General features: G+C 35.9%; 5 protein-coding genes across 7 annotated transcripts; 2 read left to right on the forward strand and 3 right to left on the reverse strand.

Moving 5' to 3' along the window:
• The first annotated feature begins 503 nt into the window (after nucleotides 1–503).
• Nucleotides 504–40,499, forward strand: LOC139850180 (uncharacterized). Its single transcript, XM_071839767.1, has 7 exons — nucleotides 504–692; nucleotides 788–925; nucleotides 1,478–1,814; nucleotides 4,803–5,273; nucleotides 5,331–6,353; nucleotides 39,339–40,070; nucleotides 40,480–40,499. The coding sequence occupies exons 1-7, from the start codon at nucleotides 504–506 to the stop codon at nucleotides 40,497–40,499; spliced, it is 2,910 nt and encodes a 969-aa protein (XP_071695868.1).
• A 1,856-nt stretch (nucleotides 40,500–42,355) lies between these two features.
• LOC139847125 (DExH-box ATP-dependent RNA helicase DExH12-like) lies at nucleotides 42,356–50,740 on the reverse strand. 3 transcript variants are annotated; one of them, XM_071836734.1, is made up of 7 exons: nucleotides 50,633–50,695; nucleotides 50,438–50,517; nucleotides 47,283–50,278; nucleotides 46,697–47,086; nucleotides 43,157–46,366; nucleotides 43,008–43,066; nucleotides 42,356–42,611 (listed from the first exon to the last, which is right to left on the reverse strand). In XM_071836734.1, the coding sequence occupies exons 3-5, from the start codon at nucleotides 50,244–50,246 to the stop codon at nucleotides 43,160–43,162; spliced, it is 6,561 nt and encodes a 2,186-aa protein (XP_071692835.1). In that variant the 5' UTR covers nucleotides 50,247–50,278; nucleotides 50,438–50,517; nucleotides 50,633–50,695; the 3' UTR covers nucleotides 42,356–42,611; nucleotides 43,008–43,066; nucleotides 43,157–43,159. The 3 variants fall into 3 exon arrangements, with proteins under 3 accessions (XP_071692835.1, XP_071692837.1, XP_071692836.1); XM_071836736.1 differs by lacking the exon at nucleotides 50,438–50,517 and having other exon boundaries at nucleotides 50,633–50,740; XM_071836735.1 differs by lacking the exon at nucleotides 50,438–50,517 and having other exon boundaries at nucleotides 47,283–50,267; nucleotides 50,633–50,716.
• A 14,468-nt stretch (nucleotides 50,741–65,208) lies between these two features.
• On the reverse strand, nucleotides 65,209–65,853 carry LOC139850181 (uncharacterized mitochondrial protein AtMg00310-like). Its single transcript, XM_071839769.1, has one exon. The coding sequence runs from the start codon at nucleotides 65,851–65,853 to the stop codon at nucleotides 65,209–65,211; it is 645 nt and encodes a 214-aa protein (XP_071695870.1).
• Nucleotides 65,854–67,517: 1,664 nt separating this feature from the next.
• Nucleotides 67,518–68,160, forward strand: LOC139850182 (defensin-like protein 1). The gene is made up of 2 exons (XM_071839770.1): nucleotides 67,518–67,575; nucleotides 67,976–68,160. Exons 1-2 carry the CDS (start codon nucleotides 67,518–67,520, stop codon nucleotides 68,158–68,160), a joined length of 243 nt encoding a protein of 80 aa, XP_071695871.1.
• Nucleotides 68,161–68,431: 271 nt separating this feature from the next.
• LOC139850183 (uncharacterized) lies at nucleotides 68,432–69,319 on the reverse strand. The gene has a single exon (XM_071839771.1). It carries the CDS (start codon nucleotides 69,317–69,319, stop codon nucleotides 68,432–68,434), a length of 888 nt encoding a protein of 295 aa, XP_071695872.1.
• Nucleotides 69,320–72,089: the final 2,770 nt, after the last annotated feature.

Here is a 72,089-nt window from a genome sequence, read left to right on the forward strand (position 1 = left end):
AATATATCCAAAGTTTGGGGCAAGGTTATAGATTATGAGAATTGTAACCTAGTCAGTGGCAACCAAAATCTGGTGGAAGGTAGTGTTTTGATTCTCACCAAGAATATGAATCGAATCGTTGATTCAGCTGAAGTGGAAATACGGAACCTTGTTTTTAAGGTTTATATCTCTGAAAATTTTGATAAAATCTCAAACATCCATATTGAAACAACTGAGGTTTATATGATAAAGATTATGTGAACGACACCTACGAAAATGAGGATGAGGATGATGATGATGATTGCATTGACGATTCTATCTTTGAATCGGATGATGAAGAGATTCTAATGGACGATCCAAAAAACTATAGAGTCATGGGTGCTAATGAAGATGAAGTTCCATATTCTGGTGACCGGAAAAGTCCAAAGAATGATCGGAGTAATTCCAACCTTGAAGATGAAGGGTTAGGCTGCTGTGGGTTTCGTAACACGTATTGAGAAGACAGTAATGATGATGACATAGGGATGCCAAACGTGGGAGTAGAAGTAAATGCAAACCCTAATCTTTCTGCAGGCGGACTGCATGATTCTCCAACTTCCAAGGAAAATTATATCCACACGTGTGAAAAAGTTGATACAATAATAAAGAAAAAAATGTGGGTTGTCGTTCAAATTCGCCTAGTCTTTCTAGCGACATTGGCGTTGGGCCAGCAAGTAAGTGTGGGGAAGTAATTGGGCCAGATGGGGATCAAATTGGCGTTAATGGGCCAGTTGATGAGTGTTTTGGCACTAGTGGGCCTATATTGCAGGAAAATAATGATGACGGGCCTTTCCCTGGAGAAAACCCAATTGATAACATTGATGGGCCTGTCATTGGGCCAGACCATGAAGAAGATCCAGCAGGCCTAGATTCGCAAACATTGGGGCGGTCACCTGGACGTGCTAGGGTAATTCCAAAAGCGAAAAGAAACACTACATGCACCAGTTCAATGAGTAATAAATTGAAATCACAAAAAAACAGAGAGTGTTGTTGGTCAAATATGCGGAAGTGGAAGTCATCTTCTCGGATGATGAATCTGAAAAACTCTGCAAGAAAACAAAAGTGTGTACCGCTAAAATCCAAGTGCTCTTCTTGTGAAAATAATGATGCTAATTCTCGCTCTTACTCTACTGGCACATCGAAGCAATGCAACCCTGAAACATCCTTTAATTCAAGCGACGAGGTTGTAATCAGAGATTATGGTTCGAGGCTGGGATTAAAATGGAAGGCTAAGGGCCTTTCCAACAAACAGTAACTGTCTCTTTATCCTTTCGTTTCTAATTTGTTCTAAATGAAAATAATCTCTTTTAATATTCGTAGTTTTAAAATTGGGGGTAAGGAAGACAAATTCGGGTGGGTTAAAAAATTGATATGTAAGGAAAGGCCTAATTTCTTTGCTTTTCAAGAAACTAAGCTTCATCCTATCGATATTAACTGGATATACTCTTTGTGGGGATAGTGCGATTGTAATTTTATTCAAAAGGCAATTGTTGGGAAATCGGGGGGCCAACTCCTAATTTGGGATACTAATGTATTTGATGCTAGCAGTCCTATCTTTTTAGATCATGCTATTGGTGTCCGCGGTGTATGGAAAAATACAGGTGCTGTTATAAATGTCCTAAACATCTATGGTCCACATGATGACATTGGCAAACAACATATGTGGAACTCGATCTCTAATCTTCTAAGTAGTCGGGTAAACGAAGCATGGTTACTGTGTGGTGACTTTAACGAGGTTCGTGATCAAAACTGTAAGATCCTGAAATTTTATGCATCTGAAAGTGTTCCTGAAAGTTGTCAGTAAATGTGTGCATCAGAAAGCGCCACAAAAAGTCTACCTAACACTTATGCATTTTCAGAATTTACATCAGAATCAGACTCAGACAATTGTAGTCCCTGAAAGAAGTTGATGTTTCAGTTTCAGTCTCAGTTCAGTGGGACGCCGTCCAGTTTTTGGGACGCCGTCCACCAATGAAAGATGGGACGCCGTCCAGCCATTTTGGACGCCGTCCAAATGGCCTGACGGGCCAGCTGTTGTAATTTGACTAAATTAAAAGGGGTACTTTGGTATTTTTACTTGAGGACGGATTTGTAGCCATTATATCAGTTTTAGATCCTATTTTGGATCATTTTGACATCCACACATCTCTCTCATCTCATCTTAGAGAGAGAGGGAGATTTTAGAGAAAGAAAATGGGTTTTGGGGAAGAAGAAGTTTGTTTTGGGTTAAGGTGCAAGAGTTAAGGTTTGTTCACCTCGTTCATGGCTACGTTGTGATAGTGTTGGTAAGTTCTAACTCCGAAATTTATTATTTGATTTTGATATTCAAATTAGGGTTTGAGCTTGATATTGTTAGAAACTCCTGAATGGTTGTGAAATGAGTTTGTTGTGGTTAGTAGTTGGATTTTGACCCGTTATTGGCGGGTTAGGGTTTAATGACGAATTTGGTCATGGTCTTGGGTATAATCACTAGATTATAAGTGTGTTAGTGTTTAGATGTTCATAAGAACATTTTTGTTTGGTCAAATGGGTGTTAACCTCAAACTATGGTCAAACTAAGTTTTGAGTCAAGATTGAAGAATCAAGTATGTAAATGCTTGGTTCATGCGTTAATTGGTGTTTTGGAAAGTTAATCTCTAGCCGTTAGTGATTAAGGATGTTTTCGGGACTTATGTCAAAATGGGTCGAATTTGAGAATGACACTAATTTTGGATTAATTGGATGTTAAGCACTTTTGTTAAGTGTTAAACGACGTTTGATATGATTACTACCTAAGTAGTAATTTAGTGTTAAGACCTAGGGTGGTTTAAATGGTGACTAGTATAAACGAGGTTAAATTGTACTTGTTTGAATGGGTCAGAATTACCACCCGTAGTGGTAATTGGTGAAGTCCATTTTAGGTGACTAAATGGGCTGGTCGTTTTGTTAGATAGAAACACTCGGTTAAGGGTGTTGGCGTCGAATTCTCTTGTAGAGAATGTATGTTGATTGTGTGTATATCTATATGCGTATTATAGGTAAAGCTTGCTCGGTTGCGTTTGGATGTGAATTACATACATGACTTGTGCGGGCAATCCGAGTTGAGTGGAATAATTATGCGTGTATTATATAATGTATTTATTTGTGTAGCGTGTAATGTGGAATTGTCGCGGTGTTCAAGACACCACATTCTATGTAACGAGTGGAATTGTCGCAGTGTTTAAGACACCACTCATTTGGTTTGATTGACATGTGGAATTGTCGCGGTATTCAAGACACCACATTGTCATGGGAGTGGAATTGTCGCGGTGTTTAAGACACCACTCATTTGGTTTGATTGACATGTGGAATTGTCGCGGTGTTCAAGATACCACATTGTCATGGGAGTGGAATTGTCGCGGTGTTCAAGACACCACTCATTGTTTTGATTGACATGTGGAATCGTCGAGGTGTTCAAGATGCCACATTGTCATGGGGGTGAGATTGTCGCAGTGTTCAAGACATCACCCGGGGGATTAGTGATTACGCGGTGATTAAGTAACACTAATGGATGTTATAAACTCCGATGGTCTTTTATGAGTACCGTTCCCTTGTACGATTGGTTAACCATGGTTATGTGAATTTTGTATTAGCATATTAAATTGTGAACTTATACTATTGGTGTTGCTAGCTTATTGTGAATTGCGGATATTAGTTTTATGCATAATGTTGCATGGTTGTCGAATTGCTAGCTTGTATGCGGTATTGTGTAAGTTATTGCAAGTAAGTAGATTATATATGTATATGTATAATTATTGCATTCACTAAGTGTTAGCTTACCCCTCTCGTTGTTTACCTTTTTACAGGTATTGTGTTATGAAGCTAGCTAGTTATTAGACTAGTTGCGTAGGAGCGCTCGGGTTCGATGGGGTAGCTTTTGGATACGTGGATACGGATTGGGGATTTGGTAGTCCCCGGGATTATGCTCTTGTTATTGGGTTGGGTTATAGAGTCCTAAATCCTCTAAATGTAAATTGGGATTGAAACTTGTATTTTGTACGAAAGTCGTAAAACGGCCGATGTGGGCCCGGAGTCGTAAAACTCGTTTTATTATTGGAACGTGTTAGTTTCATCTAATATTATATGTTGTGAAAAGCATTTCGTCTAAAAGTGTCGGGAAGCGGGTTTTCCGCCCGCATGAGTTTGTAAAATTGATCAGGAACTTTTAGTTCATTTGGACGCCGTCCAAATTGCTTGGACGCCATCCTGGGCTTTACTGCTGGACGCCGTCCAGATAACTGGACGCCGTCCAGATGCACTGTCTCACAATTTTTTTTTAAGGGCGTATTTTTGGTAAAACGAAGTTGGTTCGTTACAAAAATGAAAGAATCAATTGTGAGTACATCGATAGTAGAGCCAAATTGTTCAATGATTTCATTGAGGCAAACCGTTTAATTGATTTTCCACTTGGTGGAAGAATTTTTACTCACGTTAGTGATGACGGTTTAAAGTTCACTAAACTGGACCGTTTTCTTGGGTGTGAAAAGCTGTTAAGTTTTTGGCCGGATCTCTCGGCAATTGCACTGGAAAGAAAAAACTCAGATCATTGTCCGATTGTGCTTAAAGTTGATGAAAAAATTTTGGGCCTAAACCATTTAGAGTTTTTGATGTTTGGTTTGATGAAGATGATGTGGACCGAGTTGTTGAAGACGCATGGGCTGCTGAAATTAGGCCAAATAACCGACTGGACTGTGTATACAGAAATAAACTCAAGGAAGTTAAGGCAGCTTTAAAGTCGTAGAGCAACAACGAATTCAATTCACTAGATTCCGAAATTGAGATCCTAAAAGCTGCTGCTGACCGATTTGAATCGAAGGCAGAATTGGGTCTGTTGGTGGGCAATGAGTATAACGAATGGCGTGACATAAGAAAACAGTGGATCAAAAAAGAGGGTATCAAAACTAAAATGTTTAAACAGAAAGCGAGAGTGCGTTGGATACTTGAGGACGAAGAAAATTCCAAATTTTTTCATAATGTAATTCGGAGGAGGAACGACAAGAGTAGGATCCGAGGTCTCACTTTAAATGGTGTTTGGAACGAAAATCCTCAAGACTTGAAAGATGCTATCTTTGAACACTTTAGAAACGTATTCACTGAAACCAATTCGGATAGACCAAGTCTTGAGGATTTAAATTATCCCTCGATTACAAGTGATGAGGCTAGTGCACTCGAATTACCTTTTGATGAAAAAGAAGTACACGACGTGGTATTTGATTGTGGAAGTACAAAAGCTCCAGGTCCGGATGGTTTCAACATGAGGTTTTTTTAAAAATACTGGGATGTTGTAAAATCAGATTTGGTAAGTGCGGTTGCTTGGTTTTGGGAAAACTCTGACTTCTCGAAAGGTTGCAACGCCTGTTTTGTGACCTTGGTTCCAAAAAGGTCCGATCCTATCACCCTTGGAGACTTTCGTCCAATTAGCTTGATTGGTAGCTATTACAAAATAGATGCAAAAGTCCTATCTAATCGACTTCGAAAGGTTTTACCCTCCTTGATTGGATCAGAACAAAGTGCTTTCTTAAAAGATAGATTTATACTTGATGGCGGCCTCATTGTTAATGAAAGTATTGATTTTCTTAAGGCGAATAATCAAAAGAGCTTGCTTTTCAAAGTTGATTTCGAAAAAGCTTTTGATTGTCTCAATTGGGATTTTATACTTGAAGTCATGAGATGCATGGGATTTGGTTGTAAATGGAGAAAATGGATCCTTTCTTGTCTCAATATCGCTTCAATATCCATACTTTTTAATGGGTCACCGACAAAAGAATTTTCCTTAAGTCGGGGGGTTAGACAAGGGGATCCGCTCTCCCCTTTTCTTTTTATACTCGCGGCGGAAGTATTAAATATTTTGTCAAAAGCGGCAATCGAAAATGGGTTATTCAAAGGTACCGAAATAGGTGCGGACAAGGTTTTAATTTCACACCTTCAATATGCGGATGACACGATCTTTTTGGGAAAATGGAGTCGAGAAAACGTATATAGCCTCCGAAATCTTTTAAAATGTTTTGAGCTTGCTTCGGGTTTAAAAGTAAATTTTCAAAAAAGTTGTATTTATGGTATTGGAGTTGATTTCGAGGAGGTAAGTCATGTGGCAAGTCGTGTTGGTTGTCAAGTAGGAGTATTTTCGTTTACTTACCTCGGGTTACCAATTGGATCAAAGATGTTGAAATTAAATTATTGGTCACCGGTCATTGAAAAAATTAAGGGTAGGCTCTCGGATTGGAGAATGCGAACGTTGTCATTTGGAGGAAGAGTGGTTCTTATTAAGTCGGTTCTCAATAGTCTCCCGTTGTACTATTTCTCGCTTTTTCAGAAATGTCCCATTCATATCGATTATAAACGTTCCATATTAATTGATTTCGTTACGAGGTTTTGACATCTATATGAGACGTTTTTCAAAGACTGCATTCGATTTTTAAAACAAACCATAACCTTTATTTTTATCGATAAAGGTTTAAACATATTACGACGATTATCAAATAATGATAATTTAAAAATATAGCGTTTTCACACGACCATTACATAATGGTTTACAATAATAATATACAACAATATATGTCTTCGAATTTAGTTTTTAAACAATATTATACAAGCATGGACTCCAAATCTTGTTCTTAATTTAGTATGCAACAGCAGAAGCTCTTAACAATCACCTGAGAATAAACATGCTTTAAACGTCAACAAAAATTTTGGTGAGTTATAGGTTTAACCTATATATTTATCAATCGTAATAATAGACCACAAGATTTCATCTTTCAATAACATGCAATCTGCATAAAAATTATTCATATGTTTGCACACCTGGTAATCGACATTAACAAAATGCATCTAGAATATCCCTATAAATATACATCAAAGTACTAAAGCAGTTCAAATTCTCTGACTGGAGTGTGTCAAAGCCCAAGATCTATCTTTAGGATTCGCGTCAATTGGTGACAATTATAATAAACACCAATTCTTAGGTTACCAAGTTCAACAAGGGCGATATCCGGTATAACGATTCAACATAGAATGTAGTTTCAATTACTTGTGTCTATTTTGTAAATCATTTTCAAAACTGCATGTATTCTCATTCCAAAAATATTAGATAGTAAAAATGGGACTATAACTCACTTTCACAGATTTTCACTTCGTCGAAAAATAAGACTTGGCCACGGGTCGATTCACGAACCTATAACAAATATGTACATATATATCAAAGTATGATCGAAATATATTCACAACATTTTTTATTACGTTTTAACAATTTAAGTTTGTTAAGTTAGCAGTCCAACGTTAGTAATCTACAACTAGTTGTCCACAGTTAGATGTACAGAAATAAATCAATATATATTATCTCGAATCAATCCACGACCCAGTGTATACAAGTCTCAGGCTAGATTACAACTCAAAGTATATATATTATTTTGGAATCAACCTCAACCCTGTATAGCTAACTCGAGCATTAATGCATATAGAGTGTCTATGGTTGTTCCCAAATAATATATATAGATGGGTCGATATGATATGTCAAAACATTGTATACATGTCTATGGTATCCCAAGATTACATAATATATGTTAGAATACATGTATAATACAATATAAGTTAGTTAAGTTATGATTTGTATAGATTTGTTTCAAATTTCACGTAGCTACAACAAGCAAAATTATCCAATCTTGTTTTACCCATAACTTCTTCGTTTTAAATCCGTTTTGAGTGATTCAAGTTGCTATGGTTTCATAATGAACTGAAATTTATGAAACTAAACAGAAAAAGTATAAGTTTATAGTCAGAAATACAGGTTACAAGTCAATATTGTAAGAGGTAGTCATTTCAGTCGAAAGAACGACGTCTTGATAACCATTTTGAAAAACATACTTTCACTTTGAGTTTAACCATGATTTTTGGAAGTAGTTTCATGTTAATAAGAAAAATAATTTTACCAGAAGAACAACTTTTAAATCAAAGTTTATCATAGTTTTTAATTATCAAACCCAAAACAGCCCGCGGTTTTACTACGACGGCGTATGTCCGGTTTTACAGTGTTCATCGTGTTTCCAGGTTTTAAATCATTAAGTTAGCATATCATATAGATATAGAACATGTGTTTAGTTGATTTTAAAAGTCAAGTTAGAAGGATTAACTTTGTTTGCGAACAAGTTTAGAATTAACTGAACTATGTTCTAGTGATTACAAGTTTAAATCTTTGAATAAGATAGTTATATATATATATATATATATATATATATATATATATATATATATATATATATATATATATATATATATATATATATATATATATGAATCGAATGATGTTATGAATATCATTACTACCTCAACTATAGTAGGTAAACCTACTGGAAGTGGCAAAAAATGATCTAGCTTCAAAGGATCTTGGATGGCTTGAAAGTTCTTGAAGTAGAATTAAGACACGAAAATAAGTTCAAGTAAGATTATCACTCGAATTAAGATTGTTATAGTTATAAAAATTGAATCAAAGTTGGAATATGAGTATTACCTTGATTTAGAAAGATAACCTACTGTAAATAACAAAGATTTCTTGAGATTGGATGATCACTTGAAATGGAATTGCAAGATTGGAAGTAAGCTAGTAACCTTGAAAGTGTTCTTGAAGTTTTCTTGAGTAGTTGTTTTATAAGTTGATATAGGTTAGGATTTATGAGCTACATTGATGTAGATTATGAAGGAAATGATGAAGAACACTTAGAACAATGGAAGAACACTTGAGAGAGAGTTGTTTGATGCAAAAATAATTGAAAATGAATGTGTTTGTGATGAGTACCAAAAACTTGATATTGCTAGTCAATATAAGGTCACATTTGTTTGTTATTTTGTGTAATCATTCATGCTAGTTTCCAAATGATGGTTCCCACATATGTTGATGACTCACAAGGGCTGCTAAGAGCTGATCATTGAAGTGTATGTATCAATAGTAAATACATCTAGATGCTGTGTATTGTACGAGTACGAATACGGGTGTATACGAGTAAAATTGTTGATGAAAACGAATGGAAAAGTAATTGTGAGTATTTTTGCTAAGTAGAAGTACTTTGATATGTGTCTTGAAGTCTTTCAAAAGTGTACTAATACATCTTAATATACTACATGTATATACATTTTAACTGAGTCGTTAAGTCATCGTTAGTCGTTACATGTAAGTGTTGTTTTGAAAGCTTTAAGTTAACGATCTCATTTAATGTTGTTAACCCATTGTTTATTATATTTAATGAGATATTAAATTATTACATTATCATAATATTATGATGTATGAATATATCTTAATATGATATATATACATTAAAATGTCGTTACAACGATAATCGTTACATATATGTCTCGTTTCGAAATTCTTAAGTTAGTAGTCTTGTTTTACATATGTAGTTCGTTGTTAACATACTTAATGATATATATAATTATCATTTTATAATGCTAAATATAGTGTAACAATATCTTAATATGATACATATGTATTTAGTAAGACGTTGTCATAACGATAATCGTTATATATAACGTTTCGAGTTTCTTAATTCAATAATCTCTTTTTATGTATATAACTCATTGTTAATATACCTAATGAGATACTATATATCATAATATCATGTTATATATATATATATATATATATATATATATATACATGGAAAAGTTCGGGTCACTACAGTACCTACCCGTTAAATAAATTTCGTCCCGAAATTTTAAGCTATTGGGGGTGTTGACGCATCTTCTGGAAATAGGTGCGGGTATTTCTTCTTCATCTGATCTTCACGTTCCCAGGTGAACTCGGGTCCTCTACGAGCATTCCATCGAACCTTAACGATTGGTATTTTATTTTGCTAAAGTCTTTTAACCTCACGATCCATTATTTCGAAGGGTTCTTCAATGAATTGAAGTTTTTCATTAATTTGGATTTCGTCTAAAGGAATGGTGAGACCTTCTTTAGCAAAATATTTCTTCAAATTCGAGACGTGGAAAGTATCATGTACGCTGGTGAGTTGTTAAGGTAATTCAAGTCGGTAAGCAACTGGTCCGACACGATCTATAATCTTGAATGGTCCAATGTACCTTGGATTTAGTTTCCCCCGTTTACCAAATCGAACAATGCCTTTCCAAGGTGAAACCTTAAGCATGACCATGTCACCAATTTCAAATTCTATATCTTTTCTTTTACTATCTGCGTAGCTCTTTTGTCGACTTTGGGCGGTTTTCAATCGTTGTTGAATTTGAATGATTTTCTCGGTAGTTTCTTGGAGACCTGCACTTTCTACCATAAAGTGCTTCAAACGGCGCCATCTCAATACTCGAATGGTAACTGTTGTTGTAGGAAAATTCTGCTAACGGTAGATGTCGATCCCAACTGTTTCCGAAATCAATAGCACATACTCGTAGCATGTCTTCAAGGGTCTGTATCGTCCTTTCACTTTGCCCATCGGTTTGTGGATGATAGGCAGTACTCATGTCTAGACGAGTTCCCAATGCTTGCTGTAATGTCTGCCAGAATCTTGAAACAAATATGTCATCCCTATCAAAGATAATAGAGACCGGTATTCCATGTCTGGAGACAACTTCCTTCAAGTATAAATGTGCCAATTTTTTCCATTTTATCATCTTCTCTCATTGGCAGAAAGTGTGCTGACTTGGTGAGACGATCGACTATTACCCAAATAGTATCATAACCACTTGCAGTCCTTGGCAACTTAGTAATGAAATCCATGGTAATATTTTCCCATTTCCATTCCGGGATTTCAGGTTGTTGAAGTAGACCTGATGGTTTCTGATGTTCAGCTTTGACTTTAGAACACGTCAAACATTCTCCTACGTATCTAGCAATATCGGCTTTCATACCCAGCCACCAAAAGTGTTTCTTGAGATCTTTGTACATCTTTCCCGCTCCGGGATGTATTGAGTATCTGGTTTTATGTGCTTCCTTAAGTACCATTTCTCTCACATCTCCAAACTTTGGTACCCAAATTCTTTCAGCCCTATACCGGGTTCCGTCTTCTCGAATATTTAGATGTTTCTCCGATCCTTTGGGTATTTCATTCCTCAACTTTCCTTCTTTTAAAACTCCCTGTTGTGCCTCCTTTATTTGAGTAGTAAGGTTAGTACGAATAACTATATTCATAGCTTCTACCCGCATAGGTTCTCTGTCCTTTCTACTCAGAGCGTCAGCTACCACATTCGCCTTCCCCGGGTGGTAACGAATCTCAAAATCATAATCGTTCAACAGTTCGACCCACCTACGCTGCCTCATGTTCAGTTGTTTCTGATCAAATATATGTTGGAGACTTTTGTGGTCGGTATATATAATACTTTTGACCCCATATAAGTAGTGTCTCCAAGTCTTTAATGCAAAAACAACCGCGCCTAATTCCAAATCATGTGTCGTATAATTCTGCTCATGAATCTTCAATTGTCTAGACGCATAAGCAATTACCTTCGTTCGTTGCATTAAAACACAACCGAGGCCTTGCTTTGAGGCGTCACAATATATCACAAAAACATCGTTCCCTTTAGGCAATGACAATATAGGTGCCGTAGTTAACTTTTTCTTCAACAATTGAAACGCTTTCTCCTGCTCATCCTTCCATTCAAATTTCTTCCCTTTATTTGTTAATGCAGTCAAGGGTTTTGCTATTTTGAAAAAATCATGGATGAACCTTCTGTAGTAACCAGCCAGTCCTAAAAATTGGCGTATCTGATTCAGAGTTTTCGGGGTTTCCCACTTTTCAACGGTTTCAATCTTTGCCGGATCTACCTGAATACCTTCTTTGTTCACTATGTGATCGAGAAATTGAACTTCTTCCAACCAAAATGCACACTTTGAAAATTTTGCGTACAGTTGTTCCTTCCTCAACAATTCTAGCACTTTTCTCAAATGTTCTTCGTGCTCTTGATCATTGATGTGCGTAGGGGTGTATACGAAATAACTTATATTTTACTAGAAAATACTATTAAATATGATACAATTTTACACAAGTTATTTATTTATTTATAAAGTGGATATACCTAAACCTTGCTACAACACGTATAGGCAGTGTACCTAATCGTACAGTAGTATAGTTTTTAGTAAGTCCGGTTCGTTTCACAGGGATCTAGCCAAGTTTAACGCTATATTTTTAAAAACTATATTTGTATAAATATAAATATATATATATATATATATATATATATATATATATATATATATATATATATATATATATATATATATATATATATATATATATATATATATATATATATATATATATATATATATATATATATATATAAGTAGTATTATTATTATTATAAAAGGGGGTTTTACCGTTTAATGACCGGTTTGTCGATTTTAAATAAAGCGTAAAGATAAATGACGATAATATAAATGACAGAATTTAAATTGCGATAAAGTAAATTGCGGTAATTAAAATGACAGTAAATAAAGGTACGATGAAATATGAAATAAAAGTATTATGCTTATTTAAACTTCCGTAATCATGATGTTCGACGTGTTGATTTTAATTTATTACTCGGGTTAATTGTCCTTTGTTCTGGATTATTTGATACCTATTTGGTTTTTGTCCATAATAGTCCATCGGTCATAATTATAAAATGCTCGTCAAATTAACCTTATTCCCGAAGTTAAATGTTCCAACTAATTAGGGATTCGAACTCTAACAAGGTTTTAATACTTTGTTAATAATTACACCAGGTTATCGACTGCGCATAATACAAGGTTTTAATACTTTGTTAACAATTACACCAATTATCCTTGTATGTAATCCACCCCTATTTTAATGTGTGATGACCCGGAAAATTTCGACTTATTTAAACCAATTCTCTATACGATTTATTATTTTGACACGTTAAATAAAGTCTGTTAGATTGAGTCTCAAAAATTTTAGAACTGTTTCATATATACAATTACCGTTGACTACTCTCGACGATTCATGAACAATTATATGTATGTATATATATATGTACAAGTAAAAACGACTTTCCTACAGTAAAATACTATTTGCTACAGTAAAATACTATTTGCTACAGTGAAACCGTATTTTGCTACAGTGCTACAGTGAACATGGAATTAAAGTTGACCCCGTATTTTTGGGCCATGTTGTCAGTAAACATGGAATTAAAGTTGACCCCGCCAAGATCGAAGCCATTAGTAAATGGGAAACCCCGAAGACTCCAACACAAATTCGCCAATTCTTAGGTCTTGCTGGTTACTACCGAAGATTCATTCAAGATTTCTCTAGAATCACCAAACCCTTAACTGCATTGACTCAAAAGGGAAAGAAGTATGATTGGTCCACAGAACAGGAATCCTCATTCCAGTTATTAAAGAAGAAGTTAACGTCTGCACCCATTTTGTCATTACCGGAAGGAAATGATGATTTTGTGATCTATTGTGATGCTTCACGCCAAGGTTTAGGATGTGTATTAATGCAACGCACAAAAGTCATCGCATATGCCTCACGACAACTAAAAATTCATGAAAAGAACTATACGACGCACGATTTAGAACTTGGAGCAGTAGTTTTTGCACTCAAAATATGGAGACACTATCTATATGGCACCAAGTGTACAGTGTACACCGAACATAAGAGTCTTCAGCATATTTTTGATCAAAAACAACTCAATATGAGGCAACGTCACTGGGTAGAGTTGTTAAACGATTACGATTGTGAAATCCGTTACCACCCCGGAAAGGCTAATGTTGTAGCTGATGCCCTAAGTCGAAAAGAAAGAGTAAAACCTCTTAGGGTCCGAGCTTTGAATATTACAATTCGTACTGATCTCACAAAGCAAATTCAAGCAGCACAGTTAGAGGCTTTAAAAGAAGAAAACGAAAAAGGCGAAATAAGCAAAGGGTTAGAAAAACAACTTGAAGAAAAAGCCGATGGAACCCTGTATTTTGCTGGTAGGATATGGATACCAAAACATGGTAACCTAAGGCAACTAGTACTGGATGAAGCACACAAAATGAGGTACTCAATTCACCCAGGAAACGGAAAAATGTACCACGATCTCAAGAAGTTTTATTGGTGGCCTAATATGAAAACAGAAATTGCTACTTATGTAAGCAAATGTTTAACGTGTGTAAAGGTCAAAGCTGAGCACCAAAAGCCGTCAGGATTACTGCAATAACCAGAAATTCCGCAGTGGAAATGGGAAAGAATAACCATGGATTTCATTACGAAATTGCCAAGGACTGCAAGTAGTCATGATACTATTTGGGTGATAGTTGATCGTCTAACTAAATCAGCTCACTTTCTACCAATAAAGGAGACAGACAGTATGGAGAAATTAGCACGCCTATATTTGAAGGAAGTAGTTTCCAGGCATGGTGTACCCATCTCTATCATATCTGATCGCGACACCCGATTCACATCACGTTTCTGGCAGTCATTACAAAAAGCATTGGGAACTCGATTAGATATGAGCACCGCTTATCACCCACAGACAGATGGTCAAAGTGAAAGAACAATACAAACATTGGAAGACATGTTACGGGCATGCGTGATTGACTTTGGAACCAGTTGGGATCTACACTTACCGTTGGCAGAATTTTCATACAATAACAGCTATCATACGAGCATCAACGTAGCGCCATTTGAAGCACTTTACGGTAGAAAGTGCAGATCTCCTATCTGTTGGAGTGAAGTAGGAGAAAGACAACTTACTGGACCAGAAATTATTCATGAAACCACCGAAAAGATCATTCAAATACAACAGCGATTGAAAACGGCCATGAGTCGCCAAAAGAGTTATGCTGATGTAAGAAGAAAACCGCTAGAATTTCAAGTGGGCGACAAAGTCATGTTGAAAGTGTCACCCTGGAAAGGTGTTATACGATTCGGTAAACGAGGAAAGCTAAGTCCTAGGTACGTAGGACCCTTTGAAATCACCGAAAGAATTGGAACAGTTGCTTATCGATTAAAGCTACCGCAAGAACTTAGTAGTGTTCACAACACATTTCACGTGTCAAATTTGAAGAAATGTTTAGCTGAAGAGGATGTCGTAATTCCTCTTGACGAAATACGAATCAATGATAAACTCCATTTTATCGAAGAACCTGTTGAAATCATGGACCGTGAGGTCAAACAATTAAAACAAAGCAAAATACCGATAGTTAGGGTTCGTTGGAACGCTAGACGAGGACCCGAGTTTACTTGGGAACGTGAGGATCAAATGAAGCAAAAGTATCCACATTTGTTCACTGATATCGCTCATAAAACAGGTACTACTCAAAATTTCGGGACGAAATTTTCTTTAACGGGGAGGTTATGTGATGACCCGGAAAATTTCGACTTATTTAAACCAATTCTCTATACGATTTATTATTTTGACACGTTAAATAAAGTCTGTTAGATTGAGTCTCAAAAATTTTAGAACTGTTTCATATATACAATTACCGTTGACTACTCTCGACGATTCATGAACAATTATATGTATGTATATATATATGTACAAGTAAAAACGACTTTCCTACAGTAAAATACTATTTGCTATAGTAAAATACTATTTGCTACAGTGAAACCGTATTTTGCTACAGTGCTACAGTGAAAACGCCTTTGCTACAGTGATTTGCTACAATAAAACACTATTTGCTACAGTAAACACTATTTGCTATAGTAAACACTATTTGCTACAGTAAACACTATTTGCTACAGTGAATACTATTTGATGTCGACGAACTAGCAAACAAAACGGGAAAGGCGGCCATGCGATCGCATGGCAAAAACACTGAAAACTCATGCGATCGCATGAGCTACAGTAAATCGTAAAGTACTATAAATACGCAGTTTGTTCGACGATAATTTTTCACACATAAATCTCTCAATATTAATATTTATATTATAATTATAATTTTAAATTTAAGTTTAATAATAATAAGATATATACGAGGGTGTTTTTAATTCGGGTTTCAAACCGCTTTAAGCTAAGGAAATATTGGGTATTGTTCGGGGTATTGTTCTTGAATCCAAGGCCAATCATACGATCGTCTACCATCATTACGTCTACGAAATTTGCCTACAATATTGAGTCTCAATATTGAACTGTGAGTTTATAGATCCCTTTTTAAATACTTTAAATATTTTTGGGCTGAGAATACATGCAATTTATTTTAAACGCAATAAGACACAAGTACATACTAAATTCTACACTGAGTTAAACCGAAAATCCCTTAGCTTTGGTAACTAGTAGCTGCCAGTACATAGGATATGGACTGGTGGGCGCGAATAATTGTATATGGATCCATAGGGCTTGACATCCCCGTCCGAGCTAGAGCGCTAGCCTTTTAACGGACGTATGTTATTTGAGTTTAAGACACGTTGGTTTGCGCGTATTAAAACGAATGGGGTAATTATCACTATAGCGTTAAGTTTAGTTACCAGGGTGCTCTGTTACGTAGAATCTATTGATAAACTTTTGATGAAACCTTGTGGTCTATCTTTATATATGTTTATGACTCGAGCAATTAAACCTATAACTCACCAACATTCGTGTTGACTTTTTAGCATGTTTTATTCTCAGTTCCTTAGAATGCTTCCGCTGTGATGTGCTTGTTGCCTGCATGGAGTCTCTCATGCTTTGTACAAAGTTTATTGCATTCAAAATAAAACTGCGTTGTGTAATAAATAATTGGACTGTGATGTCAACCTGTAAATTAAAGACTTACGTATTTCGGGGTTTTGCTAATACCTAAGCACTCGCCCACATGTTTATAACTTTCTATGTTTAGAAAGTCACTTATTTTAATGAATGCAATATTTTATCAAAACGTATCATATAGAGGTCAAAACCTCACTGTGGAATCAATGATTAACGTGCCGCGTCAATAGCGATTTTGACGGGTCGTTACATAATGAGATATGAATATTAATTTACCCACTTGATCAGAATGAATAATCAATTACCCAACCCAGATAATTAATTAAATGATCGTAAAAGATGTCGTATAAACGTCACTAAATAGGACATACATAATCATTTTAATAATTATTAGATTAACTAATTTGAAGATAGGTTCGACAGGTTCCAATGAGTTGTCGCTCAATTAGACAATACCCCTTATCTATTAATAGTCATAATCCAATGTCCACAAGTGTCGGTCTTTTGTCCAAACCTTAATTATGGTACAAAATCTAATAACCCCGTCTTAATATTTTAGTCTAACATCACGATTACTTCGGCTCAAATAAGCTAATAATAACTTCGTTACAAGACAGTAATTTAAAAAGGAAGAACATAGCTTACAGTGGTGATTAATCGCGTAGCGTTACACGGACAGAGTTCTGACTTAAAACCCGTAAAACATTTCTTACAATAACCCAATTATTATTAAACTTAAATTAAAATTAAAATTATATATATATTTATGATACAGATGAAGAGAAGAGAAAAAGATGTGATAAATTCGTCCGAAAAATGCTGAATTTATAGAATGTGGCCTGCTACAGTAACTCATGCGGTCACATGAGATTTGTACCTTCTGGCCATGCGATCGCATGGCCGTCATTTCCTGGTCACATACTTTTTGGCTCCTAGCTTGTCGACATAATTATTTAATATATATAATATATATATAATTTTATATAATTATATATATATTATATTATATTCATGTGCATAGTTGATTTGTAATTTTAGCTCCGTTGCGTCGCGCGTTGATAGTTGGCTCAGGTCCCGGTTCCGAATTTTCGAACGTCCTTTCGTACGATTTAATATCTTGTACTTTGCGTTTTGCGTCTTGTACTCTTGTAACTTTTGAGACGTTTCTTATCAATAATTTGAACCACTTGGATTGTACTTTGTACTTTTGAGGTTTTTGGTCGTTTGCGTCTTCAAATCGTCGTTTTCTTCTTTTGTCATCGCACTTATTAATTTAAACGATTATTACATAAAAATAGAACAATAGTAACTAAAAGTTTTACATATTGGAAGGATATTGTGCCTAAATATATGTTCATTTGGAGCACTATCAATCATTCTTTGAGTAAATGAGTATGTCATCGATGAAAACAATGACAAATTTGTCAAGATATGGCACACACTCGGTTCATGAGGTCCATGAACATAGCTGGTACGTTAGTCAATTCAAACGGCATAACCATAAACTCGTAATGACCGTAACGCGTTCTAAAAGCAGTCTTCGGAATATCATCCTCCTTCACCCGTATTTGATGATACCCGGAACGTAAATCGATCTTCGAATAAACCGACGAGCCTTGTAGTTGATCAAATAAGTCGTCGATTCTCAGTAGTGGATAACGGTTCTTGATGGTAAGTTTGTTCAACTCTCGGTAGTCGATACAAAATCTGAATGTACCATCCTTCTTTTTGACAAACAAAACAGGAGCTCCCCACGGTGATGTGCTTGGTCGAATGAAACCACGTTCTAACAGTTCTTGTAGTTGACTTTGTACTTCCTTCATTTTGCTGGGTGCGAGTCTGTAAGGAGCATGAGCTATTGGTGCAGCTCCCAGTACAAGATCTATTTGGAATTCAACGGATCGATGTGGGAGTAGTCCCGGTAATTCTTTCGGAAATACGTCGGGAAATTCTTTTACGACAGGAATATCACTGATGTTCTTTTCTTCATGTTTGACTTCTTCGATGTGTGCTAGAATGACATAGCAACATTTTCTTATTAGTTTTTGCGCCTTCAAACTACTAATAAGATTTAACTTCGCGTTGTTCTTTTCTCCGTACACCATTAAAGGTTTTCCTTTTTCGCGCATAATGCGAATCGCATTTTTGTAACAAACGACCTCTGCTCTCACCTTTTTCAACCAGTCCATGCGAATTATTACGTCAAAACTCCCTAACTCGACTGGTATTAAGTCAATCTTAAACGTTTCATCAACCAGTTTAATTTCTCTATCACGACATACTTTATCTGCTGTAATTAGTTTACCGTTTGCTAATTCGAGTAAAAATTTATTATCCAAAGGCAATAATGCACAATTTAATTTGGCACAAAAATATCTACTCATATAGCTTCTATCCGCACCCGAATCAAATAAGACATAAGCAGATTTATCGTCAATAAGAAACGTACATGTAACAAGCTCCGGGTCTTCCGGCGCTTCTGCCGAATTAATGTTGAAGACTCTTCCACGGCCTTGCCCATTATTATTCCCTTGATTAGGGCATGCTTTGCAGAAATGGCCAGGCTTTCCGCATCCGTAACAAATAATGAAATTATTTGTTTTGTTATTTTTATATGCCTTTGGTTCATAGACATCACACTTCGTTACACTATATCCGGTTCTGTTATACTTGGTACACACTACTACACAGAACTTACTGGATGATACCCTCCACACCTTAGACATTTATTGTTCTGATTGTTGTTTCCATTGTTGTTATTGATTTGGTTGTTGTTGCGATTGTTATTGTTGTTAGGACGGTTATTGTGGTTGTTGTTGTTGTTGGGATAGTTGTTGTTGCGTTTGTTTTTGCGAAAAATGAGGCGATTGTAGTTGTGATTGCTGTGTTGGTTGTTGAAGTGATAGTTACTGTTGTTTTGTTGGTGACTTTTGTCACTGTTTTCTACCCACTTCCTCTTGACTTGTTTCGTTTTGGCTTCTTCGGCCGCCTGCTCTTTAATTCTTCCCTCAATCTGATTTATGAGTTTATGAGCCATTCGACTTGCCTTTTGTATGGAGGCGGGCTCGTGTGAACTTACATCTTCTTGAATCCTTTCTGGTAACCCTTTTACAAACGCGTCGATCTTCTCTTCTTCATCTTCGAACGCTCCCGGACACAATAGGCACAACTCTGTGAATCGTCGTTCGTACGTGGTAATATCAAATCATTGTGTTTGTAACCCTCTAAGCTCTACCTTGAGCTTATTGACCTCATTTCTGAGACGGTACTGCTCGTTCATCAAGTGCTTGAATGCTGACCACGATAATGCGTAAGCAGCATCTTGTCCCACCTGCTCGAGATAGGTGTTCCACCATGTTAACGCAGTACCTGTGAAGGTATACGTAGCGTACTTTACTTTGTCTTCTTCAGTACATTTACTTATGGCAAACACCGATTCAACCTTTTCAGTCCACCGTTTTAATCCGATTGGACCCTCGGTTCCATCGAATTCCAAAGGTTTGCAGGTAGTGAATTCATTGTAGGAGCATCCTACACGATTTCTTATGGAATTAGTTCCACTGCTAGAACCAGAGTTATTGTTGTTATTTTACATTGCGGCCTGCACTGCGGCTATGTTTGCAGCAAGGAAAACACGGAAGTCTTCCTCGCTCATGTTCAATTTTTGACGAGTAGTCGGTGCCATTTCCTTCAAAAATAGCCAAAAGAATAAAGTTAATCATATAGAATATTAAGAGTAGTCAATAGTATTTCGTAGCATAATATGAACTTATTTATAAAAGTTTTTTCTTCATATTAGCGTTTTATAATTTTCCATTCGGGTAGCACCTACCCTTTAAGTTCATACTTAATAGCTAATATACAATTCAACTACTACAATTCTATATGAAAAACTGATTACAATAATATTTCGCGTTCAAACTTATATACAATATTTTACATACTTACAATACCGCTATTTTACATATAGCATAAAATATAGCACACAATATCTTTGATACAAGGTAATTGTGAAGACAATTCTAGTTGATACGCAAGTCGTTCAGCAAAAGCAATAAAGACACGTAATTTATAAGTCCAGAAACAAGTCATGCATTCGGTTTTACTAGTATTATTTCCCATCCTTGGTCTTGTATAAAATAACCGTTGTGGTTGTTGGCAAGACAGCATGTCGTAACGTCGTCAAAAGGACGAGGGTTACGTAATGCCCAACAACCCCGTAACAATCTAAAAACCTTATTTCTCACCCCAACTACAGAATCCGTCACTTGTGAGAATGTTTTATTTAACAGTTGCAATCCGATGTTCTTTTTCTCAATTTGGTGAGAAGCGAACATCACTAACCCGTAAACATAACATGCTTCTTTATGTTGCATGTTTGAAGCTCTTTTTAAAGAACGAAGTCCTATGTTGGGATATGTGGAGTCAAAATAGGTTCTCAACCCGTAGCGTAAAATTGCATCTGGGTTTCCCACATTTAATGCCTTAAAGAAAACACGGCGTATCTTAAAGTCTCCCCAATGTGATATACCTCATCTTTCAAAAGAAAGCCTTTTATAAACTAAGGCATGCTTGGAACGTCTTTCAAATGTTCGACAAACTAATTTCGCCGTAAATAATTGTGCCGATGAATTCTGACCAACTCTAGACAAGATTTCATCAATCATTTCCCCAGGTAGGTCTTCTAAAATATTCGGTTGTCTATCCTTAACGTCCATTGTGTGTTTTATACTGTAAAATAGACAAGGATTAGATTTGTAAAAGATAGTTAACAAACAATACAAGCAATTTTTACATATATCATCAAAGTACAAGCACACTACAATACATATATTACACAACATGATTACTCCTCTTCATTCCGACTCACTTGTTTCTTCCTCCTCAGACTTGGTTCGTTTCGCTAATTTCCTAGGGATATATGATGTTCCTCTAATGCGAGCCGCCGTTTTCACAAATGGTTTAGAAAAACCTGGTGGCTTAGATGTTCCCAGGTTATAGTGAAAGTTTAAGAAATACGGGTGTTTACGGTACACCTCATCAGGGTATTTCATGTTAACATAGAGTTCATCGGGGTTGGAATTAGGTTTCTCTATTTTGATGCCTTTTCCCTTATTATTTTCTTTTACTTTTTCGAATTGGGTCGAAGAAATTTCTATAACATCATCGGAATCCTCATCGGGATCCGATTCATCAGAAAATTGGTAATTTTCCCAATATTTTGCTTCCTCGGCGGAAACACCATTGACCATTTTTAACTTTGGTCCATTGGTTGAAGATTTTCTTTTATTTAACCGTTTTTATGTAGTTATTAATATTTCCTACTCCGGAACCTCTTCTTCTTTCGGTTCCTCTTCTTTCGGTTCCTCCTCTTCCGGTTCCTCCTCTTCCGGTTCTTCCTCGGGAATTTGTTAATCTTCCCAAAATATATTCGACTCTTTATTAGTATTAGGTGAGTCGATGAGATTTGTACTAGAGGTAGACATCTATCACACAATATCAAACACGTTAAGAGATTAATATATCACATAATATTTACATGTTAATAATATATAGTTTCCAACAAAAAGTGTTAAGCAATCGTTTTTAAAGAAAACACGGTCGAAGTCCAGACTTACTAATGCATCCTAACAAACTCGGTAAGACACACTAATGCAATTTTATGGTTCTCTAAGACCAACACTCGGATACCAACTGAAATGTCCCGTTCATATCGATTATAAACGTTCCATATTAATTGATTTCGTTACGAGGTTTTGACCTCTATATGAGACGTTTTTCAAAGACTGCATTCGATTTTTAAAACAAACCATAACCTTTATTTTTATCGATAAAGGTTTAAACATATTACGATGATTATCAAATAATGATAATAAAAAATATAGCGTTTTCACACGACCATTACATAATGGTTTACAATAATAATACACAACAATATATGTCTTCGAATGCAGTTTTTAAACAATATTATACAAACATGGACTCCAAATCTTGTCCTTAATTTAGTATGCAACAGCGGAAGCTCTTAACAATCACCTGAGAATAAACATGCTTTAAACGTCAACAAAAAAGTTGGTGAGTTATAGGTTTAACCTATATATTTATCAATCGTAATAATAGACCACAATAACATGCAATCTGCATAAAAATCATTCATATGTTTGCACACCTGGTAATCGACATTAACAAAATGCATCTAGAATATCCCCATAAATATACATCAAAGTACTAAAGCAGTTCAAATTCTCTGACTGGAGCGTGTCAAAGCCCATAGATCTATCTTTAGGATTCGCGTCAATTGGTGGCAATTATAATAAACACCAATTCTTAGGTTACCAAGTTCAGCAAGGGCGATATCCGGTATAACGATTCAACATAGAATGTAGTTTCAATTACTTGTGTCTATTTTGTAAATCATTTTCAAAACTGCATGTATTCTCATTCCAAAAATATTAGATAGTAAAAATGGGACTATAACTCACTTTCACAGATTTTCACTTCGTCGAAAAATAAGACTTGGCCACGGGTCGATTCACGAACCTATAACAAATATGTACATATATATCAAAGTATGATCGAAATATATTCACAACATTTTTTATTACGTTTTAACGATTTAATTTTGTTAAGTTAGCAGTCCAACGTTAGTAATCTACAACTAGTTGTCCACAGTTAGATGTACAGAAATAAATCAATATATATTATCTCGAATCAATCCACGAACCAGTGTATACAAGTCTCAGGCTAGATCACAACTCAAAGTATATATATTATTTTGGAATCAACCTCAACCCTGTATAGCTAACTCGAGCATTACTGCATATAGAGTGTCTATGGTTGTTCCCAAATAATATATATAGATGGGTCGATATGATATGTCAAAATATTGTATACGTGTCTATGGTATCCCAAGATTACATAATATATGTTAGAATACATGTATAATACAATATAAGTTAGTTAAGTTATGATTTGTATAGATTTGTTACAAATTTCACGTAGCTACAAAAAGCAAAATTATCCAATCTTGTTTTACCAATAACTTCTTCGTTTTAAATTCGTTTTGAGTGATTCAAGTTGCTATGGTTTCATAATGAACTGAAATTTATGAAACTAAACAGAAAAAGTATAAGTTTATAGTCAAAAATACAGGTTACAAGTCAATATTGTAAGAGGTAGTCATTTCAGTCGAAAGAACGACGTCTTAATGACCATTTTGAAAAACATACTTCCACTTTGAGTTTAACCATGATTTTTAGATGTAGTTTCATGTTAATAAGAAAAATAATTTTCCCAGAAGAACAAATTTTAAATTAAAGTTTATCATAGTTTTTAATTATCAAACCCAAAACAGCCCACGGTTTTACTACGACGGCGTATGTCCGGTTTTACAGTGTTCATCGTGTTTCCAGGTTTTAAATCATTAAGTTAGCATATCATATAGATATATAAAATGTGTTTAGTTGATTTTAAAAGTTAAGTTAGAAGGATTAACTTTGTTTGCGAACAAGTTTAGAATTAACTGAACTATGTTCTAGTGATTACAAGTTTAAATCTTCTAATAAGATAGTTATATATATATATATATATGAATCGAATGATGTTATGAACATAATTACTACCTAAAATATAGTAGGTAAACCTACTGGAAGTGACAAGAAATGATCTAGCTTCAAAGGATCTTGGATGGCTTGAAAGTTCTTGAAGTAGAATCATGACACGAAAACAAGTTCAAGTAAGATTATCACTCGAATTAAGATTGTTATAGTTATAGAAATTGAATCAAAGTTGGAATATGAGTATTACCTTGATTTAGAAAGATAACCTACTGTAAATAACAAAGATTTCTTGAGATTGGATGATCACTTAAAATGGAATTGCAAGATTGGAAGTAAGCTAGTAACCTTGAAGGTGTTCTTGAAGTTTTCTTGAGTAGTTGTTTTATAAGTTGATATAGGTTAGGATTTATGAGCTAAATTGATGTAGATTATGAAGGAAATGATGAAGAACACTTAGAACAATGGAAGAACACTTGATAGAGAGTTGTTTGATGCAAAAATAATTGAAAATGAATGTGTTTGTGATGAGTACCAAAAATGTGATATTGCTAGTCAATATAAGGTCACATTTGTTTGTTATTTTGTGTAATCATTCATGCTAGTTGCCAAATGATGGTTTCCACATGTGTTGGTGACTCACAAGGGCTGCTAAGAGCTGGTCATTGAAGTGTATATACTAATAGTAAATACATCTAGAAGTTGTGTATTGTACGAGTATGAATACGGGTGTATACGAGTAAAATTGTTGATGAAAAAGAATGGAAATGTAATTGTGAGTATTTTTTCTAAGTAGAAGTACTTTGATATGTGTATTGAATTCTTTCAAAAGTGTACTAATACATCTTAATATACTACATGTATATACATTTTAACTGAGTCGTTAAGTCATCATTAGTCGTTACATGTAAGTGTTGTTTTGAAAGCTTTAAGTTAACGATCTCATTTAATGTTGTTAACCCATTGTTTATTATATTTAATGAGATGTTAAATTATTACATTATCATAATATTATGATGTATGAATATATCTTAATATGATATATATACATTAAAATGTCGTTACAACGATAATCGTTACATATATGTCTCGTTTCGAAATTCTTAAGTTAGTAGTCTTGTTTTACATATGTAGTTCGTTGTTAACATACTTAATGATATATATAATAATCATTTTATCATGTTAAATATAGTGTAACAATATCTTAATATGATACATATTTATTTAGTAAGACGTTATCATAACGATAATCGTTATATATAACGTTTCGAGTTTCTTAATTCAATAATCTCTTTTTATGTATATAACTCATTGTTAATATACCTAGTGAGATACTATATATCATAATATCATGTTAACTATATATATCCATATATATATCATCCTATAGTTTTTACAAGTTTTAATGTTCGTGAATCGCCGGTCAACTTGGGTGGTCAATTGTCTACATGAAACCTATTTCAAATAATCAAGTCTTAACAAGTTTGATTGCTTAACATGTTGGAAACATTTAATCATGTAAATATCAAATTTATTTAATATATATATATATATATATATATATATATATATATATATATATATATATATATATATATATATATATATATATATATATATATATATATATATATATATATATATATATAAACATGAAAAAGTTCGGGTCACTACATTTTCGTGCGCCGCCTTGTGTGTTAAAATTACTTGAGCGTGTGAGGAAAGATTTCGTTTGGGGCGGGTCGGAATCCGGGTCAAAAATGTCTTGGGTAAAATGGGATTCCGTTATCCCATCCTATGATTTTTGGTGGGGGGGGGGGGGGGGGGTGAAATGTCCCGTTCTTATTGATTAAAAACGTTCCATATTAATTGATTTCGTTGCGAGGTTTTGACCTCTATATGAGACGTTTTTTAAAGACTGCATTCATTTTTAAAACAAACCATAACCTTTATTTCATAAATAAAGGTTTAAAAAGCTTTACGTAGATTATCAAATAATGATAATCTAAAATATCCTGTTTACACACGACCATTACATAATGGTTTACAATACAAATATGTTACATCGAAATCAGTTTCTTGAATGCAGTTTTTACACAATATCATACAAACATGGACTCCAAATCTTGTCCTTATTTTAGTATGCAACAGCGGAAGCTCTTAGTATTCACCTGAGAATAAACATGCTTTAAACGTCAACAAAAATGTTGGTGAGTTATAGGTTTAACCTATATGTATCAAATCGTAACAATAGACCACAAGATTAGATTTCATATTTCAATACACATCCCATACATAGAGATAAAAATAATTCATATGGTGAACACCTGGTAACCGACATTAACAAGATGCATATATAAAAGAATATCCCTATCATTCCGGGACACCCTTAAGATATGATATAAATTTTGAAGTACTAAAGCATCCGGTACTTTGGATGGGGTTTGTTAGGCCCAATAGATCTATCTTTAGGATTCGCGTCAATTAGGGTGTCTGTTCCCTAATTCTTAGATTACCAGACTTAATAAAAAGGGGCATATTCGATTTCGATAATTCAACCATAGAATGTAGTTTCACGTACTTGTGTCTATTTTGTAAATCATTTATAAAACCTGCATGTATTCTCATCCCAAAAATATTAGATTTTAAAAGTGGGACTATCACTCACTTTCACAGATTTTTACTTCGTCGAGAAGTAAGACTTGGCCACTGGTTGATTCACGAACCTATAACAATATATACATATATATCAAAGTATGTTTAAAATATATTTACAACACTTTTAATATATTTTGATGTTTTAAGTTTATTAAGTCAGCTGTCCTCGTTAGTAACCTACAACTAGTTGTCCACAGTTAGATGTACAGAAATAAATCGATAAATATTATCTTGAATCAATCCACGACCCAGTGTATACGTATCTCAGTATTGATCACAACTCAAACTATATATATTTTGGAATCAACCTCAACCCTGTATAGCTAACTCCAACATTCACATATAGAGTGTCTATGGTTGTTCCGAAATATATATAGATGTGTCGACATGATAGGTCGAAACATTGTATACGTGTCTATGGTATCTAAAGATTACATAATATACAATACAAGTTGATTAAGTTATGGTTTGAATAGATTTGTTACCAATTTTCACGTAGCTAAAATGAGAAAAATTATCCAATCTTGTTTTACCCATAACTTCTTCATTTTAAATCCGTTTTGAGTGAATCAAATTGCTATGGTTTCATATTGAACTCTATTTTATGAATCTAATCAGAAAAAGTATAGTTTTATAGTCGGAAAAATAAGTTACAAGTCGTTTTTGTAAAGGTAGTCATTTCAGTCGAAAGAACGACGTCTAGATGACCATTTTAGAAAACATACTTCCACTTTGAGTTTAACCATAATTTTTGGATATAGTTTCATGTTCATAATAAAAATCATTTTCTCAGAATAACAACTTTTAAATCAAAGTTTATCATAGTTTTTAATTAACTAACCCAAAACAGCCCGCGGTGTTACTACGACGGCGTAAATCCGGTTTTACGGTGTTTTTCGTGTTTCCAGGTTTTAAATCATTAAGTTAGCATATCAAATAGATATAGAACATGTGTGTAGTTAATTTTAAAAGTCAAGTTAGAAGGATTAATTTTTGTTTGCGAACAAGTTTAGAATTAACTAAACTATGTTCTAGTGATTACGAGTTTAAACCTTCGAATAAGATAGTTTTATATATATGAATCGAATGATGTTATGAACATCATTACTACCTCAAGTTTAGTAGGTAAACCTACTGGAAGTGATAAGAAATGATCTAGCATCAAAGGATCTTAGATGGCTTGAAAGTTCTTGAAGTAGGATCATGACACAAAAACAAGTTCAAGTAAGATTTTTACTCGAATTAAGATAGTTTATAGTTATAGAAATTGAATCAAAGTTTGAATATGAATATTACCTTGAATAAGAAAGATAACCTACTATATATAACAAAGGTTTCTTGATCTTAGATGATTACTTGAAATGGATTAGAAAGCTTGGAAGTAAATTAGTAAACTTGAAGGGATTTTTGAAGTGTTCTTGAAGTGTTCTTCCTATGATGATTATAGCTTGATTCTTGAAGTGATTTTTGATGAAGATGATGATTAACTACTGAAAAAATACGTTCATAATAGTGTGTGTGTGTGTGTGTGTGTGTTGAGAGAGAATTAGAAAGAGAATTGGAAGTGAAATGGAGTGAATGATGAGTGGTAATTGGTGAGTGGTGAGTGGGGTTAAAAGGAGTTCTAGTTAGTTGACTAGCTCATGGTAGAAGTTAAAATTGATTAGTCATACATGACATAATCAAGAGTGGAATCCCATGCTAGTTCCTATTGGTATATACTCATAGTAAGTACGTTTTGAAGCTGTGTATAACACGGGTAAGAATACGACTAGAATTCTTGATGAAAGAAAAGAATGGAAAAGTAACTGTAACCATTTTTGTTAAGTATGAGTGTTTTGATATATGTCTTGAAGTCTTCCAAAAGTATTTTAATACATCTAAATACACTACATGTATATACATTTTAACTGAGTCGTTAAGTCATCGTTAGTCGTTACATGTAAGTGTTGTTTTGAAACCTTTAAGTTAACGATCTCAATTAATGTTGTTAACCCATTATTTATTATATCTAATGAGATGTTAAATTATTATATTATCATGATATTATGATATATTAATATATCTTAATATGATATATATACATTTAAATGTCATTACAACGATAATCGTTACATATATGTCTCGTTTCGAAATCCTTAAGTTAGTAGTCTTGTTTATATGTATATAACTCATTGTTAATATACTTATGGAGATACTTACTTATCATAATCTCATGTTAACCATATGTATACCCATATATATATCGTCATGTCATTTTTACAAGTTTTAACGTTCGTGAATCGCCGGTCAACTTGGGTGGTCAATTGTCTATATGAAACATATTTCAATTAATCAAGTCTTAACAAGTTTGATTGCTTAACATGTTGGAAACATTTAATCATGTAAATATCAATCTCAATTAATATATATAAACATGGAAAAGTTCGGGTCACTACAGTACCTACCCGTTAAATAAATTTCGTCCCGAAATTTTAAGCTGTTGAAGGTGTTGACGAATCTTCTGGAAATAGATGCGGGTATTTCTTCTTCATCTGATCTTCACGCTCCCAGGTGAACTCGGGTCCTCTACGAGCATTCCATCGAACCTTAACAATTGGTATCTTGTTTTGCTTAAGTCTTTTAACCTCACGATCCATTATTTCGAAGGGTTCTTCGATGAATTGGAGTTTTTCGTTGATTTGGATTTCATCTAACGGAATAGTGAGATCTTCATTAGCAAAATATTTCTTCAAATTCGAGACGTGGAAAGTGTTATGTACAGTCGCGAGTTGTTGAGGTAACTCAAGTCGGTAAGCTACTGGTCCGACACGATCAATAATCTTGAATGGTCCAATATACCTTGGATTTAATTTCCCTCGTTTACCAAATCGAAAAATGCCTTTCCAAGGTGCAACTTTAAGCATGACCATCTCTCCAATTTCAAATTTTATATCTTTTCTTTTAATGTCAGCGTAGCTCTTTTGTCGACTTTGGGCGGTTTTCAACCGTTGTTGAATTTGGATGATCTTCTCGGTAGTTTCTTGTATAATCTCCGGACCCGTAATCTGTCTATCCCCCACTTCACTCCAACAAATCGGAGACCTGCACTTTCTACCATAAAGTGCTTCAAACGGCGCCATCTCAATGCTTGAATGGTAGCTGTTGTTGTAGGAAAATTCTGCTAATGGTAGATGTCGATCCCAACTGTTTCCGAAATCAATAACACATGCTCGTAGCATGTCTTCAAGCGTTTGTATCGTCCTTTCGCTCTGCCCATCAGTTTGTGGATGATAGGCAGTACTCATGTCTAGACGAGTTCCTAATGCTTGCTGTAATGTCTGCCAGAATCTTGAAATAAATCTGCCATCCCTATCAGAGATAATAGAGATTGGTATTCCATGTCTGGAGACGACTTCCTTCAAATACAGTCGTGCTAACTTCTCCATCTTGTCATCTTCTCTTATTGGCAGGAAATGTGCTGATTTGGTGAGACGATCAACTATTACCCAAATAGTATCAAAACCACTTGCAGTCCTTGGCAATTTAGTGATGAAATCCATGGTAATGTTTTCCCATTTCCATTCCGGGATTTCGGGTTGTTAAAGTAGACCTGATGGTTTCTGATGCTCAGCTTTGACCTTAGAACACGTCAAACATTCTCCTACATATTTAGCAACATTGGATTTCATACCCGGCCACCAAAAATATTTCCCGAGATCCTTGTACATCTTCCCCGTTCCAGGATGTATTGAGTATCTGGTTTTATGAGCTTCTCTAAGTACCATTTCTCTCATATCTCCAAATTTTGGTACCCAAATCCTTTCAGCCCTATACCGGGTTCCGTCTTCCCAAATATTAAGATGTTTCTCCGATCCTTTGGGTATTTCATCCTTTAAATTTCCCTCTTTTAAAACTCCTTGTTGCGCCTCCTTTATTTGAGTAGTAAGGTTATTATGAATCATTATATTCATAGATTTTACTCGAATGGGTTCTCTGTCCTTCCTGCTCAAGGCATCGGCTACCACATTTGCCTTCCCCGGGTGGTAACGAATCTCAAAGTCGTAATCATTCAATAATTCAATCCACCTACGCTGCCTCATATTCAGTTGTTTCTGATTAAATATGTGTTGAAGACTTTTGTGGTCGGTATATATAATACTTTTGACCCCATATAAGTAGTGCCTCCAAGTCTTTAATGCAAAAACAACCGCGCCTAATTCCAAATCATGCGTCGTATAATTTTGTTCGTGAATCTTCAATTGTCTAGACGCATAAGCAATCACCTTCGTTCGTTGCATTAATACACAACCGAGACCTTGCTTTGATGCGTCACAATAAATCACAAAATCATCATTTCCTTCAGGCAATGACAATATAGGTGCCGTAGTTAGCTTTTTCTTCAATAACTGAAACGCTTTCTCTTGTTCATCATTCCATTCAAATTTCTTCCCTTTATGCGTTAATGCAGTCAAAGGTTTTGCTATTCTGGAAAAGTCTTGGATGAACCTTCTGTAGTAACCAGCTAGTCCTAAAAACTGGCGTATGTGTTTCGGAGTTTTCGGGGTTTCCCACTTTTCAACAGTTTCTATCTTTGCCGGATCCACCTTAATACCTTCTTTGTTCACTATGTGACCGAGGAATTGAACTTCTTCCAACCAAAATGCACACTTTGAAAACTTAGCGTACAATTCTTCCTTCCTCAATACTTCTAACACCTTTCTCAAATGTTCACCGTGTTCTTGGTCATTCTTTGAGTAAATAAGTATGTCATCAATGAAAACAATGACAAACTTGTCAAGGTATGGTCCACACACTCGGTTCATAAGGTCCATGAACACAGCTGGTGCATTAGTTAAACCAAACGGCATGACCATAAACTCGTAATGACCGTAACGTGTTCTGAAAGCAGTCTTTGGAATATCATCTTCTTTCACCCGCATTTGATGATACCCGGAACGTAAGTCAATCTTTGAATAAACAGACGAGCCTTGTAGTTGATCAAATAAGTCGTCGATTCTCGGTAGTGGGTAGCGGTTCTTGATGGTAAGTTTGTTCAACTCTCGGTAGTCGATACACAACCTGAATGTACCATCTTTCTTCTTGACAAACAAAACAGGAGCTCCCCACGGTGATGTGCTTGGTCGAATGAAACCACGCTCTAAAAGTTCTTGTAATTGGCTTTGCAGTTCTTTCATCTCGCTGGGTGCGAGTCTGTAAGGAGCACAAGCTATTGGTGCAGCTCCTGGTACAAGATCTATTTGAAATTCAACGGATCGCTGTGGGGGTAATCCCGGTAATTCTTTCGGAAATACATCGGGAAATTCTTTTGCAATGGGAACATCATTGATGCTCTTTTCTTCAGTTTGTACTTTCTCGACGTGTGCTAGAACAGCATAGCAACCTTTTCTTATTAGTTTTTGTGCCTTCAAATTACTAATAATATGTAGCTTCGTGTTGCCCTTTTCTCCGTACACCATTAAGGGTTTTCCTTTTTCTCGTATAATGCGAATTGCATTTTTGTAACAAACGATCTCTGCTTTCACTTCTTTCAACCAGTCCATACCGATTATCACATCAAAACTCCCTAACTCTACTGGTATCAAATCAATCTTAAATGTTTCGCTAACCAGTTTAATTTCTCGATTCCGACATATATTATCTGCTGAAATTAATTTACCATTTGCTAATTCGACTAAAAATTTACTATTCAAAGGCGTCAATGGACAACTTAATTTAGCACAAAAATCTCTACTCATATAGCTTCTATCCGCACCCGAATCAAATAAAACGTAAGCAGATTTATTGTCAATAAGAAACGTACCCGTAACAAGCTCCGGGTCTTCCTGTGCCTCTGCCGCATTAATATTGAAAACTCTTCCGCGGCCTTGTCCATTCGTGTTCTCCTGGTTCGGGCAATTTCTAATAATGTGGCCCGGTTTTCCACATTTATAACAAACTACATTGGCATAACTTGCTCCGACACTACTTGCTCTGCCATTACTCGTTCCGACACCATTTGTTCCTTTCGTTCTATTAACCCCTGGTCCGTAGACCTCACACTTCGCCGCGCTATGACCATTTCTTTTACACTTGTTGCAAAATTTGGTGCAGAACCCCGAGTGATACTTTTCACACCTTTGGCATAGCTGCTTCTTATTGTTGTTGTTGTTGTGGTTATTATTGTTGTTGGTATGATTGTTGTAGTTGCTGTTGTTGTTGTTGTTGTTGTTGTTGTTGGGCCGTTTGTTGTAGTTGCGATTGATGTTGTGATTGTTGGGATAATTGTTGCGATTATTGTTGTAATTGCTGTTGTTGTTGTATTGGTGATTCTTATCACCGTTTTCCTCCCACTTTCTTTTGACTTGCTTCACATTGGCCTCTTCAGCAGTCTGTTCTTTAATTCTTTCTTCAATCGGGTTCACTAGTTTGTGAGCCATTCTACATGCCTGTTGTATGGAGGCGGGCTCGTGTGAACTTATATCTTCTTGGATTCTTTCCGGTAATCCTTTCACAAACGCGTCGATCTTCTCTTCCTCATCTTCGAATGCTCCCGGACACAATAGGCACAATTCTGTGAATCGTCTTTCATACGTGGTAATATCAAATCCTTGGGTTCGTAACCCTCTAAGTTCTGTCTTGAGCTTATTGACCTCAGTTATGGGACGGTACTTCTCGTTCATCAAGTGTTTGAATGCTGACCACGGTAGTGCGTACGCATCATCTTGTCCCACTTGCTCTAGATAGGTATTCCACCATGTTAACGCAGAACCTGTGAAGGTATGCGTAGCGTATTTCACTTTGTCCTCTTCAGTACACTTACTTATTGCAAACACCGATTCGACCTTCTCGGTCCACCGTTTCAATCCGATCGGTCCTTCAGTTCCATCAAATTCCAAAGGTTTGCAGGCAGTGAATTCTTTGTAGGTGCATCCTACACGATTTTCTGTACTGCCAGATCCAAGGTTATTGTTGGTATGTAGCGCAGCCTGTACTGCGGCTATGTTTGAAGCTAGAAAAGTACGGAATTCCTCTTCATTCGTATTCACGGTGTGTCGAGTAGTCGGTGCCATTTCCTTCAAAATAGTCAAATGGAACAAGTTAATCATACAGAATATTAAGAGTAGTTAATAGTATTTCGTAGCATAATATGAACTCATTTATAAAAGCTTTTTCTTCATATTAGCGTTTTATAAGTTTAAATTCGGGTAGTACCTACCCGTTAAGTTCATACTTAGTAGCTAATATACAATTCAACTACTACAATTCTATATGAAAAACTGATTGTAATAATATTTCGCGTTCAAACTTTTATACAATATTTTACAAACTTACAATACCGCTTATTTTACATAAAGCATGAAATATAGCACACAATAACTTTGATACAAGATAGTTGTGAAGATAATTCTAGCTGGTACACAAGTCGTTCAGCAAAGGCAATAAAGACACGTAATTCATACGTCCAGAAACAAGTCATGCATTCTGGTTTTACTAGGACTACTTCCCATCCTTGGTCTTGTGGAACATAACCGTTATGGCCGTTGATAAGACAGCGTGTTGTAACGTCGTCAAAGGGACGAGGGTTACGTAATGACCAACAGTCTCGTAATAACCTAAAAACCTCATTTCTTACCCCAATTACCGACTCCGTCACTTGTGGGAACGTTTTGTTGAATAGTTGTAGCCCGATGTTCTTGTTCTCACATTGGTGAAAAGCGAACATTACTAACCCGTAAGCATAACATGCTTCTTTATGTTGCATGTTAGCCGCTTTTTCTAAATCACGAAGTCCTATATTCGGATATACTGAGTCAAAATAATTTCTTAACCCGTTGCGTAAAATAGCATTTGGGTTCCCCGCAATATATGCATCAAAGTAAACACATCGTAACTTATGGATTTCCCAATGTGATATCCCCCATCTTTCGAACGAAAGCCTTTTATAAACCAAGGCATTCTTGGAACGTTCTTCGAATGTCTTACAAACTGATCTCGCCTTAAATAGTTGTGCCGAGGAATTCTGACCGACTCTAGACAAGATTTCATCAATCATGTCTCGGGGTAGGTCTCTTAAAATATTGGGTTGTCTATCCATTTTGTGTTTTTATACTGTAAAATAGATAAGAGTTAGATTCATAAAAAAATACTTATTAATACAAGCAATTTTTACATATATCATAAAGCATAAGCACACTATATTACATATATTACACCACACGAATACAACTATCTTATTCCGACTCGCTCGTTTCTTCTTGTTCGGTTTTGGTTCGTTTTGCCAAGTTTCTAGGGATATATGATGTTCCCCTAATACGAGCCGTCGTTTTCCACATTGGTTTAGAAAAACCTGGTGGTTTAGAGGTTCCCGGGTCATTGTTACAACTTAAGGACTTCGGGGGTTGACGATACATATAAAGTTCATCGGGGTTGGAATTAGATTTCTCTATTTTTATGCCCTTTCCCTTATTATTTTCTTTTGCCTTTTTAAATTCAGTTGGGGTAATTTCTATAACATCATCGGAATTCTCGTCGGAATCCGATTCATCGGAGAATTGGTAATCCTCCCAATATTTTGCTTCCTTGGAGGAAACACCATTGACCATAATTAACTTTGGTCGGTTGGTTGAGGATTCTCTTTTACTTAACCGTTTTATTATTTCCCCCACCGGTTCTATTTCTTCTTCCGGTTCCGATTCTTCTTCCGGTTCCGATTCTTCTTCCGGTTCCGACTCTTCTTCCGGTTCCTCTTCGAGAACTTGTGAATCAGTCCACGAATCATTCCAATTTATATTTGACTCTTCATTATTATTAGGTGAGTCAATGGGACTTGTTCTAGAGGTAGACATCTATCACATAATATCAAACACGTTAAGAGATTAATATATCACATAATATTCATATGTTAAAAATATATAGTTTCCAACAAAAATGTTAAGCAATCATTTTTAAAGAAAATACGGTCGAAGTCCAGACTCACTAATGCATCCTAACAAACTCGATAAGACACACTAATGCAAATTTTCTGGTTCTCTAAGACCCACGCTCGGATACCAACTGAAATGTCCCGTTCTTATTGATTAAAAACGTTCCATATTAATTGATTTCGTTGCGAGGTTTTGACCTCTATATGAGACGTTTTTCAAAGACTGCATTCATTTTTAAAACAAACCATAACCTTTATTTCATAAATAAAGGTTTAAAAAGCTTTACGTAGATTATCAAATAATGATAATCTAAAATATCCTGTTTACACACGACCATTACATAATGGTTTACAATACAAATATGTTACATCAAAATCAGTTTCTTGAATGCAGTTTTTACACAATATCATACAAACATGGACTCCAAATCTTGTCCTTATTTTAGTATGCAACAGCGGAAGCTCTTAGTATTCACCTGAGAATAAACATGCTTTAAACGTCAACAAAAATGTTGGTAAGTTATAGGTTTAACCTATATGTATCAAATCGTAACAATAGACCACAAGATTTCATATTTCAATACACATCCCATACATAGAGATAAAAATCATTCATATGGTGAACACCTGGTAACCGACATTAACAAGATGCATATATAAAAGAATATCCCCATCATTCCGGGACACCCTTCGGATATGATATAAATTTCGAAGTACTAAAGCATCCGGTACTTTGGATGGGGTTTGTTAGGCCCAATAGATCTATCTTTAGGATTCGCGTCAATTAGGGTGTCTGTTCCCTAATTCTTAGATTACCAGACTTAATAAAAAGGGGCATATTCGATTTCGATAATTCAACCATAGAATGTAGTTTCACGTACTTGTGTCTATTTTGTAAATCATTTATAAAACCTGCATGTATTCTCATCCCAAAAATATTAGATTTTAAAAGTGGGACTATAACTCACTTTCACAGATTTTTACTTCGTCGGGAAGTAAGACTTGGCCACTGGTTGATTCACGAACCTATAACAATATATACATATATATCAAAGTATGTTTAAAATATATTTACAACACTTTTAATATATTTTGATGTTTTAAGTTTATTAAGTCAGCTGTCCTCGTTAGTAACCTACAACTAGTTGTCCACAGTTAGATGTACAGAAATAAATCGATAAATATTATCTTGAATCAATCCACGACCCAGTGTATACGTATCTCAGTATTGATCACAACTCAAACTATATATATTTTGGAATCAACCTCAACCATGTATAGCTAACTCCAACATTCACATATAGAGTGTCTATGGTTGTTCCGAAATATATATAGATGTGTCGACATGATAGGTCGAAACATTGTATACGTGTCTATGGTATCTCAAGATTACATAATATACAATACAAGTTGATTAAGTTATGGTTGGAATAGATTTGTTACCAATTTTCACGTAGCTAAAATGAGAAAAATTATCCAATCTTGTTTTACCCATAACTTCTTCATTTTAAATCCGTTTTGAGTGAATCAAATTGCTATGGTTTCATATTGAACTCTATTTTATGAATCTAAACAGAAAAAGTATAGGTTTATAGTCGGAAAAATAAGTTACAAGTCGTTTTTTTAAAGGTAGTCATTTCAGTCGAAAGAACGACGTCTAGATGACCATTTTAGAAAACATACTTCCACTTTGAGTTTAACCATAATTTTTGGATATAGTTTCATGTTCATAATAAAAATCATTTTCTCAGAATAACAACTTTTAAATCAAAGTTTATCATAGTTTTTAATTAACTAACCCAAAACAGCCCGCGGTGTTACTACGACGGCGTAAATCCGGTTTTACGGTGTTTTTCGTGTTTCCAGGTTTTAAATCATTAAGTTAGCATATCAAATAGATATAGAACATGTGTGTAGTTAATTTTAAAAGTCAAGTTAGAAGGATTAATTTTTGTTTGCGAACAAGTTTAGAATTAACTAAACTATGTTCTAGTGATTACGAGTTTAAACCTTCGAATAAGATAGTTTTATATATATGAATCGAATGATGTTATGAACATCATTACTACCTCAAGTTTAGTAGGTAAACCTACTGGAAGTGACAAGAAATGATCTAGCTTCAAAGGATCTTGGATGGCTTGAAAGTTCTTGAAGTAGGATCATGACACAAAAACAAGTTCAAGTAAGATTTTTACTCGAATTAAGATAGTTTATAGTTATAGAAATTGAATCAAAGTTTGAATATGAATATTACCTTGAATAAGAAAGATAACCTACTGTATATAACAAAGGTTTCTTGATCTTAGATGATTACTTGGAATGGATTAGAAAGCTTGGAAGTAAATTAGTAAACTTGAAGGGATTTTTGAATTGTTCTTCCTATGATGATTATAACTTGATTCTTGAAGTGATTTTTGATGAAGATGATGATTAACTACTGGAAAAATACGTTCATAATAGTGTGTGTGTGTGTGTTGAGAGAGAATTAGAAAGAGAATTGGAAGTGAAATGGAGTGAATGATGAGTGGTAATTGGTGAGTGGTGAGTGGGGTTAAAAGGAGTTCTAGTTAGTTGACTAGCTCATGGTAGAAGTTAAAATTGATTAGTCATACATGACATAATCAAGAGTGGAATCCCATGCTAGTTCCTATTGGTATATACTCATAGTAAGTACGTTTTGAAGCTGTGTATAATACGGGTAAGAATACGACTAGAATTCTTGATGAAAGAAAAGAATGGAAAAGTAACTGTAACCATTTTCGTTAAGTATGAGTGTTTTGATATATGTCTTGAAGTCTTCCAAAAGTATTTTAATACATCTAAATACACTACATGTATATACATTTTAACTGAGTCGTTAAGTCATCGTTAGTCGTTACATGTAAGTGTTGTTTTGAAACCTTTAAGTTAACGATCTCAATTAATGTTGTTAACCCATTATTTATTATATCTAATGAGATGTTAAATTATTATATTATCATGATATTATGATATATTAATATATCTTAATATGATATATATACATTTAAATGTCGTTACAACGATAATCGTTACATATATGTCTCGTTTCGAAATCCTTAAGTTAGTAGTCTTGTTTATATGTATATAACTCATTGTTAATATACTTATGGAGATACTTACTTATCATAATCTCATGTTAACCATATGTATACCCATATATATATCGTCATGTCGTTTTTACAAGTTTTAACGTTCGTGAATCGCCGGTCAACTTGGGTGGTCAATTGTCTATATGAAACATATTTCAATTAATCAAGTCTTAACAAGTTTGATTGCTTAACATGTTGAAAACATTTAATCATGTAAATATCAATCTCAATTAATATATATAAACATGGAAAAGTTCGGGTCACTACAGGGGGGGTTAAATTTTGGGTCTTTAAAAAATAAAAATCTTGCTTTATTGGGGAAATGGTGGTGGAGGTTCAAAACCGAAACCAACTCACTTTGGGTAAAAATTATCCGAAGTATTCATGGTCCTTGTGGTGGCTTGGGGTTAAGGAATGACTCAACTCATTCCTTGACTTCAAGTACTTGGCGTAATATTATTTTAGCAGGAACATCAATCGAGGATATGAACGTGAATTTCAAGAATTCTTTTGTCAAGGCTATTGCGGACGGTTCAAACACTTTATTTTGGGACGAGCAATGGGCCGGAGCTTTCAAGTTACGAGACAAATTTCGGATATTGTACAAACTGGAGGGATCAAAATTATGTTCGGTGCGAGACAGAATGTGGAGCAGCGATTCGGGTACTTCCTTTGGCTGGAACTGGATCCGCAATCCTATCGGACGAACAGAGTCGGAATACAACCAACTGCTGGTACTACTTTCACATGTACATCTCGATAACAGCAAACGAGATTGTTGGACATGGTCACTATCGAATTCGGGCAATTTCAATGTAAAAGCATTAACGAATATTATTGAGGAAAATTCAACTACATCAAATGGTCAACAGGAGGCTACAATCCGAAACAATCTTGTACCTAAGAAATTGGAGGTATTCGTTTGGCGAGCAATCAAAAAACGGCTACCGGTTAGGTACGAGCTTGATAAGCGGGGCATTGACCTTCATAGTGTTCTTTGCCCATTATGCAACGACGACATCGAAACGGTGGACCACTCCTTTCTCTTTTGCAAGCATTCAATGGAACTTTGGGAACGAGTCTTTAGATGGTGGGGTTTTGGTAGTTTCTCGAATCTTAGTCTTCATGAGATTCTTCGAGGGAATACCCCGACCCAAACATCTACTTTCGGGAAATTAATTTGGCAATCAACGGAATGTGTGTGTTCATATTATATGTGGAAGAATAGAAACAACAAGGTTTTTCGGGATAAAAGTTGGAGCACTCCGATTGTTTTAAATGAGATCCAAGTAAAATCCTTCGAGTGAATTTCGAACCGATTACACGGAAGGAAACTCAATTGGTTGACTTGGCTAAGTAACCCTTGTGTGTATCTAAATATCTTGTAATTCGTCTATAGTCTTTTTGTATTCGCGATTGGGTTTGATAGTCTCACAAACTCAAATATGTGTATCTCGTTGAATATGGTTCTCTTTATACCATATTCGATCTCTGTACCGTACTAAGTTTTGTGAGTATAATATATATCTTGCTTTTCAAAAAAAATATATATATACTTTTCAATACATATGGAAGTACTTTAAGATGCTCATTTTTTGTTTTGTAGGTTTCTTTAATGTTTCATAAGTATAAAACTTTCCGGTCGTGCTATTTCTTGGAAATTAACTGAATACCGCCTAATAATTTTACAGATCACTAATTCTTTTTCCTCTTTTTTTTTTTTTTAATTGGTCAAATTATGTTTTTTTTTTTTTTTTTTTTTAACGGCGATTGGGATCACCTGAGGGGGACTAAACCGCCCGTTGCGATCATCTCCTGTTTCGACTATGCCGATGCAACGATAATAACCTCGCCCCCATCGCTGCCCGGGAGGAAACCTTAAAACCGATCCAAGGGCACGGTCAAGTAAAACCCCTCCCATTTACCTCCCCGAACGATATGGGAAAGGTGTCATGGGTGGATACTTCATGGCAGGGATGAAATTGTATTTTAGCATGTAGCCAACGGAGGTCGAACTCCTGACCTCCCCTATAGGAGGCAGACCACCAACCGCTGGACCACATCACAACTTCTAATGGTCAAATCAATAAGGTAACACACTGAACAATAAGGTAACACTCTAAATGTTATTAGTATAAGGTAACACTGAACGTTCATAAAACATCTATCCCTTATTATAAAGCACGTGCCAATAATCCTACGTGTCAATTTCTCAATTAGTCTGAATTAATATTGTACACGTGTCAATATCCCAATTAAACTGAATTAAATAATCTTACGTTTCCTTAATTAAACTGAATAAATTAATAATAACTCCTTAAAATGATTAATATGGCTAATATTGTAATATCATACGATTCTTAATTTATGTTATATTATGAATTGTACGACTCTTAATAGTGTAATATACGATTCTTAATTTATGTTAACCGAATTTTACTAAAATGCATATCCGTGAAACTTCATTCCCATATTTAATTCTATGTTTATATTTTTAATTTTTAATTATAAATAATAATAAAACTGTTTAAAGATATATAATTTTTCTAATTAATTTATTTAATTACGTATACAATCATAATTTAAATATAATAAGGATTAATATCTTATCCATTAATATTAATATCATACGACTTCAAGTTTTAATTATTATTCATTAAATTTAATATTTTTATAATTAAAGGCTACTATGTTTAGATTTTTAAATAAACAACATTAACGGGCTCCTAATTTACACGGGGTATTAAATATTAATGTTTTCGATACAAATGTTATTTGTAATAAATGGTTTATTTCATTATAATTGTTGTAAATTTGATAAATATCAATACTAACTTAATCGAATATTAATTTATACAACTGTCGAGCAATGTACGGGCTTACATTAGTATTCAATATTAATGATTTTGATACAAATATTATTAGTAATAAATATTTTTTTTTATTGTAATTGTATTATACATTTGATAAAATATTAATACTAACATTATTAAATACCAATTTGTATAACTACCGTGCAACGCGCATATATTTATACTTCAAGTCACACTATATGCATATTGTAAATTACATTGGGGTATCATATCGTATTAGTCTGTATTTCGCAAACAAATGATCCATCTGTAATAAAAGAAACATTTTACATAAATTGTCCATGTTTTTTTGCTTTCAATGTTGCAGATATTCAATATATGATAATCTAAGTGAAAATCTTTTTTAGAAGACGTCGTCCTGCTCAGCTCAGTGACAAAACTTGGCTACGGAAAGAATGCTAACGAATACGTTCGTAGCAAAAATAAAGGCTCCAACCATAAAGCAACCAATTACTAAGATAACTTGTGACACAAACCATTTGGTACAAATTAACCATAAAGCAACCAATTACTAAGATAACTTGTGACACAAACCATTTGGTACAAATTTAAACGTACAAAAGATGGCAAGTTATGTTTTAGCTGCTCGGTTTACTGCCACACGCAGTATAAAACTGAAAGAGAGAATACCTTGAAATATTATCCAACAAAATTATGTCTTATGGAGAGATGCATATCGGAACTAAGATAAGGTTCTGTTACAGTGTTACAACACTACGAACAAAGTCAAATACTTGAAACAAGAACAGCTGGTAAAAGGCATGCATCGAAACTACATTATCGGAACCAGATCAAATCAAAAGCAGTCTGCACGTTCAGCATCCATAGTCCAGTTTCACAAAATAGAGGGAATGGATCCACACACCTAAAAATGGAGTAACTCAAGTCAATAACAAAAAAAAAAAAAAGATTCTTTTGAGTCCAAAATTCAAATGAGCGCAAAAGCCTAGTCACTTGATTCTGAATTTTAATGTCTACATATTAGAAGACTAGTGATCAAAACTCTATAACGCCTCTTACATTAAACAGTCAAACTGTTTATCATAAATATAACGAATATTTTCTAAAATAAATGGATATGTAGGTACAATTTAATTTAAATCTCACGGTAGCATATTTTGGAACACCCAAACATAGAACGCGAAGCATTTGATTGAAACAATGACATTTAGCATAAAGTCATAATGAAGGTTATCTATCTATTAAGTTCCAAGAAAAACTACATTTAATCACATCACTACCAAAAAGAAGACAAAAATACCTCATTCAATTGTATCTCATCGAACCCCAACAGCCAATGTCAAAACTCAAAACCAAATGCTGCAAATTTAAAAGATGATAACAATCAGCAATTCAGTTACTACTAAAGTTACTAGAAGAAAAAAAAAACAGTATAAAAAGTTGCCTTACAAATTATTCTCGTCCGCTGTCATCATCAGGGGACGCCGGTTTAACATCAACAGTAAAACTATACTCCTGATCACATCCCATGTACGAATCGCACATAAAATAAAGAGTAAAACTCTTCTTCCCCGGTTCACTTGGCGCCGTAATATTATCAAGTTTGACCTTTGACTTCCTCTGCAACGAAACCCTCTTAATCGCAAGCAACTGATTACTTTTAGTATCACCAACAACTAACCACCATCCCTCTTCTTTCGCTTTCGGATACCTCGGTGCATCAACGGGCCCCACTTCAGTCCTACCTTCAAGATCCCTTTCAAGTGTCACCACCAAAGTAATATCCTCCCCGGCCCTCACATTATCACTATCCAACACATCATACGTCAAATCAATATTAGGAAAACGGTTACAAAACTTTGCAATATCCATTAACTGAGAATCAGACATCTGTAACAAATCCCGTCTCTCATCGTCCTCCATTTCAACCAAATCGAACACGGTTTCGATACTCCTTCCGGGATTTTCTATGCATCGTTTAGCCACTTCTTTGTTAAAATGAGGCAGTTGTAAAAGAACCGAATCCCGTTCCCACATACCTTGTGTAACCATTTGGCTAACTTCCATGGCTAAAAGTGCTAAACTTAGCCAACCGTTGCTTGAAATAACATCAACCATAGCTTGCAGCAACCGACTAGCGTTTAAAATAACTTCTTGCTGGTCTGAACCAAGATTACCACCTACCGTTTGCCTAGAAAAGTGGGCTTGAAGTAAAGCATTGGCTTTCACATGTGGGTCCGCGTATTTCGGGTTTTCGAACGAGAATCTTTGATGATTGATCAATTTCCTTATCAAATCTTCTTCACCAGGACGTACAGGTAACAGTTCATACTCGGATGCTGAAGCTAAAATCTCCAAAAGACCCTTTAATTTAGTCTTGCTAGTAATCGAAGAGCTAAATCGTTCGATTGTTGTGTAGCTGATGTAATAATACGAAGCAATCATACCAAGATTGAGAGGTGAAAGATCAAAATCTTCTTCAATTGAAACACATTTACTCGATTCCAAATCACCTAATGTGTTCTCAACAAGCTCTGATAAATGGTCTGATAAATGCCTTTGACTAACACCTTGAAGATTGTAGTAATTAGGGTTTTGTGTTAGCCTCCTGTACATAAATGTCCAAGTCAAATAGTCAACCGCATCTTGTTTATTCGCGATTACCTCAACAACGATCTCGGCGTTCAGATTATCATGCAAGTGATGATGCAAATGGCTTTCAACTGGGAAAGCTTCAAATAAGAACTTTTTGTAATACTCTTTACGCGGGGCGTGACAAAAGATAACGCATTTGCCAGAATTATCAACAAGTGGGCGACTTGCGGACCCCATCATTTGAAGAAGATCGGTAACGGGATAATCGGTGTGCGCGTTTTCCCGACCATCATAATACTGGGTTCCCATAACCACCACCAAATGTGCACGAAGTGAAACGCCCCAACACATTGTACCACTCATTACACATACTTGAATGCACCCGGTTTCAAAAAGGGTCTTGACTATATCTTGGTCAGTAATAGTCAAACCCTCGTGTAGGTACCCGACACCATATTTAAGAGTCTCCTTCAACATGGGTTCACGAATTCTATCAATAAATGGGCCCAACTCGTTTTCAGATTGAAGTAAGAACAAAGGTTGACTTTCTCCGTTTTCCGCACGGGTGATTTCAGCACTCGAGTATGTCATCAGATCGACAGCTGTCAAACGGGCGTGTTTCCTTGTAGGAACATACACAATTGCAGGCTTTCTATTTTTAGCATGCTGTACAATAGCAGTGTAAGTCGGTTTGCTCATTGCTTGCATTCGGGCTTCAAAATTAGCTATGTCTATACCTTGAATATGGATTTCAAGTGGGACCGGACGAACACCTGGTGGGAAATTGAAAAGACCGTGTGACGTGGCACCAATCCACTCGCCTAAATCTTTAGCATTTGCAAGTGAAGTTGACAAAGCTACAATTCTGATATTATGACCCTGACTAGCAATGTATCTCATTCTAGAAACAATAACCTCCAATACGGGCCCACCTTGACCGCCAATCAAATGCAACTCATCAACAATAAAAAGACTTACTTGCTGAACATGCTTACGCTGTTTCCAACGACGAGATAACGCGTCCCACCTATCGGGAGTACTAATTATCACCTGCCCTTTTTCAAGTAATTTCAAATCAGTTGCAGTTTCACCAGTCAACTCACAAACTTTTAACCCGAGCCCATCTCCAAATTTCTTTTTCCATTCATTATATCTCTCTTTAGCAAGTGCCTCGACGGGAGCAATGTACACGGCCCGCATGACACTATCGGGTGTTTTTTGATGGTTCCTTAAAATTGCAAATTCAGCACATATTGTTTTCCCACTACCCGTTGGTGCAGCAACTAAAACATTGTCATCAGTGTTGTACAACACTGTGAAAACTTGTGTTTGAACGGGGTTAAAGTGCTTGAATTCTTGATAAAGTGCTTCGTATAACGGGTTTCTTAAAGCAGTAACGGGTAAAGGCTGCAAATCGAGTAATTCAGTTGGTGGTGGGTATTTTTCGGGTAAGATCAAGTGACGAAATGAAACGGGTAAAACCGATAATGACCCGAGCCATCTATCAGATACAACTTTGATAAAGTATTGAGGAGGTAAAGGTTCATAAATTGGGACAGTGAAACTTAAAGTGTGGTCCTCATCAATGTACTGTTTTTTCAGCAGAAAGTACTCGTTATGAAGTATATATTCTCCATCATTATCTTCTACAATCACCCAAAAGGGTTCAACATAGCCATGAATTCTATCTTCCCATTGAAAATCTGGAGTGATTGTGAGTTCAACCCTTAAGATAGTACGTGTGATTGGTTGAACATGTGCGGCTAAATTTAGTTTTGGGAAATTGTGAATGCACCTGTAAAGGTTTTTACCTAACTTAGGAGCACGAACAAGCTCTCCTAGTTCTTGTGATGACAGATCATAATACCTTTCCCATGCTAAATCTTTTTTCTCAAGTTTCATCAAGATTTCGTTTTTAATCCCGTGAAATTGTCTTAGAGGAGTTTGGACACTCCAAATCCTCTTGTTTATCATTTTGCACAAGTTTAAAGCCTTCTCTGCCAACTGGGCCCACCCTCTTTTCAACACGATCTCAAATAGAGCACGCATAAGACGCCCCGCACTCTGCAAGAAAAAACAAAAAACCAAGTTTGATTAAAAAACTGTATCCTGCAAATGTAAATACTAATTGCATATATCAAAATGAACATTTCAAAAAATAATATTACAAATATTTCAAACTAAAGGCAAAAAAAATACCTTGCACATAATATTTCGAAGTAGCTTTATTTTGATATAAAGTTGGCCACTTTTAGGTTTTTGACCGTTGTTAGACCATATTTTTACAGTTTTTACTGTTGTTAAATGTTGTTTAAACTGTTTTTTACCCCTTTTTTGCAACACTGTATAAATGAAAAAAAAAAAACTAACAAATGTTTAGAAGACCAAACAAACCTGAGTTATGAACACCATATCAGAAGTCAAAGAAAGTCCTTCAAGTTTTAGCTGAGAGATATAAGCTTGAAGTAAGACATTAATCTTCGCACTTGGCTCTTCCAAGTTTTCCTTAATGGGAATTGGGACCCGCTCCAAAAGCTTTACAAGTTCCATCTTCTCATCTTGTCTTACTGTTACATACTTGAACTCCTCGCTGAGTGAGAACAGGCGGCAGAGCTCAATATCACTCATAGTTGGCTTCAAATGCTCATTGTAAGTGGCAATTGTACCATGGGTTATGTAATAGTAACTTGCAATTCGACCCAAATCTGTGACCTGAAAGTAACCACTTTTTCTATCATACTTCACCAAGTTGTTTTTGTCCAGTATTGTAGCAGCAGAATGGATCTGCAAAGTAAAGAAATGAACATTAGTCTCTCATTCTACAACAAAGTTACAATCTTTGTAATAAAAAGATGGAAACTTTTTGAACCCAAAGACAATTTTTTTATTTCTTACACCTAATAACGAATTGAAGAAATCAAATATCAGTAGTTGATTAAAAACAAAAACCAAGTATTTAAAGAATAAGTCAGAAACTTACCAAATCGGCTCTTCTTTCTTCGAGCAAAGGATCTCTGACCAAAGCATCAGCCGGTAAACCATAAAGTGGACGGTTACGAATCATACGAATGTACAAATAAGTGTATCCAAGCCATTGGAGGGCTTCTTTTGCATTTTGAACAGTTCCAAGGACTATCTCTGCATTCAATTGATCAGCCAATTTGGACACAAACTGACTTTCAATTGGAAGTTGCTGATTCATCAATGAAAGGTAGTATTGTAGCTCACTGTGTCCAGTTATAATAATCCCTTCACCATAAGTATCAAACTGGGGCCTACCTGCACGACCCAACATCTGCATAACATCCAAAGGACTAAGTTCAGTCCATGCACCTTTTTCAGGATTATAAATCTGGGTCCCTTTGATAATCACAGTGTGTGCAGGTAAGTTTACACCCCATGCAAGTGTAGCAGTCGAAACCAGTACTTGAATGTGTCCATCAGCAAATAATTCCTCAACAAGTTGCCTATCAGGCCTAGTCATCCCAGCGTTATGAATCGCAAGCCCGTATGGCAATAGATCCTTAAGATCATTGCTTTTCACAAGCTCGGTATGTTCTTGAAGAATTTCACGGCTTGCACTATCATCTTTCAAGAAAATCCCCAAAGTGTCATTTGCAAGAGCCGTGTCCCTAATTGCACGAGCAGTTTTCGTTGTTTCCTTCCTCGAATGAACGAATATAAGCACCTGATGTTTTCCAGCTACGCTTAACACCTTTTCATAACATATATCATTCATCAATTGAAATCTCTGCAATGGCTTTTTCACTGTGATTCCAATATATTGCTGAGCAAGAGGGCAAGGTCTGTAACTATTATCAAAATGGAAGAGACCTTTATTAACATCGACCCGCATGAATAAAGCTACATCTTCATAGTTTGGAAGAGTAGCAGATAATCCAACCAATCGAATATGTTCCTTTGTGGTCTCGATTTGCCTAACGGTTCTTGCCACAATACTTTCAAGTACAGGCCCTCTGTTATCATGAAGAAGATGAACTTCATCAATAATTAGAAGCTTCACAAGTTGAGTATAAGTACGATCGCCCGACTTTCTAGTAATGATATCCCACTTTTCGGGTGTGGTGACTATAATTTGCGTTTCCTCAATCTGTTGACGGGTCAAAGATTGATCTCCACTCAGCTCCATTACAGTAACACCATAATGCTTTAAACGATTCGACAGGTTACCAACCACTTCAGCAACAAGGGCCTTCATTGGTGCAACATAAACTATCTTGTAGTCACTATGATTAAACGAACCATCTTCATTCATATGCAAACCAATCTGTTGAAGAATGGTGAGCATTGCAACATTGGTCTTTCCTGCACCAGTGGGAGCACACAGTAAAAGATTGTCTGCTTTAAAAAGAGCAGTTTCATAAACTTTACTTTGAACCCTGTTTAACTGTGTCATCCCTTCAAACGCCGGTTGGGCCCACTTCGGCATAGCAGAAATCTTAACCAACTTTTCGTCCTCAGCAAACGGTTTCGCCTTCAAAGCCGGCACATGAACTTCTTCATATCCTTTGCTGTGGTTCCTATAAGAACCAACAGGAAGCTCACACTTTTTATTCGCCATTAAAAGACCACCTTGGTGAAACGAAATGCTCTCGAGATCAAGTAACTGTCTTTGACCCTTTAACCAACCGTTTTCAGCATCACGGTCAACAACATCTCTTTGACCATGGTCCCCGGACCCACCATCCTTCAAACGTCTTGCTTCTTCTCTAATACTCTTCTCCAAATTCTTCTGTCTCTCTTTTGCTGTCGCACGCGTGGCATGCAACTGCTCCAATATTGCAACCAAATCGGGCCCAAGTTCCATCATCTGTTCTTCAATCTGTTTCCTCTGTTCTTGATCTTCAGCTCTTGCTAAACGGGTACACCACACAATCTTTAAACGGTTCCTTAAAAGGTACTTAACAAGACTGAACTGTTCAAACTGGAGATGCACAAGCAGATTATTCTCAACTTCACGATCATCACCTTCTTCAAGAATCTTTAAAACCTCTTCAGCAAGTTTCTGGCTCTGTTGTGGATCAATCTGCTGATCATACGCATGTGAAATCTTCCTCTGAAGCCAATAAGCATCAATATCTTGTACATTAAGTGTCATACCCTCACTAGCTTCTTGTGATTCATCATCATCCATACCCCCACCCATCTGCATACCATTATTCCTATCTCTATCCAAACCATCATCTTCATCTTCCTCATCATCTTCCTGCACAATATCAAGATCACTCTCATCATCATCTTCTTCATTCTCTTCAAACTCAACAGCTACACCAACATCATCATCAAGAGTGTCTTCACCCCTTGCAGCATTAGACCCAGTTCCATCACCACTAGCATCTTGAAAATCTGTTATAAGCCTCCCAATAGAAACCAACTGATCAAACACTTGATTCGGAATCGGGTTCAACAGCTTCTCAATATCCTTCTTCTTTTCAGGATTCTTCAACGTATCATTCTTAAGCACAGCCAAAATCTCATCTGCAGCACCACTAACAATATTCAAAGGTTGACCACCCAACTGCTGCTGTATCACACTAAGCATAGCCTCATAAGCAGCCCGAGTTTCTTTCGTTTTCGGCTGGTAAACCCCTTCTTCTGTCGAAGTAAGCACACTCTCATCTTGCAACCGCCGCCTTTTACTGTGTCTATTATTACCAGCTTCAGGATTAGCAAGCGATGGATCGCGCTCTTTCTTTTTCTTCGATTTCGTCAATTTATCATCCAACTCAGCTGGTCTACCTCTATAAGCACGGTCACCAAAAGTTTTAGGATCAATCCTTCCATACAAAGACTCAGGTTCGCCAGTTGGCTCGTGTGTATCTCGAGGCCTAGAATCAGTAGTCAACACAAGACTCGAATTAGCTCTGTACTCATACTGCTTAAATCGAGCATGTGCCTCGGCACCACCGCCCAAATTCGCCATCTCTAATCAAACCCCTTCCAACTCAATAGTCCCTAAAATCACGAAAATCAAAAATCAGTCAACCAATTACAATAAAACTATGTGTGCATTTATATACATATAGCAAATACGGAGTAGTAAATATGCACCACAGATTAATAAACCCTATAAATCTATAATCGATCAGTATGAAGCAAAAGTTGAGATAAGACCTTAAAGTGTTACGGTAAACCCTAGAAATCAACTAACATCTGTAGAGACAATGTATTGATTCCGTTGAACAAACGAAACCCTAGAAAACGACGGTAAATAAAAACTAGGGTTTAGTTGAATCTGGTAATAGAACACTTGATAAAATATATATAATCATAACAATAATAATATAATATAGAAACACAGATACGTACCAGTATTTGGATATGAAGTTTTGTTGAAGAGCGATATTCGATTTCGATGATGAATTTCAAGAGTGAATATAGCGAGTCTAAAGGGACACATACGGAGGTGTATATAAGTATGAAGGCAGGATTGATGAGGCGGTTTTTGGGCACCGCCTTAGGTTTTGAGAGTTTTGCTTAAATCGGGTAGGGTCGGGTCGGGTTTCCGGCCTTTTTTGCAAATACGGAGTATTTGTTTTGTGGTTATCATACGAACACACAATTTTAACTTAAGCCAAAAAATTAATACTTAGGCGTACGTGTGATTTTATCCCATATTAGAGGGTCTCTAAGAGAGGTCCCAATGGTGACGGAGTTTTTTCCAGAACTAACCAATCATTCAGCGCCACATCAGCACTCCATCTCACTTCCTTCTCAGGACTAAACCCAGGACTAAACACTCCCAACAGTAACACTCCTTCCTCACCTACTATATTAATTAATTAATCAATTGTACAAGACCACTAGCAAAAAGTACTACAAAATTCAACCATGTACGTCCTGAAATGTGATTAAAATAGACGAACGGAGAGACGAGGGAGCTGGGCGAAGGGCTGGGCGGGGTGGTGGGCGGATTCGTACCATCAGCTTCTTGCTGGGCGGACTCCTGGGCTAGCTCCTGGACGAGCTGTTGGGAGCAGCCTAACCCTTAGATATATTTGATTGTGTTGAACCAAAGACAACAACAACTTCCATTCTATTCGAGCCCGACTTATCAAAAAATTAACTCAATTATCAAGTGTCATATCGTTCATCTCAACCCGAAAAAATGATAAAGAAGAGGTTGATGAAACTCAACCACAAACCCAAAGTGACCCCAAAAGCAAAGGCAACAAAGTTAAGTGTTCGTAACAATCATGGACCGAAGAAGAAAGTAAAACTTTGGTTATGTTTGGATGAAAGTAGCTGGAGCTGGAGCTTGTAGCTGGAGCTGGAGCTTATGAGATGGAGCTGGAACTGGAGCTTATTTTTTAAGCTGGTAGCTGGAGCTTATTATTTTTTATAAGTGTTTGGTAAACTAGCTGGAGCTTATTTTTCAGTTCATAAGCTCTACTTTTTTTCATAAACTACTGAAAGTAGCTTATTTTTCCAGAGCTTATGATTTTCATAAGCTCTACTTTTTTGGTCTACCAAACGAAGCTTATGATTTGGAGCTTATTAAAATCATAAGCTCAAGCTCCTATAAGCTCCCATAAGCTTCAAGAAGCTCGTCACCCAAACACACCCTTAAGCGGAGCGTTCGGCTCGCGTTTATGAAAATTCGAACACCTAAAATTCGCAATCTAAAGGTTCATTTTAAGGTAAGATACGAAGACAGTATAATTCATTACTTGTGGTTAAACAACAAGTGGATCAAGTTAGTAGGAAGTTAAGTAAGATGTCAAACAATTTATAGCAATACACTTCAAACTCTAACAATACTAACAAAGCGATGCTATATGGAAAGATCTTTTTTTTTAACGGCCAAAGAATCTTATATTAAATCAAAAACGATCCCTAGCAAGGCGCTAAGGGATGATTACAACGGAATAGATAGCCATAAGTGTGATGACCCGGGAATTTCCGACCAAATTTAAACTTAATCTTTATATAATTCTGACACGATAAGCAAAGTCTAAAATCTTGAGTCTCAAAATTTTGAACTGTTTTTATATATGCAATGTAAGACCCAAATATTTATTGTACATAATGTATTTATGGTGCACGATGCGTGTGTGAAGTGTACGAAGCATGTACGTGTCGCTTGCTCGAACGTCGAAGGAAACGGGACGTGGTCTGAAGTACCAAGGTGTGTACGTATCTTTTCAACCCCAAATAAAGTTTGTGTTGATGTTTCAAAGCCTTACCATTGGAAAGAAAATCTTATTACGTTTCCAACGATATTTGATTCATCGAAAACGGAGCTACGGACAAAAAGTTATGGCCAAAACAAGTTTCTGAAATCTGACCTGCAGAGTGGAGCGGCGCTCCACATAGTGGCGCGGCGCGCCGAATGGGTCAGAAGCAATTTTCAGCCTTTTTAAAGGCTTTAAATGAAGGGTACTTTGGTCTTTTCACTTGGGGTCGGTTTAGGGTCATCAAAACTGATCCTTTGATCAGTTTGGATCAAATTCTCACCAACCAAAACACTCTCAACCATTTTTAGAGAGAGAGTAAGGGTTTAGAGAGAGAGGGCTTGATTTGGGGAAGAAGGAGTCGATTTCTCACCAAAGCTCGGGTTCTAAAGTTGTTCCTTTCGTTCTTGGCTACGCGGTGATAGTATTGGTAAGCTCAAACTCCGAGTTTCAATTGTTTGATTTGATATTCAAGTTAGGGTTTGAGTTAATTTGTTGTGAAACCCTTTTAGGTGATGAAATGGGTTTAGTGATGCTAGTAATCGGGTTTGTTGTTAATTGTTGGTGGATTTCGGGTTGGTGAACTATTTGGCCATGTTTAGAACTTGAAATTTAGTTTAATCACTTAAGTTAGTGATTATGGAAGTATTGGAACCCATTTAGGGTTATTTGGTTGACTAACTTTGACTTTGGGTCAAATTAGGGTTTCGTGGTGATTATGACCCAATTGGCGATTTAATGAAGTTTATAAACTTAAAATGGATTAAGTTGAAGTATAAAACCGAGTTAAATGTGTTTTGGTGTCAAAACTTGCAAAGAATGAGATTTTTACCTTTATGGGTCAAAATTAGGGTTTAAGTGTCAAAATGGGTATGACACGTGTTTAACACTTGAGTTCGGGTTTAATTGGCATATTAGGACCATTCTCACTTGTGTTAGTGACTATTGGTTAGTTTGGGCACGGTTTGTGCTTGGAAGTGCATTTAGGTCGAAATTGCACTTAGTGACGAATTGGGTTGATTTGTAAATCCACTCTAAGTGTATTATTGTAATTGTGGTAATGGAATAGGTACTTTCCATTGGCGAGTTGCGGATTACTTGGAAGCATTCTTCAAGACTTCAAGGTGAGTGGAATATCTATATATGTATGTATATGATTTATGTGCCCGTGGAAATGGTGTCACATAGCCGTTTGGTGACCATAGTTGTGGGATATAGCCGTTTGGTGACCATAGTTGTGAGATATAGACATTTTGTCCACATTGATAGTTGCCCGTAGTAATGATGTCACATAGCCGTTTTTGTGACCGTAGTGGTGGGACATAGCCGTTCTTGTCCATAATGATTATTGTGAGTGGAATATGTATATATGTATGTATATGATTTATGTACCGTGTTGATGGTGTCACATAGCCGTTTTGTGACCAAGGTTGTGGGACTTAGCCGTATTAGTCCATGTTTTGTACTAAGGCACATAGCCGTGTTTGTGCATTTAGTGGCAAGTAATAGCCGTGTTTGTGTATTTAGTGGCAAGTAATAGCCGTGTTTTACTCCCACGTTGTTATTTGAGTTACCCGTACACATAGCCGTGTTGGTGTACGAAAGCGTGAGTAATAGCCGTGTTCTACTCACATTGAGCAAGTGATGCCATAGCCGTTTTTGGAACACTTGAGGGGTGATGCCATAGCCGTTTTTGGAACACCTCGGGGGGTTAGCATGCCATAGCCGTTTTTGGAAGCTAACGAATGTTATGAACATCGATGACTTGATTCGCGAAGTCGTTCCCCTAGCGAAGAGATTGGTTAACCATGAATTGTAATTGTTGATGCTAGCATTTAATTTGATTTATTATATATATTTATTTATGCTAATGATGTTGCTAGTTGTACGGTTTGACGTTACTAGCTATCGATTGCTTATGAGGTTGCTAGTTATACGATTTGATGATACTAGCGTTTGGTACGATGAGGTAAGTGATTTATGTGTATTTATGTGATGTCGTGGATGCGAGTAGGTAAGTTGTATATGCATGTATATATTTATTCTACTCACTAAGCATTAGCTTACCCTCTCGTTGTTGACTCTTTTTATAGATTGCATGCGGATTGGTGGCTCGGGTAAGCGCGAGGACTAGAAAACTTGCATAGTTTGCTTTAGAGACTTGCTTTTGGATTGTTAGGATTGGGTAGCGTATCCCCAATCGCCATGCTCGGCTTCGTTTTGTATTAAAAGTCTTATGGTCAAATATTGCATTTTGGTACTCAAGGGGTAATTTGGGTCGATGTGGGACCCGCTTCGTAAATTTGATTTTATTAATTAAACGTGCTAGTTTTTCATATATGAAGTCATGGTTAAAAGCGTTTTAGCTAAATGTGTCGGGAACTAGTCAAACATTTTCATTAAATTGACTTCCGGGGACAGCGGGCTGTCCAGGTGGTTTGGCGCGCCGCGCGGCCACCTGGCGCGCCGCGCAGATGGCCTGCACCAGAAAATTTTTTTTTGTTTGAAATTTCGTCGTGTTTGGTCGGTTACGGTTTGGGTTGTTACAAGTGGTATCAGAGCATGGTCTAAGGGATTTAGGTGACTTGAGATAGGTGCCTAGACTTAGACTTTTGTGTGTGCTTAATTTGTTGCGGGACTTGTAGGATTACGGGTCGGAATGGGTTTAGTTAGTGCCTTGTTTATAGGTTGACTAACGTTTATATTAGTAATGCGGATATTATTAATATGCTCTTGTGTTGTGATAGTAATTCTCGCGTGTGTTTGTACCGCGTAGAATTTTGGTTGTGTTTGTTTATATCATCGAGCGAGGCGGTCGTTGTACTAACAAGTCGATGCGGCGTGTGTGCGTAATAAGAACTTGCAGACCTTATTACGGGTGCAAATCGTGTCTAACGAGTGATGTACGACGAGTGTTTAGCAAGATGGGAGGGTGTTGTGCGTGTCGTTTTATACGTGCGTGGACTAATCGTTTTGCATTCTTTAGAATGACGACGCGAAACGAGACCGAGACGAACGACACGGAATTTAACGCTAGAGTTACGGCCGCCGTTGCGGAGCAAATGAGGGCGTTTCGAGAAGAAATGGATGGGAAGTATTCCGAATTCCAAAATAGGGGTGAAATGGAGCGTTGTCTTAAGAGCTTCATAAGGACTAAACCTCCTATGTATGATGGGAAACCGGATCCTTTGGTGAGTACGACTTGGGTTTCGGATGTCGAAGGGTGTTTTCGTACTATGGAATGCCCACCCGAGAAAAAGACGAGACTCGCTACTAGTTTGTTGCGAGGTAGGGCGAAGGATTGGTTGGATGGCAAGATTGATCTTGTCGGTGGTGAGACGTTTATGGCATTATCATGGGACGAATTTAAGGAGGGATTCTTCGAGGAGTTCCGAACTTCAGCCGATTTATCGGAATTGCGTTGTGAGTTGCGAAATTTGCAACAGGGTTCTATGGACTTGAATACTTTAAAGACGACTTTTATGTCGAAGGCTCGTTTTTGCCCGGAATATTTGGGGAACGATCGTTTGTTGATGGAGGATTTCTATCGAACTTTGAGCGATGACTTGAAAAGCAAAATTAGCCGGGGTTACGCGAAGTCGTTTGCGGAGTTATTTGCGGTGGCTAGAGGTTTCGAGTCTTATACGCGATCGAAAAAGGCCGAACCTTCAAGTGAGAGAAGGGCTATTACTTATGGTGCTCCGAGTAAGAGGACTAAGGGTCCGAGTGCGAGTACGAGTAATGTGGTAAAGGGCGCGGTGGATTCTCGTGCGCCTAGGTGTTTAAATTGTGGCGTTAGGGGTCACAAGTTGTGGGAATGCACAATGCCGAGAAGTGATGACGGAATGTGCTACTATTGTCATAAAGAGGGACATCGCAAGCCGGATTGTCCCGAGTTGGCGGCGGCGAATGCCGCAAGGAGACGTTGAGGTACGTTTCGTTTTAATAAATATGTCTTTTGAATATTTATTTATGTGGCGTTTAGGTTCGGATTTGTTAGATGCATTGTGTTGTGCATGTTGTTGTTATGGGTGACGTTCCTAATGGAAGTACCCTATGGTGACGTTTTAATTGATTGGTGAAGGGCGTAAGACTTGGTGCAACCAAGCATTCCTTATTGTTTGGGAAATGTTTCTACCAAGCCACGGAAATGGTTTTGGTGTCCGATTGTTAAGCGCGTGTTCGCTTTTATGTTGAAGTGATGAACCATGAGGTTCGCCGGGTGATTGGAACCCTTGAGATCGAGTGTTTGAAATCTCGATGTATGTCGGTAATGGAGTCATTATGACGCGACATTAGGTGCCTCTTTTATACCTACTAGCGTGGTGTTCGACTCCGACTAGGTTATGGTTGTGGTTGCATTGTACTTAGGGTACCGGAGTAAAACCCTTAGATACATGAGTGACTAGATGGAATTTGACAAACTAATGAAATTGGATGATTGCGAGGGTATAGTTTGGGTATTTGTGGTACACTTTTCATTCGAAGTGTTTAAGGATTGGTCAAGTCCTTCGTGTGCTCAAGGTTTGGAGCAAGGTATGGTAACGGGTCGTGTGAACCCAATTGTTTGTAAAGTCTACCTTTGGTAGCATTGTACGGTTGTACGAGTTGTGGATATGGAACGTAGTTCCAAGTGAGGGAGTGGCACTCCCGCACGAGGAGGTTTTAGTGTGAGATTTCGGATGATGCTTTTGTTAGATCCGGAAATTTGGTCGAGACCTAGTAGTGGTCAATTGGTGGTAGAGTACAATTTTTGGCTCATTGGTACTTATGATATTGGATTTGTAAATTACCACCGAGGTGGTAAGTTTGGTGAATCTCGTCGAGAGATAATGGACGTGTTTTGGCGAGCAAGGTGAAATCCCTCGGTTAAGGGATGTGCGTATCGGATTCTCTTCTAGAGAAATATTGTTTTGTGCCTATGTTTGATATAGGTGGTTCTTGCTCGATAGTGTGGACGGTTAGCGGTATCCGTTAGGGTTCACTATAGTGTAGCGGAGCGCGATGTTGCACTACTCGTTGTGTGAGGTATTGTTATAGTGGTGAAGCATGACTTTCGGGGTCCGCTGACTTCATCATGAGGTATTGTTATATCGGTGAAGCATGACTTTCGGGTCCGCTGACTTCATCCGGTGTTGAGTGATCTATCAGTTGTTTTATACTCCTATGGTGGGATCGTGAGGACCGTATTGTGTGATTACTGATGCGATAGCCGTATTTCGCTCACATGTCGTTACGGGCGTGACAATGGTCGATTTTGTACGCCTAGGGTTTTAAGTTGTTATAGTCGATTGGACGCTAGCGGTTCTAGTCGTTCGCTTATGATGTTACGGTAGTTGCGTATTGGTTGTATTATGCGCTACAAGGGATGTTTAGTGATTGGTGTTATCCGTAAGGATTCGTTTGGTTCGGTCTTCATCGTTTCGGGTTGTTGACCTTAGGTTGAGACTTGGTTGCTTTAGCACGGTACTTGGTAATGGTACGCTAGAGGAGTGATATCTCGGTTAGAGATGGGATGAGTTTCCCGATGCGAGGGAATGAGTATGGTTTTAGTGCTCGGATTGTGGATTTGAGAAAAATCGTGGATGACGATTTAGTTGTGGAAGGCGATTCGTCGGGAAGAATTGCTTAGGAAAGTCGGATTGGGACTTATGTTGAGGACCGTGGAGTGTGGTCCGTTTGGTTAAGTGACGAGGATCACGAGGACGTGATCGATTCTAAGTGGGGGAGAGTTGTAAGACCCAAATATTTATTGTACATAATGTATTTATGGTGCACGATGCGTGTGTGAAGTGTACGAAGCATGTACGTGTCGCTTGCTCGAACGTCGAAGGAAACGGGACGTGGTCTGAAGTACCAAGGTGTGTACGTATCTTTTCAACCCCAAATAAAGTTTGTGCTGATGTTTCAAAGCCTTACCATTGGAAAGAAAATCTTATTACGTTTCCAACGATATTTGATTCATCGAAAACGGAGCTACGGACAAAAAGTTATGGCCAAAACAAGTTTCTGAAATCTGACCTGCAGAGTGGAGCGGCGCTCCACATAGTGGCGCGGCGCGCCGAATGGGTCAGAAGCAATTTTCAGCCTTTTTAAAGGCTTTAAATGAAGGGTACTTTGGTCTTTTCACTTGGGGTCGGTTTAGGGTCATCAAAACTGATCCTTTGATCAGTTTGGATCAAATTCTCACCAACCAAAACACTCTCAACCATTTTTAGAGAGAGAGTAAGGGTTTAGAGAGAGAGGGCTTGATTTGGGGAAGAAGGAGTCGATTTCTCACCAAAGCTCGGGTTCTAAAGTTGTTCCTTTCGTTCTTGGCTACGCGGTGATAGTATTGGTAAGCTCAAACTCCGAGTTTCAATTGTTTGATTTGATATTCAAGTTAGGGTTTGAGTTAATTTGTTGTGAAACCCTTTTAGGTGATGAAATGGGTTTAGTGATGCTAGTAATCGGGTTTGTTGTTAATTGTTGGTGGATTTCGGGTTGGTGAACTATTTGGCCATGTTTAGAACTTGAAATTTAGTTTAATCACTTAAGTTAGTGATTATGGAAGTATTGGAACCCATTTAGGGTTATTTGGTTGACTAACTTTGACTTTGGGTCAAATTAGGGTTTCGTGGTGATTATGACCCAATTGGCGATTTAATGGAGTTTATAAACTTAAAATGGATTAAGTTGAAGTATAAAACCGAGTTAAATGTGTTTTGGTGTCAAAACTTGCAAAGAATGAGATTTTTACCTTTATGGGTCAAAATTAGGGTTTAAGTGTCAAAATGGGTATGACACGTGTTTAACACTTGAGTTCGGGTTTAATTGGCATATTAGGACCATTCTCACTTGTGTTAGTGACTATTGGTTAGTTTGGGCACGGTTTGTGCTTGGAAGTGCATTTAGGTCGAAATTGCACTTAGTGACGAATTGGGTTGATTTGTAAATCCACTCTAAGTGTATTATTGTAATTGTGGTAATGGAATAGGTACTTTCCATTGGCGAGTTGCGGATTACTTGGAAGCATTCTTCAAGACTTCAAGGTGAGTGGAATATCTATATATGTATGTATATGATTTATGTGCCCGTGGAAATGGTGTCACATAGCCGTTTGGTGACCATAGTTGTGGGATATAGCCGTTTGGTGACCATAGTTGTGAGATATAGACATTTTGTCCACATTGATAGTTGCCCGTAGTAATGATGTCACATAGCCGTTTTTGTGACCGTAGTGGTGGGACATAGCCGTTCTTGTCCATAATGATTATTGTGAGTGGAATATGTATATATGTATGTATATGATTTATGTACCGTGTTGATGGTGTCACATAGCCGTTTTGTGACCAAGGTTGTGGGACTTAGCCGTATTAGTCCATGTTTTGTACTAAGGCACATAGCCGTGTTTGTGCATTTAGTGGCAAGTAATAGCCGTGTTTGTGTATTTAGTGGCAAGTAATAGCCGTGTTTTACTCCCACGTTGTTATTTGAGTTACCCGTACACATAGCCGTGTTGGTGTACGAAAGCGTGAGTAATAGCCGTGTTCTACTCACATTGAGCAAGTGATGCCATAGCCGTTTTTGGAACACTTGAGGGGTGATGCCATAGCCGTTTTTGGAACACCTCGGGGGGTTAGCATGCCATAGCCGTTTTTGGAAGCTAACGAATGTTATGAACATCGATGACTTGATTCGCGAAGTCGTTCCCCTAGCGAAGAGATTGGTTAACCATGAATTGTAATTGTTGATGCTAGCATTTAATTTGATTTATTATATATATTTATTTATGCTAATGATGTTGCTAGTTGTACGGTTTGACGTTACTAGCTATCGATTGCTTATGAGGTTGCTAGTTATACGATTTGATGATACTAGCGTTTGGTACGATGAGGTAAGTGATTTATGTGTATTTATGTGATGTCGTGGATGCGAGTAGGTAAGTTGTATATGCATGTATATATTTATTCTACTCACTAAGCATTAGCTTACCCTCTCGTTGTTGACTCTTTTTATAGATTGCATGCGGATTGGTGGCTCGGGTAAGCGCGAGGACTAGAAGACTTGCATAGTTTGCTTTAGAGACTTGCTTTTGGATTGTTAGGATTGGGTAGCGTATCCCCAATCGCCATGCTCGGCTTCGTTTTGTATTAAAAGTCTTATGGTCAAATATTGCATTTTGGTACTCAAGGGGTAATTTGGGTCGATGTGGGACCCGCTTCGTAAATTTGATTTTATTAATTAAACGTGCTAGTTTTTCATATATGAAGTCATGGTTAAAAGCGTTTTAGCTAAATGTGTCGGGAACTAGTCAAACATTTTCATTAAATTGACTTCCGGGGACAGCGGGCTGTCCAGGTGGTTTGGCGCGCCGCGCGGCCACCTGGCGCGCCGCGCAGATGGCCTGCACCAGAAAATTTTTTTTTGTTTGAAATTTCGTCGTGTTTGGTCGGTTACGGTTTGGGTTGTTACAAGCAATTAACCTTCGACTGTTCTCGACGATTCACGAACAATTGTTGTAATTAAATATATAGATATAAATATAATATTTTGATTTATTAGAGTATACTTTAAATAATTAGAATCTAAATTTTTAAAATAACAAACGGGATAATTAAGTATTATAAATATGTATATGTTATTACAATTACATGATTTAATAGGTATAAAAATATATTTGTTATAATTGCTTTTAATATGACTAATATCAATATCAGTATTATTAATATTATGGAATCATGTAACTTGTTATATCTTCATTACAATTAGATATTAGTACTATTAAAATATATAGTACTCATCACTACCTAATATATTATATAGTTATAGTACATAATCTATAAATTGTAATACTAATATATTAATTATAATTGTTATAACTTTTAATAATAATATCGATACTAGTGTTATTAATATTATCTTTAAAAAAAAAAATATAATATATAAATATCAAATTCGATATAAACAATTTATTATTACTAATGATATTATTAATATCAATAAAATTAGTATTATCGTTGTAATTATTATCAATAATATTATTATTTTAAATTTCACTAAAAATTATTGTTATTGAGGCATATTATTGTTACTCTTTATATTATTATTATTAGTTGTGTGTTTATGTTTATTATTATTAATAATAATATCATATTTATTAATATTAATAAAATTATTAATTAGTAAAAATTAAAAACAATAAATATATAGAAACAGATGGCTATATATCACGCGTAAATATACCTTTATCAGTTTTATATATATTTTTTTGATTAAACTGTACTACTTGTGACTCCTGGTCGATCTCAGGCTCCCTACAAGACATCATTCAATCGTCTTTAGGTCCTCGGCATTCAATAATTCAATTTTTCAATCACTCAAATCAATTATCAATCAACCTCTAGTATCGATTTCAGTTTAAACAGAATCAAGTAAGATCAAGCACACACATGTTCTTCTGTACCGTCGAGTATTACACAATGAATCGATTTTGGATGGGTTTTCAAAAATCTAAAAGTGCAGATAGTTCAGAAATCAACTAGTCAATCTTTCTGTAAAGCCTTGTCTTAAGTCAAAGGTTGATTTTTAAAAGTCAAACATTTGGTTTATAAGGAAATTCGAAGATCATGTTGTGATTTAAGATAAATTAACGATACAGATAGTTTCTGAAAGTGAATTACAATCTATTTTGTATTATATGTTTGGTCTAATTCGTTCTTGGAATCAAAATCATTTTTTTTTACTGCCGCGACACAGCAGGCCTTTTTTTATCTATATTTTTTTTTTTTAGAAACCTTACGAGTCCTTTGTAAGTAAGATGCAAGTTTAATTAAATTTGTTTGATTTCGTTATTGAGATTATAAAAATATAACAGCTGGTCGACGAGGTGTTTAGGAAGAAGAAGAACATAGTTATAAAACAAGAAAAGGGTTTATAAATAAAAGGTTACGATTAAAAACAGAAAAACGGGCCTCGGCCCCATGGTTCAAGGCGTTAGCGTGTTTGCGGGAGGTCGAGGGTTCGAGTCCCGGCCTAGGCAGTTTATTAACTTTTTTATCCTTTAAAGGTAGTTTTCTTTGTTATTATTATTATTATCATTATTATTATTATTATTATTATTATTATTATTATGATTGTTATTGTTATTGTTATTGTTATTGTTATTGTTATCATTAGTACTAATTTTTTATTGTTGTTAAAAATTGTTATCTTTACTAAAGTTATCATAATTACTTAGTATTATTATTATTATTAAGTATTAGGATGATTATTATTATTATTATTATTATTATTATTATTATTATTATTATTATTATTATTATTATTATCATTATCATCATTATTAGGAACATAGTAAAATTAACATTAGAAACATTGATTAGTGACAAAAATAATGCAACTTATTATTATTTTTGTAAATATTAGTAATTGTACCATTTCTAGTACTATTATTATTATTATGAATATGTTTAGGATTATTATTATTGTTGTTATAAAACAATACAAGTTATCATTACTCTCGCTAATACTGATATAAATATCATTTTTCGTAAATATTAGTTTTACTATTATTATTATAAACATATTTTAACAATATCGTTATTAATATTAGTATTATCAATATTAAGAAAGTTATTATAATTAGTAAATCATTATTATCAAAACTATCATTTTCGTTATAAATAAATATTTTGTACCTAAAATATACTTAACATATATATTATAATCATATTAATAGTTTATATATCACATTCCAAATATAATAACATTATTTGTATAAATACTTATTTATAATGAATTAAAATATTTTCATATAATACTAACCTTATATAAATAGGAATATATCAATATAACCAAATATATAGATATTAAACATTTTAAATATATACACAAACTAAATAAGTATAATATATAATTCAAGTTATAATATATAAACTTGTTTGAATACGATTATACATTTTAATATATATATATACAAATGATATAGGTTCGTGAATCCGAGGCCAACCCTGCATAGTTCAATTGTCTAATGTCGTCATATGTATTTTTACTACAAAATACATTAGGTGAGTTTCATTTGCTCCCTTTTTTACTCATTACATTTTTGGGCTGAGAATACATGCAAATGCTTTATTAACTGTTTTACAATATTTATATGCGTGAGTTTCATTTGCTCCCTTTTTTACTCATTACATTTTTGGGCTGAGAATACATGCAAATGCTTTATTAACTGTTTTACAATATTTATATGCGTGAGTTTCATTTGCTCCCTTTTACTCTTTACGTTTTTGGGCTGAGAATACATGCAAATGCTTTATTAACTGTTTTACAATATTTATATGCGTGAGTTATAGTCCCACTTTTAAAATCTAATATTTTTGGGATGAGAATACATGCAGGTTTTATAAATGATTTACAAAATAGACACAAGTACGTAAAACTACATTCTATGGTTGAATTATCGAAATCGAATATGCCCCTTTTTATTAAGTCTGGTAATCTAAGAATTAGGGAACAGACACCCTAATTGACGCGAACTCTAAAGATAGATCTATCGGGCCCAACAACCCCCATCAAAAGTACTGGATGCTTTAGTACTTTTAATTTATATCATGTCCGAAGGAGGATCCCGGAATGATGGGGATATTCTTATATGTATATTGTGAATGTCGGTTACCAGGTGTTCAATCCATATGAATGATATTTTTGTCTCTATGCATAGGACGTATGTTTATGAGAAATGAAAATATGAAATCTTGTGGTCTATTAAAATTATAAAATGATTGTTTATGTTAAACTAATGAACTCACCAACCTTTTGGTTGACACTTGAAAGCATGTTTATTCTCAGGTACGAAAGAAATCTTCCGCTGTGCATTTGCTCATTTTAGAAACATTACTTGGAGTCATTCATGGCATATTTCAAAAGACGTTGCATTCGAGTCATCGAGTTCATCAAGATTATTGTTAAGTCAATTATAGTTGGATATATTCTGAAATGGTATGCATGCCGTCAAATTTCGTTGTAAAGAAAGATTGTCTTTTAAAATTGAATGCAATGTTTGTAAAATGTATCATATAGAGGTCGAATACCTCGCGATGTAATCAACTGTTGTGAATCGTTTATAATCAATATGGACTTCGTCCGGATGGATTAGGACGGGTCCTTTCAATAAGTTCCAATTTAAAACTAAATGGCCTTTATTTTTAATCCAATTAAAAGGAACATTTCTAATAACATCAAATAAATTACTTCTAATACAAAATGAATCGTGAAAAACAACACTGTTACGGAAACGCCAAAGAGCCCATAAGGAACAAATCAAAACCGCAACAATATGATTCTTGGAAGAAGTTTTTAACCTCGCGCCTTCGAGCCAAAAAACAAACGTATCACACGTGGAAAATGACGGCATATCACAATCGAGCCAAATACGAATCTTGCACCAAATATCACGAGCCAATTGACACTCAAAGAACAAGTGTTCACGGTTTTCTACCCCATCATTACAAACCGGGCATACTATCGAGCCAATATCAATACCCATCGCGGATAGGTTTCAACGAACGGGGATCGCATCTAAACAAAAACACCATAAGAAAATATTGACTTTACGTGGGAGAAAGTGTACCAAGTCGTTTGAACATTGGTAGAAGGTAAAGTCATGCAATCAATGTAATTACGAATCGTTTTAACTGTGCACGTACCATCATTACTAATAGAGCAACTCTAAAAATCTGAACCTTCACGTAAACATGGACAGGGGAGCTCACGAATCAGCAAATCAAGAGCCTCCTGGTTTCGGCTGCCCAGATTGGACCGAGTCCAAGACCAAATCCAGCCTCCCTGCGCAATCTTATCGGCAATGGAACATGAAGGGTTTCGATCAAGATGATAGAGATGATTATACTTGGTAGCAAGGGTGGTATTTCCAACCCATAAATCGAGCCAAAATTTTATGGACGTACCGTTACCAACACCCATTTTCAGCGTATCACTCGGAAGCAATCTGTCCGAAACACACTTGGAACAAGTTGAAACAATATTAGACCATACACAAGAAGTGCCATCTCTTAAGCTTTCGAAACTAGGGCCATGAATCGATTTAATAATTTGAACCCACATATCATCTGGACATGTTAAATATCTCCATCGCCATTTAAATATAAGAGCTAAGTTAAACGCTTTTAGGCTCCCAACATTAAGACTCCCTTTATCAAATGGAGCTAAGATCTTTTCCCACTTGATCCATGACATTTTCTTGGTAGAATTGTTACCGCCCCAAAAGAATCTAGCCCGAATAGATTCTAAATTTTTAAGAATCGTAGCAGGGCATTTAAATAGAGACATGAAATAAATACCCAAGCTTCCCATAACCGATTTAATAAGAGTTAATCTACTTCCCGAAGAAATAAGTGAAGCCTTCCAACTAGATAACTTATGTTGAAATTCTCACATAAAGAATCCCAATTCGAAACACATTTCATATTAGAACCAATGGGGACCCCGAGATACGTAGTGGGAAAAGTACCCACACGAGTCCCTTCAACATTAGCAATATTCGCCACCTCATTATCCGGGACACCAATACCGAAAACTTGTGACTTGGTGACATTTAACTTAAAACCGAAAAGTCTATAAAAAAAACCTCCAAAATAAGAAGAATTCGATGTAATTCATGAGAATTTCAATCAGAAAAAATGATCACATCATCGGCATAAATCAAGTGTGATAAGTGAATTCTCTCCGAACCAACCTTGATCCCACGAATGAGTCTAGTTTCCATAGCACGAATAAACACAAGGTGGAGACCTTCCATGACAATAATGAATAAAAACGGGCTAAGTGAGTCGCCTTGTCGTAAACCCTTTATGAAGAGAGAATTCACGAGTCGGACTCCCGTTCACTAAAACCGATGTCTTAGCGGAAAATAAACACCCTTTAATCCATGAACACCACTTATCACCAAATCCGAGGGAAGACAACATAAATAATAAGTAGTCCCAATTAACAGAATCATATGCTTTCTCGAAGTCGACCTTAAACAAGAGCATTCTTTTATTAGTATTTTTGTACCACACCATAATCTCACTAAGCGTAAGAGACCCGTCAAGAATCTTAGTGTAATGTTTTACGGGCTAATTAAGTTTCATTTAACATGTAATGTTATTTTTATTTATGAGAGTATTTTTAGTTTAAATATTTATGTTTTTCTTATAATTTAAAAAAGTTGTATTTATTTATAATTAAAAATAATGAGAAGATATATCATGGTTGAATAGTTGAGTGTGATTTAACCTTAAGTAGGTTATAATTAAAGAGTAATGATGTGACGCTGAAATTTGTTTAGTGTTCTTCTACCTCAACATCAAAATCCCTAATTTTTAAAAAAAACCAGAATATCTAAATCTAAATTTAACTCAAAATTCATTGTTTATATGTATCTGCATATAAGTATGTGTTATTGGGGTAGTTTTTAAAAGATAAAGACGATTAATGTAATTTTATAAAAATAACGGATTATTCGTGTGATCTTTTAAAATACAAAGACGGTTGGTGTAATTTCATTAAACAACGAGGACTATCCGTATAATTTACTCTTCATATGTGTTCATCCATATTTCAACACACACATATGTATATAATCTTCGTATGATCTTTTTAGTCGATCGTGTTTAAAATATATACTCCGTATTTGAGAAAGTTAGAAAGCATAGTAAAAGACGTATGTTATAATGTCATTACTCAATTTTATTGATAAAATCCAATTATTTTTAAAATTTTATTAATCGAGATTCAAAAAAGCTTTTAAATAAAGAAAAATTACAAAACGATACCAGACTTCACATGCGTTATACATTTTGTTTTGAAGTTCTCACTGTTTTCAAACTTTTGTGATGAAAGTGACACGTAAATAGTGGGTTGACACTTGCCTACAACATTAGTTCCAAAGCATCTTGTTACCAGCATATATACATGCACAAATTACACAATTTCTACGAAAGAAAATCATCATTCACTTAACATATTCACTAGAAATGAAGAAAACAATCATAAATGGCTTTTTCCTAATCCTCATTCTTCTTTTAGTTCCATGTAAGTTTTAAAGTCCTTTTAAATATACAAGGCAAAACTAGGATTTTTTTGACGGGGGGCAAAAAAAAAAATTTAAACCGTAGCAATTTTTTTGGATACAATTTGAAGATTTTAGGGCAAAAGTTGGAGACTTTGGAGCAAAATTTGAAGATTTTGGGGCAAAAGTTGGAGAATTTGGGGCAAAATTTGAAGGTTTTGGGACAAAATATGTAGGTTTGGGGGCAAAAAAAAAAAATTCCATCGGGGGCAAAGTCGAAAAACCCAAAATTTTTACACTGAAAAAAAAAATCCACCGGCCCCCCCCCCCCACCATTTTCGCCTCTGGTTATATACGGAGTAGTTATATTTTCGATATGAATAATATTTAATTTGAATAACTTGATTTTGTATGCATGTGTAGATAAAGAGATAGGTGAAAAGGTGAGGTTGGTTGCGGAGGGGAGGACATGTGAGTCGCAGAGCCATGGGTTCAAAGGGCGATGTATAAGCGAACACAATTGCGGTCTCGTTTGTAAGAACGAAGGGTTTCAAGGTGGGATTTGTCGTGGTGTTCGTGGTAGATGTTTTTGTACCAAACAATGTTAATTAATTAGTTATAGTTATTTAGTTCATGGCAATGTGATAATAAAAGGACGTCTATTGTAATGTTTGTAGTCGCATATTAGAATGAATGTTGTACTTTTTTTTTTTTTTTTTTTTTTTTTTTTTTTGAAAGGCCAACAAAATTATCATTAATAATAAAAAAGAGAACACGAGGGCCCTACGACATTGTGTCTAGGACATCACACGAACGTTGCAAAGAGAGCAACTACAACTAGAAACAGGTTATAATACAAAAATAAAAAACACGAACATGTTACAAAGTGTTAAGATAATGACTTGGATTAGAAAGCCACACGAGCCAATCGAAATTCTTCAACTTTGATCTTTTGGAAATCCACTCGAAAGACATAACTTGGATTTCGCTCAATGTAACCGGCCCGATAGCACACTTTCCTTTGAAGGTCTTGTTGTTGCGATTTTTCCAAATAAAATATGCACACACCCACTTGGTTGCTTGCCAAATTTTTGAACCACGCGTAGAAGCCGAAATGTTGGAGTCTTCACTAATAATCTCGGGCAAGCTATAGGATGAAAAGCTACCAAGACCCCACCACCTAAACAACCTTTCCCAAATGTCTAGGGCGTACTTGCAAAAAATGATGGAGTGATCAACCGATTCAAGGTCGTCATCACATAGGGGGCAACGAATAGAGTCAAGATCGATACCCCTTTTGTCAAGCTCGACCCGAACCGGCAACCGCTTTTTTAATGCCCTCCACATAAAGATTTCTATTTTTTTAGGGACAAAGTTGTTATGGAAAGTGGGATGAGTGGATGAAACGTTACCTAGTAGCTTAGCATCTATAGCCACTGAGAGATCTTTAACCTTGAACAACCAGCTCGAACTCGAACCAAACGACCAGCACCAACTGTCCGTACTGCTGCTGTCAAAATTCAGCGACTGCAGCAGCTCCACAACTCGATCCAGCTCACTTCTTGTACGTCCCGTTGGCTCTGTCGACCAATTCCACGAAAAAGCTAAATTCGAACCATTTTTTTGAACCCGATCTTTGAAAGTAGCGTCTTTATCTCGTTCTAACATAAAGAGTCTTGGGAACAAAATAGATAATTTGCCCCCTCCACTCCATTGTTCATGCCAAAATGAAGTAGTACCGCCGTGTGACACCCCGTACAAAACCATCGTGTACGATTCGTCAACAACAGGATCTTTACACGGTTGAATACTACATGCTGTTTGAAAACCGATTCGCATTCATTAAAAAGATAACGTTTTTACAAAAGATAGCGTGCATCCTATGAATAGGAGCATAAACATAATTATTTGACCCTAAGGTCGTTACAAAGCCATTGTTTGAAATTAACATAAACTACGAGTGCAACAGAAAAGTTCCATGAATGAGACATCTCTAGTAATGCAGCGGATAATTAATACAGCAGGTCCTTAAAAGCAATTCAATAACAGCATGACATCAAGTCTAACAGCGGAAGCAATAAACCTCTAGGCACCTGAGAAATACACGCTTAAAAAGTCAACACGAATGTTGGTGAGCTATAGTTTAAGTTGTAATAGTAACGTAAGATAGGCCACGAGATTTCAGTGCTGCAAACAGCGTATCAAAACAGTATGAAAAGTATATGCATAACCGTGGGCACCCGGTAACTAGACTTAACGTTTATAACCCCCTGAAAGTACACCTGGCGAGTGCGTATGTTCACGAAGTATTAAACACCCGTTAAATGCTAGCTCGACTAGCCCGAGTGGGGATGTCAAACCCTATGGATCCATATCTAAGATTCGCGTTCACCGGTTCAAAGACCAATGACTAAACGTTACCGTGCTAAAGGGAATATTTATGCCGTTGTATAACCCACACACATATAAAGTTTAAGTACTCGTGCTTAACATGTAAAATGTAAAAAGCGCATGTATTCTCAGTCCCAAAAATAGTAAAAGTGGTAAAAAGGGATGCTATAACTCACAATGATAAAGTAAAGTCGGTAATGAAAGTACGCAAGTAGTAAGTCGGTCCGAAAGGTCGTCAACCTAAATCAAAGGTTACTAGGTCAGTAAGTTGTCTTTATAAATTCTAATAGTGCATAAAATAAGTTTAAATGTCATCATCATCATCATTCATCATCATAAAAGTTAAGTAAGTTCGACAAGAATAGAGATCTAAACAATAGGCTGACTTCGGTTAGGTACTACGACCTCTACGTAAATCGAAAAGATGCATAGTCAGTGGCTATGACTCCGTATATGAGTCCCCTAACCACTGACCAATTTTCAGAACCTAACTCGTCCTCATTTGACCGTGGCGACGGTTTAAGTGCGAGTAGGTCATAAATTTCAGCACAACGTTAATAGGGTGTAGTGACTATCGGAGGGCCATAAATCCTAAACCGTAACTCGGATTAAGACGAGGCCTAAACGGAAAATCATCTAATCGAACCGAACTAACTGAAAATCAACTTTTCAGTAGCCTAGGTGGTCTGATCAGATACGAAAATCAGTGGACAAGTGCTCCGGTGGGGTTCTTGGTGCTTGATGCTCATCACGGTTCTCATCCTTGATGCTTGTAGCTTCAAGTGTATAACTCGTTGATGGTTTAGCATCACTTTTGACCAAGATTCACCATTAATACACAATATGTTAAGACCAAGTAAGGACACAACTCATTCATGAGTCTTAGATGGATGATGAATCAAGGTTACATCATATCCTTAGTCTTAACACAATTTCAATTCACAATAACAACTAAAGCTACAAACTTTACATCAATTCAACAAGTATAAGCACAATCTAAGTCAAATGAGGTGATGGAACCCTAATTTAGAGAGCTTGGATCCTTTTCACACAAGTTACAAGGTTGCAAAGCTATAAAGCTTGGACTTTTAAGTGTTCTTGAAGATCTTGAAGCATAAAGCTTGGATCTTGAAGATACATGAAGATTACAAACAAAAGTTTGAATCTTTTTCACAAAACAACATGATCAAAGCAAAAAGAACTTAGATCTAACAAAAAGATATGAAGATTCAAGCTAGAAAGCTTGCATCTCAATTGTTCTTGAAGATCTTGAAGCATAAAGCTTGGATCTTGAAGATGCATGAAGATTACAAACAAAAGTTTGAATCTTTATCACAAAATAACAAGATTAAAGTGAAAGAAAGATGAATCTACAAAGTTGGTGAAGATTCAAAGCTAGAAAGCTTGAATCTTCAATGTTCTTGAAGGATTCATGCTTGAATCAACAAGATGTAACCAAGATCAAAGCTAAATGGAACTTTGATCTCCATAAAATGATGATGATGATCACGAATTTGAAAAGAAAAAGGAAAAAGAAAGAAAACTTACAAGTATTACTAGAAAGGAAAGAAAGAAAGAACAAGTGTGTGTGAAAATCAAATAAACAAGTGAGAGGTAAATGGCTAGTATTTATAAGCAAATGAGATTGACATGGATTGGTGACATGGCACCAAGGGTGCCGTGATTTTGAGGGAGGGGGAGGGGGAGACAAAACTTGCTTTATGGATAATGGTTGTCTAAAGTGTGTACTAATGCTAGAATCTCATGTGACAAATAGATAATCCTTATCCATTATGCTAGTATGACTCATTATTTATTTATTTATTTGTTTATTTATTATTATGGGTCACTAGTAATAATACTTGGGCTAATTAATTGGGTCACTAGCTAGAGTAGGGTGGGCTTGAGCCCAACAAGGTAGAAAGTCCAACAAGACTAACTATTGGGCTTTAGCAATTAAATAAATAAAATTAAGCATCCAAGGGCCCAAGTAATTATTATTATAAAATAATAATTAATATTTCGCTGCCCAAATATTCCGGTTCCGACAAAAGTCAAACGTGCGCGCAGTACGCGGTTTATTCGAAACGTTAAATAACACTAACGGTTATAAAAGCATCCGGTGAACAAGTTAAGTATCCTACGT

Source organism: Rutidosis leptorrhynchoides, chromosome 5 (genome assembly GCF_046630445.1).
Source record: "Rutidosis leptorrhynchoides isolate AG116_Rl617_1_P2 chromosome 5, CSIRO_AGI_Rlap_v1, whole genome shotgun sequence".
In the NCBI taxonomy this organism is placed as follows: Eukaryota; Viridiplantae; Streptophyta; class Magnoliopsida; order Asterales; family Asteraceae; genus Rutidosis; species Rutidosis leptorrhynchoides.

Excerpts from the sequence above, each read along its gene's own strand:
- LOC139847125 (XM_071836736.1), bottom strand. The coding sequence starts at position 50,246 with ATGGCGAATTTGGGCGGTGGTGCCGAGGCACATGCTCGATTTAAGCAG. Across the intron at positions 47,087-47,282 it reads AAGAAAGAAGAGCCGATTTG|ATCCATTCTGCTGCTACAAT; the intron begins GTAAGTTTCTGA and ends TTTACTTTGCAG. Across the intron at positions 46,367-46,696 it reads ATATGGTGTTCATAACTCAG|AGTGCGGGGCGTCTTATGCG; the intron begins GTTTGTTTGGTC and ends TTTTTCTTGCAG.
- LOC139850182 (XM_071839770.1), top strand. The coding sequence starts at position 67,518 with ATGAAGAAAACAATCATAAATGGCTTTTTCCTAATCCTCATTCTTCTT. Across the intron at positions 67,576-67,975 it reads CATTCTTCTTTTAGTTCCAT|ATAAAGAGATAGGTGAAAAG; the intron begins GTAAGTTTTAAA and ends ATGCATGTGTAG.
- LOC139850181 (XM_071839769.1), bottom strand. The coding sequence starts at position 65,853 with ATGGGAAGCTTGGGTATTTATTTCATGTCTCTATTTAAATGCCCTGCT.
- LOC139850180 (XM_071839767.1), top strand. The coding sequence starts at position 504 with ATGCCAAACGTGGGAGTAGAAGTAAATGCAAACCCTAATCTTTCTGCA. Across the intron at positions 5,274-5,330 it reads TGGAAGTACAAAAGCTCCAG|ATTTGGTAAGTGCGGTTGCT; the intron begins GTCCGGATGGTT and ends TTGTAAAATCAG. Across the intron at positions 40,071-40,479 it reads AATTTGGCAATCAACGGAAT|GTTTCTTTAATGTTTCATAA; the intron begins GTGTGTGTTCAT and ends TTTGTTTTGTAG.
- LOC139850183 (XM_071839771.1), bottom strand. The coding sequence starts at position 69,319 with ATGGTTTTGTACGGGGTGTCACACGGCGGTACTACTTCATTTTGGCAT.